The 72,089-nt window shown below is 40.2% G+C and overlaps 4 protein-coding genes across 4 annotated transcripts; 3 read left to right on the forward strand and 1 right to left on the reverse strand.

Moving 5' to 3' along the window:
* The first annotated feature begins 614 nt into the window (after positions 1 to 614).
* Positions 615 to 5,375, forward strand: LOC110911690 (dynamin-related protein 1C). Its single transcript, XM_022156320.2, has 10 exons — positions 615 to 932; positions 1,017 to 1,080; positions 1,895 to 1,999; positions 2,521 to 2,622; positions 2,920 to 2,970; positions 3,077 to 3,138; positions 3,273 to 3,363; positions 4,037 to 4,101; positions 4,828 to 5,022; positions 5,103 to 5,375. The coding sequence occupies exons 1-10, from the start codon at positions 801 to 803 to the stop codon at positions 5,232 to 5,234; spliced, it is 999 nt and encodes a 332-aa protein (XP_022012012.1). The 5' UTR covers positions 615 to 800; the 3' UTR covers positions 5,235 to 5,375.
* A 13,100-nt stretch (positions 5,376 to 18,475) lies between these two features.
* Positions 18,476 to 27,281, forward strand: LOC110911691 (dynamin-related protein 1C-like). Its single transcript, XM_022156321.2, has 16 exons — positions 18,476 to 18,798; positions 18,883 to 18,946; positions 19,850 to 19,954; positions 20,477 to 20,578; positions 21,215 to 21,265; positions 21,372 to 21,433; positions 21,563 to 21,653; positions 22,327 to 22,391; positions 23,371 to 23,565; positions 23,646 to 23,765; positions 24,664 to 24,734; positions 24,821 to 25,046; positions 25,419 to 25,469; positions 25,564 to 25,891; positions 26,768 to 26,907; positions 27,002 to 27,281. The coding sequence occupies exons 1-16, from the start codon at positions 18,667 to 18,669 to the stop codon at positions 27,125 to 27,127; spliced, it is 1,929 nt and encodes a 642-aa protein (XP_022012013.1). The 5' UTR covers positions 18,476 to 18,666; the 3' UTR covers positions 27,128 to 27,281.
* Positions 27,251 to 30,424, reverse strand: LOC110911692 (adagio protein 3). The gene is made up of 2 exons (XM_022156322.2): positions 30,081 to 30,424; positions 27,251 to 28,974 (listed from the first exon to the last, which is right to left on the reverse strand). Exons 1-2 carry the CDS (start codon positions 30,341 to 30,343, stop codon positions 27,390 to 27,392), a joined length of 1,848 nt encoding a protein of 615 aa, XP_022012014.1. The 5' UTR covers positions 30,344 to 30,424; the 3' UTR covers positions 27,251 to 27,389.
* Positions 30,425 to 35,385: 4,961 nt separating this feature from the next.
* Positions 35,386 to 36,881, forward strand: LOC110913747. Its single transcript, XM_022158569.1, has 2 exons — positions 35,386 to 35,482; positions 36,211 to 36,881. The coding sequence occupies exons 1-2, from the start codon at positions 35,386 to 35,388 to the stop codon at positions 36,879 to 36,881; spliced, it is 768 nt and encodes a 255-aa protein (XP_022014261.1).
* Positions 36,882 to 72,089: the final 35,208 nt, after the last annotated feature.

The following is a 72,089-nucleotide window of genomic DNA, read 5'->3' on the forward strand; positions in this document are numbered from 1 at the left end:
CTATTGGAGTTAGTTTATGAGGCCATCTTTGAAGGGTCATCTACGTGCATCCATGATGTACGACAATGCATTGTTTTACTTGGTTTTTTTTCTGGATTTTTCTTATTTTTTCCGTTAATTTATCATCAAGAAGCCACACAATTTCACAAAGAAAGCTATTAAGTATCAATCACTTGAAATTGCATTTAAAGAAGTCAAACATGAGGATATAGACGCTTTTCAAATATGTATAAATGATGACACATATGATGTACAAGCCATCGAAACCGGGATTTTTTCCCCAAGGTTAATACTAATCTAGTTTGTCACAAGGGGGTGAAATAAGACTTAAGGACCATTAGGTCCTGGGTTTGATTATCACAAAGGGGGGTTTTCTCAAATTTATTGTGCTTCCTTCTAAATTGGTGTATAAGCATTATTGCCTAGTGGAGATAGATATGATCGGGTGGTTTCGTTGATAGCCCGATGATACTCCAATAGTTTCGCGTATAGAGCGGTCGATGATAACCGAAGAGAATATATGCAAAATTATTATACTAAAACTTCAAAATTTAAAAAACTTCAACGACGTTGCATCACACGTTAAAACGTCGGCACTGATAGAGACGTGCTCACTAGATCTAACTTTATAACAAACACCTTCATCTCTCTCAACCGTTTTTTCATTCAAATCTGCATCTGGCATCTGATTCCAAACCCTAAATCCCCAAATCACACCTTCATCTACTCAAATCTCCTTCAAATTCAACCTACATTTTCCTCACCGATCATCAATCTCTCACCGGAGATTCAAATCTACAATGGCGACAATGGAGAGCTTGATCGGGCTCGTGAACCGGATACAGATGGCGTGCACTGTGTTAGGAGATCACGGCGGCGAAGGTATGTCGCTTTGGGAAGCTCTGCCTACTGTCGCCGTTGTTGGTGGTCAGGTGAGGTTACCGTTATTATGCTCGTTTGTTAGGTTTTCGTTTTGTTGACCTAACAGTGATGATTTTCTGGTGAATTGGATCTAGAGCTCCGGGAAATCGTCTGTATTGGAGAGCGTTGTCGGTAGAGATTTCCTGCCCCGTGGATCTGGTATGTTTGGTGATTATGTGTGTTGATTTTTGATGTTTTTGTTAGATTTGATGTAGGAGTGTGTTTATGAACATGTATGATGGTTCTGTATACAGATTTTTAGTGCAGTTATTGGATTTGATGTAGGAGTGCGTTTATAAACATGTATGATGATTTCTATGTACAGATTTGCAGTGCACTTATTGGATTTTATGTATGCGTTTGTAAACATATATCATATATGATGATTCTATGTACCAATTCTTAGTGCACTTATTAGTTTTGATGTAGGAATGCCTTTATAAACATATATGATGGTTCTATATACAGATTTTTAGTGGACTTATTGGATTTCGTGTAGGAGTGCATTTATAAGCATATAAGATGATTAGAAATACAGATTGTTAGTGCACTTATTGGATTTCATGTAGGAGTGTAATCGTGTATTTATAAACATATATGTGATTCTATATACTGATTTCTAGTGCACTTATTGGATTTCATATTGGAGTGCGTTTATAAACACATACTATGACTTTAAATACATATTTTAGTGGACTTATTGGTTTTGATGTAGGAGTGCGTTTATAACATGTATGATGATTCTATATACAGGTTTTTAGTGGACTATTAAATTTGATGTAGGAGTGTATATAAAGGTTTTTAGTGGACTATTAAATTTGACGTAGGAGTGTGGTTATAAACATGTATGATGATTCTGTATACAGATTTTAGTGCACTTATTGGATTTCATGTAGGAGTGCGTTTATAAATACATGTATGATGTTTTTAACTTCATTTATTCTTATTTTGTGGATATTTTGTTGAATGTAAGGTATTGTTACAAGGAGGCCATTGGTATTGCAGCTGCATAAGATAGAGAGGGGGACTGAGTATGCAGAATTTCTTCATGCTCCAAGGAAGAAGTTCACTGATTTTGGTATGGTAATTAGAAATACTTGATTTTAACTTTTTGCCAAGTTTCTTTGGTGTTAGGTACTAGTGTCATTAACTGATTATTGATAGATTATTGTTGGTTCACATAGCATGAACAATTGTATAATATAACAATCATCTTGTAATAGCAATACTATTAGAACGGAAATACACAGAAAAGATAAAGAGTGAGGGTCCAGCAATTTGAACACAAAACCCAGAAACGTCAGTGAGAATTAAAGATATCACTGATACTGTTCGATTGTCTTTATCGTTGGATGAAATGCTAATCTTACGTATTCATTTGCTTGATTTTATCATAATTTAGGTGAAAGAAGAGCGCCTAAAGATGTAACATCTGTCTAAATAGTTATTACAATGAAATATCATGTTTCTCCATGATAATAGTTCTACTACATATCATCATGTAAATGCTTTGCTCCAATATGCGTGTCACCTTGAATAAATATATCAGTTCATAATTTCATATGTCAGATCACTAATTATTTGTTTCTCCTAGCGCAGCTGCCGTGCGTAAGGAGATTGAAGATGAAACCGAGCGTGTTACTGGGAGGTCAAAAGCCATCTCTAACCGTCCAATTCACCTTAGCATTTATTCTCCAAATGGTACTATCACTTTCAGTGGTTGTTACTTACTTCACAATCATATATTCATATATACATTCATATAAATTTTCATCAATTTGAATATTATTTATGATAAAGAATAGCAATTGTACACTCAACCTCTTCTTGAACCATAAGTGTTTATTTTTACAGTTTTTGAAGTTTCTTTATGGGTTCACTGCACTTTTTAGTGCAATGTTTGACTTTTGACATGTGTAGTCAGCGACATGTTCACAATCTTGGTGGATGATTTGTTTGGGATATATCAACATTAAGTGCCTTATATTTGTTTTACAGTTGTGAACCTGACTCTCATAGATCTTCCTGGGTTAACAAAAGTTGCTGTAGGTGAGAATTTACTATTATTCAAGTATTAGTTAATTTATCCAGCCTCGTGTGTTATACCATGACAACTTTAACTTATGCAATGTAACGACGCTGTCGGCTTTTGCAGAGGGACAGCCAGAATCAATTGTTGAGGATATTGAAAATATGGTCCGTTCTTACGTCGAGAAGGTAACGGAACTTACGCCAAATGTTATTTTAGCATAATGTGTATGTGTTGTGTGAATATTTGCTTTTAACATAACTGGTATCGTTTCTGACATACAATTAGTTATTCATCTAATAATATAATGTTGTTCCTGTAGCCAAATTGTATTATTTTAGCAATTTCTCCTGCTAATCAAGACATTGCCACGTCCGATGCTATAAAGCTTGCCAGAGAAGTTGATCCTACAGGTATTCTACGGTCGTTAAGTCAGCTTCTTCATGATTCTTAAGTTAATATACTAATTAGGGCTGCAAATGAACCAAATGTTTAGAGAACAGTTCGTGAATCGTTCGGCAGGAAGTTTGTTTGTGTTTGTTCGTTTAATGAATGAATGAACACGAACAAGAAATTGCGTTTGTTTTGTTAATGTTCGATAACGTGTTCATTTATGTTCGATATTTCATTTTTGTTTTTAACTTTTTATATTTTATTTAAATACTTCAAATTCCGATAAATAAAATATTAAATAAGTATTAGTGTATTATATATTCTGTTCATGAATGCTTATTTGTGTTAATGAACATTAGTTTGTGTTCGTTACCTAGAATTAACAAGCGAACATCAACACGTTCATTTCCTTAACGAACGAACACGAACATAAAATCTCGTTCGGTAAGTGTTCATGAATAGTCCGTGAACACATGTATTTTTTTAACAAACGAACACGTTCATGTTCGTTCGGTTTGTAGCCCTAATACTAATTGTAAACTAGATTGGAATTATCTGAATGGTTACGATGGAGGCAGAACCCTCAAAATATACAAGATACGAAACCTAGAAAAGCCCATCCCATAGACTGTGTACAACTAAACCCTAATAATAATATCTGTAACTAACGCTAAATTATACATTATTTTGTAGGTGAACGAACGTTTGGAGTGGTAACTAAACTCGATCTCATGGATAAAGGAACCAACTGTCTGGATGTATGGGTTTTATATTCTCATGAGTTTTCTAGACATATTTTTTCGCTTTGATACAATGCATATTTGGTTGCTTATAGGGGTGCAAACGAGCTGAGCCCGAGCTTGGCTCGGCTTGGCTCAGCTTGGCTCGTTTATTATCTATTACTCTATTAGTTAATATATTTAGTAAAAATAATATAAATAATAGACTCATTTAGGCTCACGAACTCGATAAATGAAGCTTGTGCTCGGGCTCGTTTACTAAATAAGCTTATTTTTAGGTTTGGGCTCAGCTCGTAAACAAGTTCAAATAAACTCGGCTCGGCTCAGCTCGTTTACTAAACAATTTTAAATAAGGGATTGTAAATGTTAGTTATTAAATATTAATAAAACTAATATTACACCAAGGTTTGACGAGCCTGACGAAAGCTTATTTTTAGGTTTGGGCTCAGCTCGTAAACAAGTTCAAATAAACTCGGCTCGGCTCAGCTCGTTTACTAAACAATTTTAAATAAGGGGTTGTAAATGTTATTAAATATTAATAAAACTAATATTACACCAAGGTTTGACGAGCCTGACGAGCTTCACTTGTCAGGCTCGAGCTCGGGCTTGATAAGGCTAGGCTCGTTTCGAGCTTTTTTCTCGAGCGGCTCGGCTCGTTTGCACCCCTGGTTGCTTATTTGCTAGAATTATTAGGTAACCGTTTAAAGATTAAAACATTCCCACAATATAATATTATAATGACAGGTTCTTGAGGGAAGATCCTACAGGCTTCAACATCCATGGGTCGGAATAGTGAATCGTTCACAAGCAGATATTAACAAGAATGTTGATATGATGGCTGCTCGAAGAAAGGAGCAAGAATATTTTGAAAGTAGCCCTGATTATGGGCATCTGGCACCTAAAATGGGTTCAGTATATCTTGCAAAGCTTTTATCCCGGGTACTTGTTTAGTTGATTACAGTTTTCTTCATCATATGGTTTGCTAAGTTTCTGATTTCTTTCTTGTTTCTCCTCATCAGCATTTAGAGAGTGTTATCAGACAGAAGATTCCAAGCATAGTTGCATTGATTAATAAGAATATTGATGACATTAATGCTGAGCTGGACCGCATTGGTAGGCCAATTGGAACAGATGGAGGGGTAAATGATTAATGAAAACCATTTAAGTTAAAGGGTTAATATCATAAAAAACCAATATGCTTTCTTATTTTTCACGGAAAAGTCTCTCAACCTTGTTTTTATATATTAAAGTCCCTCGACTTATAAAAATACACGAAAAAGCCATTAAACCAATTTTTGTATATTAAAGTCCTTAAACTTGTCTAAAATGCATGTACTTTTGAAGTTTTAAAAATTATGACTGGTCAACTCTTAAATTAATCAAAATAAAATGGTATAGGGGTAAGGTTTGGCTACAAAGTCCAAAACTCCTAAAAAGTGTTAAGAGGTCTGTATAGGCATTGTGTTTTAAATTTTAGGCATTATGTTATAGATTCTTTTGGCATTGTATTACATAGAAAAACACAAAACATAACAATTAAAACACCATAAAATGTATTCTTGGCATTGTGTTTTAATTTTCATGCCTAGAATACATTTCATTGTGTTTTAAATTGCTACGTTTTGTGTTTTTCTATGTAATACCATGCCAAAAGAATCGAAAACACCAACCTAAAATTTAAAACACATTGTCTATATAGACTTCTTACACTTTTTAGGAGTTTTGGCAGCACAACACTTTTGAGTCAAGAATCATCATCATCTGGAACAATAAATGATCAGGGTTATGATTATTATATTGACATATCCACTGGGATTATCTCTGATCAATACTCTCCAAACTTTGCTCTTATAGCAAATGGTGATGGTCAAAGTCTTGATAACCTGTCTTTTGTTCTTGATGATCTACGACACATTGATCCCATTTACTTAGAGGAAATGGACATCTTGCATCAATTGGCTCTACTCAGTGATAAAAAAAAAACAATTTCTACAAAAGAGCTGGTAGGAAGTATCCATGGTTACATGGTAGGTCAAGGGTAGGGTTGGATAAATCTAAGATAAAATGTTATAAGTGTAATAGATTGAGTCATTTTGCTAGGGAGTGTAGAAGTCAGATAAGTAATTCTGAACCTATGATAACCTATCCAAAACAAAGACCTCAATCTAGCAATCAACAACACTTTTACCAAAACTCCCAAAATACCCTTGGACCTAATGTTCAAAACACTGCACATCTTGCACAATCTTTGAACCATGTCCATGTGCAATATGTTCAAGCCACTATTCCTCAAGTCCAATATGTTCAAGTACCAGTTTCACAAGTTCAAGGACCTCCAGCCCCTGCACCTGCAGAGGCCAAACAACAAAGTTTCTTCACACAAGGATTTGTTGATTGGAGTAGTTTGCCCGAGGATCTTTCATATGAAAATTTTGCTCTCATGGCATAATCAGTTGATGTACCTGTGAATTTCTGTTTTATGGCACTTGAATCTATTGCAAAAAAAAAGTTGAATACAAAGAAGAAATGACTGATACCAAAGATCTTATTGATGATGTTGACAAGGCAATCATGCTATACAAACATTTGCTTGTGAAAAGGTTGATGAAGAGGGTGTGACAAACAATGATCCTTGGAATTCCACTGAATGTGATAGTGATTGTGCATTAATGGTTGCCACTAAAGGAGCTTCTACATGCCTTAATAGCCTATGGTATATAGGTGGTGGAGGCCCCATGAACATGACAGAATGTAAACCCTACTCTCAAACTTCTTTGCTCATGGAGGAGATTATATATCTTTTGGAAACGACTCAAAAGGTAAAGTGTTGGGTTCGGGAACTGTCCAAGCTGGTATGCTAAAATTTGAAAATGTCAATTTTATTGATAGCTTAAAATTCATTTTGCTTAGTGTTTCACAAATGAGTGACAAAGGGTAGGCTCATTTTTCACTAAGAAAACTAGTAAAATTGTTAGACCAGAAGTAGTGATAAAGATTGACAAAATTATAGCTGACATCACTGCACAACTTGTTGCTCACAGAAGTGGCAATGTTTATGTAGTGGAAATGTTAAAAGATAATTTTGTGCCAAATGTCTGCTTGTTTTCTGTTGCATCAACAAAAGAAATAGAATTGTGGCGTAGGAGGTTGGGAAATGTTAATTTACAAACTATTAACACTCTTTCAAGACAAAATCTTGTTAGAGGTCTACCAACCAAAGTGTTCAAATGTGATGAACATTGTATTTCCTGTTTAAAAGGAAAACAACACAAAGTGTCACACAAATCAATTGATGAGTCCAAAACAACCCAATGTTTACAAATGCTACATATGGATCTGTTTGGCCCTGTAAAAATCATGAGCTTAAGGAAAACGAGATATTGTCTTGTTATAGTTGATGATTTTTCTAGATTTACATGGACTTATTTTTACACTCTAAAGATAAGACTGCAGGTATCTTAAAGAACTTTGTCACAAAAGTTGAAAAACAATATGCTCTTCCAGTAAAAATCTTTAGAAGTGATAATGAACATAATTTAGAAATCGGGAGTTATATGAGTTATGTGTGTCAAAAGGAATTGTGAGACAAATCAGTGTTCTAAGAACACCTGAACAATATGGGGTGGCAGAAAGGAAAATAGAACCTTAATTGAAGCTGCCAGAACTATGCTTGCAAATTCTGGTCTTCCATTGTCCTTTTGGGCAGAAGCCATTAACACTGCATGTTATGTTTAAAACAAAGTTTTGATTAACCGTAGACATCAAAAGACTAACTATGAAATTCTGTTTAATGTCAAACCAGTTATCTCATTTTTCAAAGTCTTTGGCTACCCATGCTTCATTCTAAATCTCAAAGATTCAGGTTCAGAATTTGCAGCCAAAGTAGATTGCGGTGTTACTTCTTGGGATACTTTTCTACAGTCAAGGCCTATAAAGTGTTTAACATAAGGACCATGAGTATAGAAGAGACTATGAATCTAAAGTTCAATGAACTTTCTTCATTGAAAATCCATGCAAACCCTGCAGAACTGTTTGATCTTTATAGGTTTGACTTTGAAGATGTTACCACTAATTTGGTTGATACAGGTGTACCAAAAGATGTTCAACAAGATTACAAATTTGATATTATGATTCCCTCTCAATGTAAAATCTTTTATACACCACAAAGTTCATCTTCTCAAAGCACCTATCAAACAACTACAACAACTGTTGACCAAAGTCAACACCAAACCATAGATCAAACAAGTGGTCAAACCACTGATCCCATTTATGCCCCACACCTCAAAATTCCATAATTCCATACACCGGAAACTATTCGTTTATCAGATTTCATCCACCAGATCAAGTCACTGGAAACATCAATGATGGTGTGCTCACAAGAAATCAACCTCTAATATCTGCCTCTTTAACCTCAAAATTCCATAATTCCATACACCGGAAACTATTCGTTTATCAGATTTCATCCACCAGATCAAGTCACTGGAAACATCAATGATGGTGTGCTCACAAGAAATCAAACCTCTAATATCTGCCTCTTTGTTGGTTTTCTGTCATTAACCCAACATGTCAAGTACCAAGAAGCTTTGAGAGACAACAGTTGGGTAGAAGCCATGCAAGAAGAACTCATTTAGTTTAAAAGACAACAAGTGTGGGAACTTGTTCCATTGCCTAATGACACATGTCCAATTGGCACAAAATGGGTCTTCAAGAACAAAACTCATGAAAAGGGTATAATTGTTAAAAACAAAGCCAAGCTTTTGGTTCAAGGATACAGACAGGAAGAAGACATTGACAATGATGAAACTTTTGCTCTTGTAACAAGGTTAGAAGCCATTAAACTCTTCTTGGCCTTTGTTGTTAACCATAACATCAAGGTGTATGAGATGCATATAAAGTGTGCCTTTCTTTATGGAAAAATCTGTGAAGAGGTCTATATGTGTCAACCACCAGGATTTGAGGAAACATTCCATCCTGAACATGTCTACAAACTAAACAAAGCTCTGTATGGACTGAAACAAGCACAAAGAGCCTGGTATGATACTCTATCCACTTTCCCTTTATCTAATGACTTCAAAAGTGGTAGAATTGATAAAACCCTGTTTATATAAAATGGAAAGGGAAGGATCTGCTGATAGTTCATATCTATGTGGATGATATCATCTTTGGATCCACATGTGACAAAATGTGTGATGATTTTAGAAAATAAATGACAACTCAATTTGAAATGAGTGCCATGGGTGAGCTGCAATGTTTTCTTGGTTTACAAGTAAAACAACTTGAAAATGGAACTTTTATTCATCAAAACAAATATATTAAAATACATTTGAAGAAATTTGATATGAATGAATGTAAACCATGCAACACTCCCATGTGTATAAACAAACCTTTTATTTCTTGTGAAAAAGATGATTTAGTAGACCAGACACTTTACAGGTGCATGATTGAATCCTTGATGTACTTACCTGCATCAAGACCTGATATTATGTTTGCTACTTATGTATATACTAGATACTAAGCATCACCTAAAAAGTCTCATTTATTAGCTGTGAAAGGGATTTTTAGATACCTTAAAGGTGCAACCACACTTGGTATCCTGTACCCTACCAATGGAAACATTGAGTTTTCAGGTTACTCAGATGGTGATTTTGCCAGTTGCCACACCACAAGAAAGTTCACATCAGGAGGGTGCCAATTCCCTGGAAATGCATTGGTATCTTGGCAAAGCAAAAAGCAAACAACAGTTTTAAGCTCTACAGCAGAGGCAGAGTATATTGCTGGTGCAAGCTGCACAACCCAACTTTTGTAGCTTCAAAGCTAATTACCTGGTTTTGGTATGACTGCTTTAAAGACACCGTTGTCACTGGACAATCAAGGATCCTAAAATATCATCAAGAATCCTACATCACATTAAAAAAAGCATATTGAGATCTGTCATCACTTTGTAAGAGATGGTTACGAAAAATGTTTGATTTCCATCCACCATGTTCCATTTAAAGACCAACTAGCAGATGTCTTTACAAAACCTTTAGATACATCTACTTCTGAAAGCTTGATCTCTAGAATAGGAATGTTAGACATGGACTAAAAGTGAAATTTTAGTCCTTCATACTAAAACATTAACATGTTGTATAGAAAATATCAAAATTTTGCATAAACTCATTAAAATGTTGTTATGAAAATCACTAAAAAATTCTATTCAAAGAAGCAAAACCAGTGTTTTTATGGTTCTAAATCTGTTTGACCAAAGTCTACCATATTGCACAAGTAACATCTGTTTCTTTATCATTTGATTCATTCATATGTTGACTAGCCAATAGATATTTCATCCACTGCTTTCCATTTAAAACCACTGTTTACATCAAACAATGGTTTCTATCCCTAAAATAGAGGTTTACTAAGTGGGACGGACTTTGGCAAACTGATCTTTTCACTACATTTAACCTAAATGACGAGTCACATATGAAATCTTTCTCCAAAAACGACCTTCACATTGAATTCATATAAAGTATGATACACAAATTGTGGGGGCCACAATTTTCAGACCAAACTTCCCACCAGCAATGAAAGTTTTCTTCCATACCTTGTTAGTATGTCTTTCAGCAAAAACCAGTTATGTCAATAAAATTCCCTTGAAAACTCAGTACTTGGGATATGCTATTTTAACAAATTCAAATTACAAGCTATCCCAGACTTTGTTCATGGATTTGGTAGGAAATGTGAAAGCCATAAAAAAGGTTCTGCCAAAGCCTTTCTCATGTATCCAAGGCTTCTAAGCTTTTATCTAATATTTTGAACAGGGTAAAGCCCTTCAAATGAAAAGTCTTTCAAATGACACCTTCACTCGCATGATGACCACTAAACGTCTAGAAAATGTTGGGGGTTGAGGAAGGAAATATTTTAGAAAATGCGGCAACATCTATTATCGAGCCCACTGCTCTTAATGGCCATAGTGTCCAACCTAACATTGTGGAACCCACATTAGAAATCTCCATGGAGACCATTCCCATTCTAAAAGCCAAACGCACCAAAAGGGTCTCCCTGGAAGATGAGATACCAGAGAGACCTGTTGTAACATAATGCCACTTATAACATCTGTTGATACTCCCTCTCAACATATGAAGATATCTCAACCCATCCAAACTCCTCACTTCTCCTCGCAAAAGGAGAATGTTGTAAGCACAGGGGAACTAAACACTGAGTTCTATGATTCACTCGAACATTTATACTCAAGTCCTTTTCCCGGGGCTGATTCTCTTTCATCTCCACCACCCATAATATTCCCATCTATTAAACCATTGCTTGATGCAATTAATGCCTCTGACTTGAACAGACCTAGTTCCTCTCAATCATTTATCACTGAGAGTATGCACCAACAAGTGGCTAGATCAAGTCCAGAGATCATTGCCAACCCACAAGCATAGGAAGGTACACCTCTTCAGTCACAAGTGTCTCTTTCAAGTTTTTTCAAGTGAAGCAGCCACTAACTGTAGGGACAACAGTCTTACAGCTGAATAGTGGTTACATCTTTAAGACTTCCTTGAAGGCAACAACTGTCGAGTCTACAATATTACACTTATTAACAGTTGGAAGTCCTTAGAACCAAGACCAAGGGACATCTGGTCTAAAACCAGATACAATCACCTCTGGTGGGAATTCAGATTATCCTATTATATAGGTGATAGATTAAGATATCAAGAATTGATGGAGAGGGTTACCAAGATGGAATCTTCCATTAATGAAGTAAAGGAGATGTTGAAAATCATGGTGCAAAACTCTAAACCTTAACCAACCACTGCAGATCTTGTCAAAGACTTATGGCCATTTGGTTCAATCAATCCTTAGTTTTCAAAAACAATTTGCAGACGCCACCCACGACATACACATGGAACTTATCAGAAATATGGTTGAAGCTAGGTACAAAGATACTCAACCTGAGATAAAGGCCATCAAAGATCATCTTCTCTAGACTACAGGCTCTACTCCTAACCCCAAGTATCCTGATGATTCCAAAAAGGGGGAGAATGAAGAGGGAATGAAAAAACTACCTCCTCAAGTTAAGAGAGCTCAAAAGAAGCCTAAGTTATCTACAAACAAAAAGGCAAAGGAGAATGCTTTATAAAAAGAGAAAAGAAAAGATACAAGAAAAGCCAAAAATGCCATAGTGGTACAAGAAATAGTTGAAAAACAGAAAATTCAAAAAAAAAAAAGGTTCTTCAATAGAAGCTGCTAGAAAACAACCTGCAAGGCAAGTTAATATCACTTCTCAAAAACTTAAAATTCAAGACTTGGAGACGCTTATTAAAAGGTTCCTGTGGGGTGGCTCGGGTTAAAATAAGAAGATGCATTGGGTAGCTTGGGATCGGGTGTTTATTCCAAAAAAGGACGGGGGCTTGGGCTGATCAAATTGAAGAACATCAACATAGCCCTCCTCTCCAAATAGGGATGGAGATACAAGCCTGAGAAAAATCAGTTGTGGAAGAAAGTGGTAGAGGCGATACACAAAAACATGAATAACTGAGACTTTCTCCCGATAAAAAAAGCCAAAGTGGAGTGTGGAATAACATTGTGAAATATTTTTCCAGAACGATAATTTTTGATACCCTGTTGCGTAACTTTTTTAAAAGTGTGGTCGGTAATGATAGTAACATTTCGTTTTGGTTGGACCATTGGCTTTTTAATGAACCCTTAAAAGATATTTACCCTAATATTTTCAATCTCGAGTCTAACAAAAAGTGTAGTGTTGACAACAGGTTAAGTAACAATGGAGATGGATCTATCAGGATAGACAGATTGGAGCTGGAGGTCGGACCTGGAAGTTTTCTAGAGATATCAGAATTAAATTGGCTTATGAGAGACTTGGGGGTGCCACTTTGGAAGATATGGAAGACAAGTGGATATGGATTGGAGTGGGTTCAGAAGAGTTTTCGATTGGAGCTATGAGAAGAGCCTTAAATAAAGGAGTCGACCATAGCGGAAATTATGTGATGAAGTGGTGCAAATGGGTTTTGACGAAATGCAACGTTTTCGCATAGAGAGCTGAAAATGGGGAAAATTTCTACAGGATCGAAGCTTAGAGACATAAATATCGAGATCGAAGATGCTTCATGTCCTCTGTGCGGTTCGAGCGAAGAAACGGGCAATCACCTATTCACATATTGCTTGGTGGCGAGTAGGGTTTGGTTGTACACTGCGGCAAGGTGTAGAGTTGCTCCATTTATTGTCTACACGTTTAGAGAGATAGATTTTGGAGCTTCATAACCATGTGGGATTGAAGGGTGTGGCTAAAGAGATTTTCTACAGGATTATTATTATCGGGTGTTGGAGTATTTGGCGAACTAGGAATGGTGTTAAATTCTCCAACATACAATTTCGAGTGGAAGATGTCATTAGTGAAATCAAGTCGATTGGATATCTTTGGATTCGTAGTAGACTGAAACCAAGGACTATGTCTTCGACCGAGTGCCGAGTGGTGTAACTTTGTAATTATGTAATTTGTTCTCATGTGGCCGCCCCGTTTTGGGGTTTGGTGGTTTCTAATGAAGTTTACTTAAAAAAAAATTGTACCTCAATCCACTCCTTAGACTTGCCAAGCCACTATTGCCATTACTCATCAAACCATTGCTCTTCAATCCATCGCCCAAACTATCCAAACATCTGTTGGCATTGACAAAATGCAAATCCCATCTCATAAAAGACTCCAATTGGTTATCTAAAACGAAATCCACCAATCCACACTCCATATCCTCCATCAAAAGCACCTACACCTTATACCAGGGGGAAAAGACAAAAGTTTATCATCCAAGATGATGATGAAGAAACTCCAGCCACACCACTCAAAACCACAAAACAAATCACCACCACCATATCATCAATTCCACCAACCACAAAACAACTCACCATCGCCACTTCAATATCAAACCCAACTTCCTTATCAACATATATCCCATCAACTACCACTACCCTTATCACCACTGCACATCCTTTAGAACTGTCATATGTATCCTCAAAAATACACTCCTTCTAGTTTTCAGACGATTCAAATCAGCTCACCTTTCCATCTTTTCAAAACTTTCCAAAGCCTACAAATGTAAAAGAATATATGGATTTAAAGATAAAACAGGCTGAAAGGATAGCTACAGAGAGACAAACCTGTCTTTGAAAATGTTAAAAAAAACTTTTTGGCCCTGGATAAAGAAAATGTGCCATACCCCACTATAATATAAACTCATCAATCACATATATAAAAGGTAAAAACCCATAATATAACTATAATTGTTATAAAATACCCATAAGTCAACTCGTCTGTTGCGATGGGACCGTTAAACCGAACAAAATAGACGTACAAACATCGAACCACGCACACGCATTGCGATGTGTAGACTTGCCAAATTCAGACTGAAACATAAAAAAATATAGTAAAAAATAACTATATTGAAATGCTAACAAAATCACGTAAGAAAGGAAATATAAAAAAAAAATTAAAAAGTTAAGGACTTATTCGTCTATGCTAAGATGACTAGTACATTATCACGCATAATTACAATTTAAACGAAACTTATATTAAAACGTAAATAAAATAGAACCAACGCATTGTGATCCGTCATTTTTATGCCCTAGTTCCTCTTTATTGCCATTTCTATGCTTTGATTCCTTTTAAATGTTAGTAAACCGTGATTTAATCAAATATAAAAGTAAAATTACTTAGAATATTTTATCTAAAAAATAAATAAGTTATAAAAGTTAATTAAGATAAAATCAAATAAGTTATAAGAAAATTATTACCTTGGTGGTCTTCAAATGACCAAATGGATGTATGTAACCATGTATATAACAATTTTTTTAAATAAAAACGGCTCGTAGTGGTATTGTTCCCTATTAAAAATGTTTACAAAATGAAAATATTTTGCCACATTGTAGCATCGAGTCATAGACCTCTTGTATACATGACCAACGCTCTCCCACTGAGCTATAAGTCCAGATGTTTGTGATTTCAATGTAATAAATATTAATAATCTTCAAACAAATAAACTATAATTGAAATTTTTTTAAAAAATTTACGGGCCCCTTTAGGTTTTTGGTTCTAAGCCGACACCCATCCGACCCATGCTCAAGGTCAGACCTGCAGAGAGAAGTAAAGGAAAGTATAACAGAGATGCACAATAGATCTTTTTTGAAGAATTCAAGAAAGTAAATGCTGTTGAAGACCATGTTAAATATGTTTGCAACAAACTCTTTCATGCTTCAATACACATATCCTTATCTTAAAAGAGCTCTTAGAAGATTACTTGAATCATATTATGAAGAACAAACCATACAAATCAACTAGAGCTCAATTCTTAGGGTGGACAACTGTAGCCTTAGTAGATAAATATTTAAAGATTGAAAAGTTTCTCCTTGACCCTCTGCAAAAACCTACACCTTCAAATTAGAAGGCAGAAAAAAAAGCCAAATGACAAAAAGCCATGCAGTTAAAAAGAATAATGAAAGAGGAAATGGTTGAAGACCAAAGCCCTGTTGAAGAACAACGCACTGATGAGAAGAACTAAACACATGTTTTATGCCTAAACAAATGTTTAGTATTAACAAACAGAGGTTTCCAAAACAGATGATACCAATACAAGTTATCAGGGAGATGTCAGCCCTGATAACTAACAAATGTTTGTACTTCCTATAATTAGATCTCACATGTTAGAGATCTATTTATCACTATCACACAAAACATTCCTTTTGTACGAACAAAATGCAGTAACCAAGCTGAGAGGAAGTGATAGTTGTACTTGTATATGTAATCTTTTTATTATAATTGAAAACAACATGACAATTTTCCAAGTTTGTGTTTGTATTTAATTCCGCCGCATTCATTTTATTTCCATTTATAATTCATATAATTCACCAACACTACACTGTTCCATAGAAAAGCACATACAAACTTAAACATGGACATTTTGAATCAACAAGCTTTGATCATGGACATTTTGTTAGCAGGTATTTACATCAAACAAATTGAGTTTAGTTAAATGGACACTAAAATAATGTTTTATAAGTATCGTTACTTTCCATTTATACATCTTTTACTATTTAAAAGGAGTAGGTTATTTTTGTTAATATAGATTCTTGTAATTTTGTATCCATATATTAAAATGTGTGTACTTATATATTATTTAGAATCAAATTTTTCTCTATTTGTGTGAAAAGTGATAAATGGATAACTTTCATGATTATCTTTTAATTATAAAATTAGAGTTTCTTTAATTAAAACGAATGTATGACATTAAAGGTTTAATTATCAGGATTCAGGTCTTTATCGCTGGAAATTGATTAACGGACAAACAAATTTACGTGAATGAATTTACATAAAACTGATTTGGAATATAACTTGATTTTTAGGTTTCTTATTTTGGGGACGACTTGACTTTGTTTGCTTTGATAAACATAAGGTACGAATTCGTGATTCTTTACATCGTACTATAACTTTATTTTTTTCGTTTTGTTCATGATTAATATATTATGTTAGTAAATAATAATTTATGACATGGTTAATTTACAAAAGTATGTAAATGAAAAATCATAAACTATGTTCTATGAGGGTAATGTATATGTGGTACGTTAAAGTCCATAGTTAAAGACACCAATAATTACTGTCGCACCACCATTCATCGCCTCCGGATGTTTCAACCACAACCTACTCCATTGATTTGCCACACACATTTTGCCGCCACCTTGGTTAGAATCATATGTTTTATAACTAACTTGATTTTCGTTATGGTTATGGTTCAAAATTGAACCGAAGTGAACCCGTGCAACCCCTAAAATCAGTTATCTAAATGTTGTGCTCCTACCGTATCGCGCAGGCATCCCACTAGTCTAAGAATATATTTGATTTGAATTTGGTGGCCCGTGATCTTAAAAATTAGCAACCCAATTGTAATTAATTCTTCAATCCGTGTTTTCTCTCTCTAAAACCAAAACCCAAGTAGAAGATCTAAACTTTCTCTCTTTAAGTATATAAAATAAAACATAAACCAAAACAACTTTAAGTTTTGAAAACTCTATCCACCATCTCTAGTGTAATAACTGGGTTCTTGTACATAACCTGTACACACTCGAACTGTATAGCATGACCCACGGTCTCTAAACATTCACAAGTCCAAAACTCAAGTTAAGAAATATTAATATTCATGAAAAATATTCACGGCTTAAGAACTTGAAAGTATAAACACACCGTACTACCTAGAAAATCAAATATCATAAACTAATATTAAGATTCATCAACACCAAAATGATACAAAAAGACTAGTCATAACTCATAAGTAGTTATAAACACAAAATAACTAACACTTGGTCGTATAATCATGGTGTGGTCACAATTGATCAACCGCAGCTAAATGAAGTTTTACAAATGTTTCTTGATTTAAGCAAACATTGTTTTACTCTTGAAGGGTGATAACAAGGAGTAAAACCAGGGCTAGAACCGTCAAGGTTCGTCTCCTAGAGTGTTAAAAGTGGTATGTGGGTGAAGTGGTGGGTAGAAGTGGATGCTTAAAGTTGGTGGGAAGCCTTCATTTTATAGGATCATTCTGTCCACGTACGACCATGCATAGAGGATGCACGGTCGTGTCAATATCTTGTCGCACACAGGATGCACGGTCGTGACAATATCTTGTCGCACACACTTGTATACTTCTTTAGAATTGGCTGGCACGATTGTGCATGTGTGTAGGCACGAGTGTGCGTCATGATTGGCACGTCTGTCCGTGCACTTTATCGGCACGGTCATGCTTCTATTGGAGTTAGTTTATGAGGCCATCTTTGAAGGGTCATCTACGTGCATCCATGATGTACGACAATGCTTTGTTTTACTTGGTGTTTTTTCTGGATTTTTCTTATCTTTTCCGTTAATTTATCATCAAGAAGCCACACAATTTCACAAAGAAAGCTATTAAGTATCAATCACTTGAAATTGCATTTAAAGAAGTCAAACATGAGGATATAGACGCTTTTCAAATATGTACAAATGATGACACATATGATGTACAAGCCATCGAAACCGAGAGTTTTTCCCCAAGGTTAATACTAATCTGGTTTCCCACAAGGGGGTGAGATAAGACTTAGGGACCATTAGGTCCTGCGTTCGATTCTCACAAGGGGGTTTTCCCAAATTTATTGTGTTTCCTTCTAAATTGGTGTATAAACATTATTGCCTAGTAGAGATAGATCTGATCGGGTGGATTCGTTGGTAGCACGATGATACTCCAATGATACGCGGATAAAGTGGTCGATGATAACCGAAGAGAATATATGCAAAATTATTATACTAAAACTTCAAAATTTAAAAAACTTCAACGACGTTGCATCACACGTTAAAACGTCGGCACTGATAGAGACGTGCTCACTAGATCTAACTTTATAACAAACACCTTCATCCCTCTCAACCGTTTTGTTTTTTCATTCAAATCTGCATCTGGCATCTGATTCCAAACCCTAAATCCCCAAATCACACCTTCATCTACTCAAATATCCTTCAAATTCAACCTACATTTTCCTCACCGATCATCAATCTCTCACCGGAGATTCAAATCTACAATGGCGACAATGGAGAGCTTGATCGGGCTCGTGAACCGGATACAGATGGCTTGCACTGTGTTAGGAGATCACGGCGGCGAAGGTATGTCGCTTTGGGAAGCTCTGCCTACTGTCGCCGTTGTTGGTGGCCAGGTGAGATTATTGTTATTATGCTCGTTTGTTAGGTTTTCGTTTTGTTGACCTAATAGTGATGATTTTCTGGTGAATTGGATCTAGAGCTCCGGGAAATCGTCTGTATTGGAGAGCGTTGTCGGTAGAGATTTCCTGCCCCGTGGATCTGGTATGTTTGGTGATTATGTGTGTTGATTTTTGATGTTTTTGTTAGATTTGATGTAGGAGTGTGTTTATGAACATGTATGATGGTTCTGTATACAGATTTTTAGTGCAGTTATTGGATTTGATGTAGGAGTGCGTTTATAAACATGTATGATGATTTCTATGTACAGATTTGCAGTGCACTTATTGGATTTTATGTATGCGTTTGTAAACATATATCATATATGATGATTCTATGTACCAATTCTTAGTGCACTTATTAGTTTTGATGTAGGAATGCCTTTATAAACATATATGATGGTTCTATATACAGATTTTTAGTGGACTTATTGGATTTCGTGTAGGAGTGCGTTTATAAGCATATAAGATGATTAGAAATAAAGATTGTTAGTGCACTTATTGGATTTCATGTAGGAGTGTAATCGTGTATTTATAAACATATATGTGATTCTATATACTGATTTCTAGTGCACTTATTGGATTTCATATTGGAGTGCGTTTATAAACACATACTATGACTTTAAATACATATTTTAGTGGACTTATTGGTTTTGATGTAGGAGTGCGTTTATAACATGTATGATGATTCTATATACAGGTTTTTAGTGGACTTATTGGTTTTGATGTAGGAGTGCATTTATAACATGCATGATGATTCGATATACAGAGTTTTAGTGCATTGGAGTGCCTTTATAAACATGTATATGTATGTATGATGATTTTATATAAAGGTTTTTAGCGGACTATTAAATTTGATGTAGGAGTGTGTTTATAAACATGTATGATGATTCTGTATACAGATTTTAGTGCACTTATTGGATTTCATGTAGGAGTGCGTTTATAAATACATGTATGATGTTTTTAACTTCATTTATTCTTATTTTGTGGATATTTTGTTGAATGTAAGGTATTGTTACAAGGAGGCCATTGGTATTGCAGCTGCATAAGATAGAGAGGGGGACTGAGTATGCAGAATTTCTTCATGCTCCAAGGAAGAAGTTCACTGATTTTGGTATGGTAATTAGAAATGCTTGATTTTAACTTTTTGCCAAGTTTCTTTGGTGTTAGGTACTAGTGTCATTAACTGATTATTGATAGTTTATTGCTGGTTCACATAGCATGAGCAATTGTATAATATAACAATCATCTTGTAATAGAATACTATTAGAACGGAAATACACAGAAAAGATAAAGAGTGAGGGTCCAGCAATTTGAACACAAAACCCAGAAACGTCAGTGAGAATTAAAGATATCACTGATACTGTTCGATTGTCTTTATCGTTGGATGAAATGCTAATCTTACATATTCATTTGCTTGATTTTATCATAGTTTAGGTGAAAGAAGAGCGCCTAACGATGTAACATCTGTCTAAATAGTTATTACAATGAAATATCATATGTTTCTCCATGATAATAATTCTACTACATATCATCATGTAAATGCTTTGCTCCAATATGCGTGTCACCTTGAATAAATATATCAATTCATAATTTCATATGTCAGATCACTAATTATTTGTTTCTCCTAGCGCAGCTGCCGTGCGTAAGGAGATTGAAGATGAAACCGAGCGTGTTACTGGGAGGTCAAAAGCCATCTCTAACCGTCCAATTCACCTTAGCATTTATTCTCCAAATGGTACTATCACTTTCAGTGGTTGTTACTTACTTCACAATCATATATACATTCATACAAGTCTAAATTACTTTTTGAGTCCTTGTATTTTAGTGGTTTTAACCATTTGAGTCCAAAATCAAAATGTTTAACTCCCTGGGTCCCTAGACGTTTTTTTATAACCATTTGAGTCCTTTTGAGTCCAAATTTTAACCTTTTGAGTCCAATTTTTTTAACAAAATTAGACTCAGACCGTTATAAAATGAACAAAATTGGATTCAAATATAAATGGCTAGGGACTCATGGCGTTGAACTTTTTGATTTTGGACTCAAATGGTTAAAACCACTAAAACACAGGGACTCAAAAATTAATTTACTCTTCATATAAATTTTCATCAATTTGAATATTATTTATGATAAAGAATAGCAACTGTACACTCAACCTCTTCTTGAACCATAAGTTTTTATTTTTACGGTTTTTGAAGTTTCTTTATGGGTTCACTGCACTTTTTACTGCAATGTTTGACTTTTGACATGTGTAGCCAGATTCCATTGTATCTTTTTTCTTATGTTTCCATTTGGCATACGACATGTTCACAATCTTGGTGGATTATTTGTTTGGGATATATCAACATTAAGTGCCTTATATTTGTTTTACAGTTGTGAACCTGACTCTCATAGATCTTCCTGGGTTAACAAAAGTTGCTGTAGGTGAGAATTTACTATTATTCAAGCATTAGTTAATTTGTCCAGCCTCGTGTGTTATACCATGACAACTTTAACTTATGCAATGTAACGACGCTGTCGGCTTTTGCAGAGGGACAGCCAGAATCAATTGTTGAGGATATTGAAAATATGGTCCGTTCTTACGTCGAGAAGGTAACAGAACTTATGCCAAATGTTATTTTAGCATAATGTGTATGTGTTGTGAATATTTGCTTTTAACATAACTGGTATGGTTTCTGACATACAATTAGTTATTCATCTAATAATATAATGTTCGTGTAGCCAAATTGTATTATTTTAGCAATTTCTCCTGCTAATCAAGACATTGCCACGTCCGATGCTATAAAGATTGCTAGAGAAGTTGATCCTACAGGTATTCTACGGTCGTTAAGTCAGCTTCTTCATGATTCTTAAGTTAAGATACTAATTAGGGCTGCAAATGAACCAAATGTTTAGAGAACAGTTCGTGAATCGTTCGGCAGGAGGTTTGTTTGTGTTTGTTCGTTTAATGAATGAACGAACATGAACAAGAAATTGCGTTTGTTTTGTTAATGTTCGGTAACGTGTTCGTTTATGTTCGATATTTCATTTTTGTTTTTAATTTTTTATATTTTATTTAAATACTTCAAATTCCGATAAATAAAATATTAAATAAGTGTTAGTGTATTATATATTATGTTCATGAATGCTTATTTGTGTTAATGAACATTAGTTTGTGTTCGTTACCTAGAATTAACAAATGAACATGAACACGTTCATTTCCTTAACGAACGAACACGAACATAAAATCTCGTTCGGTAAGTGTTCATGAATAGTTCGTGAACACATGTATTTTCTTAACAAACGAACACGTTCATGTTCGTTCGGTTTGTAGCCCTAATACTAATTGTAAACTAGATTGGAATTATCTGAATGGTTACGATGGAGGCAGAACCCTCAAAATATACAAGATACGAAACCTAGAAAAGCCCATCCCATAGGCTGTGTACAACTAAACCTTAATAATAGTATCTATAACTAACGCTAAATTATACATTATTTTGTAGGTGAACGAACGTTTGGAGTGGTAACTAAACTCGATCTCATGGATAAAGGAACCAACTGTCTGGATGTATGGGTTTTATATTCTCATGAGTTTTCTAGACGTATTTTTCGCTTTGATACTATGCATATTTGGTTGCTTATAGGGGTGCAAACGAGCCGAGCCCGAGCTTGGCTCGGCTTGGCTCGTTTATTATCTATTAGTTAATATATTTAATAAAAATAATATAAATAATATACTCATTTAGGCTCACGAACTCGATAAGTGAAGCTTGTGCTCGGGCTCGTTTACTAAATAAGCTTATTTTTAGGTTTGGGCTCAGCTTGTAAACAAGTTCAAATAAACACTCCACTCGGCTCGGCTCGTTTACTAATTAATTTTAAATAAGGGGTTGTAAATGTTATTAAATATTAATAAAACTAATATTACACCAAGGCTTGGTTTTAAAATGCGCGCATAATGCGCGCATAATGCGTGATGCGCCCGTGCGGTGATATTGCGACAATTGCGCGTAATGCGCCCTTCGCAAAATGCGCCATGATGCACGCATCATTGTTTGTTACGTTTTTTTTCCCAGATTTTATGAAACGGGTTGGGTTTTTTCAATAATTAATATTTTAGCATGCTTAATTTGAACCATTATGGTTCCTAAACACTTTTTATGGTTCTAGAAACATTTTAGGAAGCTTGATTTGAACCAAAAAGCACAATTCTTATCTTATTATGTCGATTGTTTTAGTATAAATATTTTTTTAGTATATTTTTATAAAGAGCGCATCGCATACGTGATGCGTTCGCATCACGCATCAGATTTTTGGACCAAACGCATCGGAGCGCATCACGCAATTTAAAACCAAGCACCAAGGTTTGACGAGCCTGACGAGCTTCACTTGTCAGGCTCGAGCTCGGGCTTGATAAGGCTCGGCTCGTTTCGAGCTTTTTCTCGAGCGGCTCGGCTTGTTTGCACCCTTGGTTGCTTATTAGCTAGAATTATTAGGTAACCGTTTAAAGATTAAAACATTCCCGCAATATAATATTATAATGACAGGTTCTTGAGGGAAGATCCTACAGGCTTCAACATCCATGGGTCGGAATAGTGAATCGTTCACAAGCAGATATTAACAAGAATGTTGATATGATGGCTGCTCGAAGAAAGGAGCAAGAATATTTTGAAAGTAGCCCTGATTATGGGCATCTGGCACCTAAAATGGGTTCAGTATATCTTGCAAAGCTTTTATCCCGGGTACTTGTTTAGTTGATTACAGTTTTCTTCATCATATGGTTTGCTAAGTTTCTGATTTCTTTCTTGTTTCTCCTCATCAGCATTTAGAGAGTGTTATCAGACAGAAGATTCCAAGCATAGTTGCATTGATTAATAAGAATATTGATGACATTAATGCTGAGCTGGACCGCATTGGTAGGCCAATTGGAACAGATGGAGGGGTAAATGATTAATGAAAAATTGAAAACCATTTAAGTTAAAGGGTTAATATCATAAAAAACCAATATGCTTTCTTATTTTTCACGGAAAAGTCTCTCAACCTTGTTTTTATATATTAAAGTCCCTCGACTTATAAAAATACACGAAAAAGCCATTGAACCAATTTTTGTATATTTAAGTCCTTAAACTTGTCTAAAACGCACGTACTTTTGAAGTTTTAAAAATTATGACTGGTCAACTCTTAAATTAATCAGAATAAAATGGTATAGGGGTAAGGTTCGGCTACAAAGTCCAAAACTCCTAAAAAGTGTTACTGTATAGGCATTGTGTTTTAAATTTTAGGCATTATGTTATAGATTCTTTTGGCATTGTATTACATAGAAAAACACAAAACATAACAATTAAAACACCATAAAATGTATTCTTGGCATTGTGTTTTAATTTTCATGCCTAGAATACATTTCATTGTGTTTTAAATTGCTACGTTTTGTGTTTTTCTATGTAATACCATGCCAAAAGAATCGAAAACACCAACCTAAAATTTAAAACACATTGTCTATATAGACTTCTTACACTTTTTAGGAGTTTTGGACTTTGTAGCCAACTCCTAGCCAGATGGTATAATTTTTTTTTTTTTTTACAAAAATGTTGAATGTCGCTCTATCAAGTTTTGACCAATTTAAGAGTTAACAAGTAAATATTTAAAAATAGAAAACATAAGCACATGCATTTTAGACGAGATTTTAGAGACTTTATTATTATACTTGATGGGCTTTTTCATGAAAAAATAAGAAAGTATATTGGTTTTTGTATGACATTAACCTCAAGTAAACTAGTTCTTACGAACTAGAATAATTATTGTTGAACTTATTTCTAGTTTTCGCGTATGCTTATCAACAGGCACAACTTTATACAATATTGGAAATGTGTCGTGCATTTGATCGTGTGTTCAAAGAGCACCTTGATGGAGGGTAATTGATGATTTTTACTTAACCTGCTGATCATCTTCTATAGGTCTAAACATGAAACTAGCGCTAAAAAGCGATTTCTTTGTCAGGCGACCTGGTGGAGATAGGATATATGGAGTGTTTGATCATCAGCTACCAGCGGCGTTGAAAAAGCTTCCACTAGACCGCCATCTGTCAGCCAGTAACGTCAGAAAAGTTGTTTCAGAGGCTGACGGTTATCAGCCTCACTTGGTTGCTCCTGAGCAAGGATATAGAAGACTTATCGATGGATCTCTTGGTTATTTCAAGGGCCCTGCTGAAGCTTCTGTTGATGCAGTAAGTAAATATAATAAATAAGCTGTTCTTTTGAGTAAAATGCCATTTTCGTTCCAGAGGTTTGGCTAGTTTTACGACTTTCGTTCAAAGGTTTGTTTTTCACATCTGGATCCAAAAGGTTTGAAATCTTGCCATTTTCATACCCCTGACTTAACGGAAAAAAATGGATGGAGTTAACGAGCCAGATGAAAATGGCAAGATTTCAAACCTTTTGGATACAGATGCGAAAAACAAGCCTTTGGACGAAAGTCGCAAAACTGGCCAAACCTCAGGGACGAAAATGGCGTTTTACTCTGTTCTTTTTTACTAAACAAGTAAAAAGCTCACACATCTATTTTACTTAACTCATTAACTGTGTTCTTCTCTCCTAAGGTACACTTCATTTTAAAAGAACTTGTGAGGAAATCCATTGCAGAGACAGTGGTAAGTAAACCATTTTGATTCTTGATGACATGTGGTTATTCTTTTGCATTTTGGGGATGTTTTGTTTGCAACAAAAATTAATCACTCTTTGCAGGAGTTGAAGCGTTTCCCATCACTCCAAGCTGACATAGCAAATGCTTCAAATGAATCACTGGAAAAGTTTCGCGATGAAAGCCGGAAGACGGTTAGCCGACTGGTCGAAATGGAATCAACTTATCTAACAGTCGATTTTTTCCGTAAAATTCATGAGTCTGATCTGAATCCCAGAAACATGTCTGATAAGAATTCCAGAGATGATAAGCATTCTAGAGACGATAAGCATTCTAGAGATGATAAGCATTCTAGAGATGACAAGTATTCAAACAGATCAGGCCCAAATGCAGCACCAGATCGCTATGATGATTATCACTTTAGGAAGATCGGTAAACACATTGCCTATTGTGTCTTTTTCTTATGTTGTTAATGCTAGATGTGGGAAGATGGGTGGGCTGGGTAACAGTTCAAAGAGGGTTCGTGTCAAAAAAGGCCGGGCCGGCTTGTTTTGAGTGTTGACCCGCAAATGGGCCGGGTTGTCATATTCATACATTTTAAGTGCCATATTTAGTGAGTGCTCCACAAAGTTGGAAGGTACATCTTATTAAATAACTTGTTTTTTTAACTGCCACGCGTTGCGGTGGCGCCGTACGCAAAATGATAACGTACAAACTGCAATCGACCAGACTCGTTTCCGAACTAAATTTACGTCAAAGCGTATGATAACTCAAATTTATACTGTCGAATCAAAACATATACATTTGATCCGATTTGTCTTCAAACAAAATTTACGTCAGAACGTGGTCCAACTCAAAATGTACATAAAATATCAATATATAATTGACCCGACTCGTTTTCAAACAAAAAATACGTTAAAGGGTAGACGGACTCGAATTTATACCAACATGTCCGTAAAAATAAAAACCTAAAAAAATAGTTTTAGGGTAAGCTCGAAACTTTAGAAACTTGAGAGGGTTAAAGTGACATTACAAAGTTAGGGGTTACCTTTGACAAGATAGCAAAGTTTGGGGTTAGAATGAGTTACATGTCAAAAGTTTGAGGGTTAAAGAGAAGTTAGAAAGTATGGGGGTCTTTTTTGTCAAGTTAGAAAGCAGTTTTTTGTCAAACGGGGCGAATTTTGTCATTTAGAAAAGTTGGAATGATTTTTGTCAAATCAAAAAGGTGGTCGGCACCGACCTTTCAATTTAAGTTATATATAATATATTGTAATACGCTTTCTGAATGTATTATGTGATTGTGATCAGGGTCGAACGTCTCTGCTTACATTGGTATGGTTTCTGATACTCTGAGGAACACGATACCAAAGGCTGTCGTTTATTGTCAAGTCCGAGAAGCAAGGAGATCATTACTGAATCTCTTCTATGCGCAAATTGGTAGAAAAGAGGTATGCTCTTTAATCTAATAATAATTTCATGATTACAAGTTACTAAGAACCTATTACTATAATAACCTTTTGTTATGCTGTTATTTTGATGCAGAAAGAACAGCTTGGTAAAATGTTGGATGAAGATCCGTCGCTCATGGAAAAGAGAGAGATGTTAGCCAAGAGACTTCAGCTGTACAAGACTTCCAGAGACGAGATCGATTCAGTTGCGTGGAAGTGAGTTATGAAATCGGGTATGTTTGGATTTCAGCAAGTTTAAGGGTCTTGTTATGTTGTACTCTAATTCATATTCATATTCATATTCATATTCATTACTTGTAGAGTGTGTGATTTACGAAAAATGTGATCAAAGATACTGTTTTGTTTCTGTGTTACTGCCCCTGCTTGGATAAGCATTATACAAGCCGCGAAAAAAATATACAAACACTCTGTAATTATACATATAACTCACTAAGTGATAAAAACAAAAGCAGCATGGTAGATCATGGTCTGCTCGCCAAGCATAACTCATGCAACTCGTTAAGAATCCACTCTTCGCCGGTGTGACCACCTAACACAAGAACCCGTGTACCCCCGACTACGCAAGTACTATGACCCCAAGCATACTTTGGAGCTTCACCAGGCACGTTTAGAATCCTCCAAGACGGTTTCTCCTCTGACGGGTCCAACAAGAAAACTTGTGAAGGAGAGTGTAGGCCTGCAATCGAACCACCGAATATTATAACTCGCCCGCATGGCATGCTCATGGCTACATGGTCAAGCCTAGGTGGTGGAACCACTGCACCTTGGGTCCCTACCCCTGTAAATGCATTGCATTCTAAAACCCTCCATTGAGGCTTCTCGTCCAGTAGATCTATCGTGTACGTCTCGCTCGATCTTAACCTTAAATGACCGCTGTTTGCAAGGCCACCAAACATAAGAATCTTGGTTCTTCCGTAAACCGAGAGTGAATGTCCCAATCGAGAAGGTGGGATTCGTGAAGTCGGAAGCTCTCTCCACATTGGTTTTTCCATTGTGAGATCAAGCAAAAACGTGTCGTTGAGAAGAACCCCTGCATCGGTGCACCCACCCGAGACCACTAGCTTTGACCCTTCGACAGTGCATGAGCTGTGCCACGATCTGGGTGGCGGTGGACCGCCACCAAACACTTCTATCCATGTTGGTTGTTTGGCGTCTAGGTCAAGAACAAACACATCATTCAACAATCCTTGTTTCCCACATCCACCAAACACCACTAACCAAGATCCGTTTAGGCACGAGAGTGTGTGGCCCCACCGACCCGGTGGAGCCGATTTCACAGTCACCTGCCGCCATTGTGGATTCACAGCATCCAGATTGAGGACAAATGTATCATCCATCGGCTGCATGTTAACTCCTTCCCCACCAAATAAAACCAATCGGTTCCCAGCAGCACACGCGCTGAAATTGCAACGTGACGGCTCTACCGCACCACCGACTCTAAGCTTTTTCCAACAAACGGCTTCAAGCGTGGTGAGTTCGCGAGCAAGCCGACCCCACCCCAACTTCTTCGTTATGTGTTCCAACGCACCTGTCACTTCTCTCCCCCAAGCATTTTGACACACCATTTTCCTAACATGCTCGTTTTTAGTAAGCTGGCGAATTCTTCTACAAACCGATCCAATCGAAGCAACATCTCTAAGCGACAACCGAGACAAAATGTTCTGAGCCATCACTTCATCAGAAAGTTGAAGAATCCCACATACCTCCCGACACTCCGTACACTTCACCATCCCACTTTTCGGCGCCACTTGATCCCCTTCATTCTTACAAGTTTCTTTAAAAACAGGATACGATACGCTGTTTAGATCAATTTTGGTTTCTGTAAACACTTGGATGCCGATTATGTGTGTGACTACACCGTCATCATCGTGTATGGGAGCGAGCTTCAGGCGGTTGACTAGTGGCGTACCATCTTTTCTGAAGTTGAGAAGCTCTCCCTGGAAATCTATGCCTTCATCAAGGCATCTTCTGATCTCTGAAACACAAACAGGATCCACCAACGGGTGCCGCCTTTGGGTTCTCGAGTCTCTGTACTGCAAGAAACGACTGAGAACAAACATTTCCAAATCAAGAACATGATCTACATTTGTTTTCTTATTTACTTACGATGACAATTTATATAAATAATAAAGATATTAATTATGATAAGTTAACAAGATAGAAGAATAAATTTCATCTAAATGTGCGTAAATATAAATTAGCATACGAGTATAAACTGTTTAGTTTATTATTCATTTTATCAATATTTATGCCAAAGTTAGGGGTACAACTTTAAGAAAAAATAAAAAGTAAAACCGCTAACTACAGTTTTAGAAAACAACAAACCAAATTGATCAAGTTGTAAGTCGACCACAGGCTAGTTTTAGCGGTTTAGGTTTTTGAACCGATTTTTTTAGTTCTATTTTTAAAATGTTTCTCGATTTTAAAATAATAAAACATGGTTTATAAATAAATCAGTGGCGGATCTAGAAAATAATTACAGGGGCAACGTTTCAAAAAAAAAAAATCTATAGGGGTAGCAAAATCAGAAAAAAATAGAAAAAACGTCAAATTTTAATCTTTCTTACACTACCGCCGGAGAGTTAAGGGATAGTGGGGGCTACCCCTTGATACAAGGTAGCTCCCCCCCTGAAATAAATATAATATGCACATAATCACTTATTTCAAAAATAAATGAAAAAAGCTAAATGGTACATCTTTTTACGCGCTGGTTCCAAGTTTCAAACGAGACACCTAAGCAAAAATAAATGAAAAAAAGCTAAATGGTACATCTTTTTACGCGCTGGTTCCAAGTTTCAAACTAGACACCTAAGCAGTAAAAACCTAACCATAAACCAAACCACGTAAATCTCTAACCAACCCGACTCAGTTTAATCTAATCCGAACCATTCGATATGTTTCACCTTTCTATACCCTAAACCATGATTAAAATCATAAAAAAAAACACCACAAACTTTTTATAAACAAAGCTTTAAAAACCTTTTGTCAACAAAAACAAACTAATATGAAAACCAAATGAACTATTATTCCAGAAATTATACACATCAATTTTACGAGATCCAGAAATAATATACAATTAAACACTAATTCCATCACAAAACATAACCCAATCAAATCATTAATTAAATTATCTTAAAAAGAAAAAAGCATACCAGTTCCGACCAAGAACTTCATCAGCACGATAACCGGTAACAGATTCAAAGACTTTATTAACATAAATAACCGGACAATCCGGTTCCAAAGCATCCGAAACAACAATTGAAGTGGGCAACATCGGATTAATAAAGTCACCTAAAGTCAACGCAAATCCAGTGCAAGTGTCGTCTTCTTCATAATCGTAGTGATTGTATTTGAGCTTCTTCTTTGTGGTGGTGAGATCGGGTGAATGGTGGTGGTGGTTTCTGGTGATCCCCATGGGATGGGTGTGAAAGATACAGGGTGTAGAGTAGAGAAGAGGAGATATAATAGAGATATAGAGATATTTATTATGAGACTTTATAAAATATCTTGGTGAAATATCCGCCGGAAGATCAAATAAATAAATACAACGTCATTTATATTGTTTTTTCATGCCTCACAAAATATCTTGGTGAAATATCCGCCGGAAGACCAAATAAATAAATACAACGTCAATTATATTTTGTTTTTCATGCCTTCTTAATCACTCAAATTAGCGGCTGACACGTCAATATCATTGTGTTTGGCGAATGATTATTAGACGATGTGGAGGACTCGAATAATGCCTCGTGTTTTTTTATTATGAGGCAGTGCGGTCAGTAATATAGGGTATTATTGATCATTATATTAAAAGGTGTATAGTAGGATAATGTCACATAATTTTTTTTTTGAATGGCCGACAGAAAAATTTTATTAATTCAACTAGCAAGATGTTAGACACCAAATATACAATATCAAAATACACTAATTAGGCCTAAGCCAAGCCAAAATAACCTACTCAAACACCGAAAAACGACTTCATTCTTCCCATAAAAGATTCGATTCCTTTGACCTATTTTTAACCCAGAGATAGCCAAGTGACTTAACTTCTTCCAATACCTTGATCACGTTTGGTTGAACATTATTAAAAATTACCTCATTACGTGTCTTCCAAATGCACCAAATCACTATATGGATGATTGCTTGCAGCGATTTTTTTCTTTTCTGCGAACCCGGACTGTAACCATGAAGATCCAGCAAATCTTTGAACTCGAAAGCAACAATGGGTGGAATTTTGCACCAGGAGGCAACATTCTACCACACTAATTGAGCGAAATGGCATGCGACGAATAAATATTCGCTCGATTCCACATAATCTCCACACAACACACAAGCCGCATCGGTAATACCAATTTGTCTTCTAAGCAAACGTGTCTCTAGTTGGAAGCCTATCCTTCTCCGCTCTCCATGCCACCATATCCACCTTTTTCGGCGTCCAGTTATTCCATGAGAAAACCCGGCTTGGCTGTACTCTGTCAACCGAGCTTAGAAATTTTTTGATCCCACATAATGCCCAAAAGAAATCATTACCCAATTATTTTTTTAAAAATTAAAACTAATAATATTTTATTAATTAAATAAAAATTACATAAGTAATAAAACACAAACACATAATACTACTCGTCTTAATTTTTGTCTTCGCTTTCGGCTTCTCGTCATCTTCGTCTTCCTCGTCATCCGATTTTTCCTCACCCTTGAGTCACCCTCATCCGCTAAAAACTCTTTGTAATAAAAATTTACAATGGACGGCGAGGAGTTGGGGGAATCCATTTTTTATATAAAGTGAGGTGTAAAAGGTTTGTTGTTTGATGTTGTAAGTGAAGGTTTTTGGTTTTGGTTTGTATAAAATGGGTGTAAAAGGTTGGTATATATATAAAGTTAAATAAATAAATAAATAAAAATAAATAGCCGTTACCTTTTTGACTGCTCCAAACGGACATTGGCCCAATTGAAACGGACATTGGTTTTTAATTCTTTCGATCACAGTGATACACACTTTGCTCTTTTATTATTTTTGTTCAAAGCGAAACTTAGACCTTTATTTTTAGGTTGGCTCATCAGAAAGAAAAAAATTAAAAAAAAAAAGAGTCAAACATGAAAATAACCGGCATGGTGACGATTGTAGAACCTTCATTCGTATGTGCTTTCCAATTTACAACACACTTTTTGTTGTTATATCTTGCTTCAAAATCTACATGTCGATGCAACATCAAAGTCTAATCAAATGACATATAATTTTGCATTTAAATACATGCTAACACATTAATTTATTAAATTTAAACCTAATTCAAAATCTCCAATTTCAATGTCTTCTTAAGAAATCTAACACAATTGGTGATGAAACAAACAAATACTGGTTAGAATTCTGATGCGTATTCAGTTTATGCCTAAAATTCGTCAAACAACATATCGATGACAAAATTATAATAAACCGATTTTTTAAATAATATATTTGGTAGAGATGTGTTGTGATTCAAGAAGGAGAAAACGCAAACATGGAAAGGCATATGTGAATCCATTGACAAAGTTTAAAAACTATTTGTCTCAAAGTGTTATCCCAATATCACTCTGTATATCCACAAAATTGCTGTTTCTGCAAATTGAAATTTTAAAAGTACCTCATGATAGAATTATATAAACATAGAATCACCGAATCTGTACCCACGTATAACCATGAATCTATTTCATATGCATATATCAACAATCAAAAACATTATAACAAACAAATGATTTGATAATGTATAAACAATCAAAATGAAAATTCAATACGAACGAATCAACCGAATTCAAAACAAAATGTTATAAAAAACATAAATTGAATTACAATCCTGAAGATGACTTACACATGCAAATAACAATCACGCAAATAACAAATTATTCAATGGTTTAATAAAATAATATGATAAAATTATGGGTTAATTAATGGGCATGGAGGATGGAAGAATCGTGTGACTACCTGTGAAACGATTTGAATTTTGTGATTTAGAATCATTTCAATTATTATATAAGACGCGTTAGTGAAAAGGTGGCACCAACGTGTGAGGAGAAACGTCGATTAATTGAGTTTGAGTGGTGATCGTTGTTGCTTTTTGTAATATTATATAATAAGCAACAAAAAGATCATAGTTTTAAGCACTCGTTGATTGAAAAAGATCGTAGTTTTAAACACAAATATTCTCGTTAATTGAATAAGTTGACAAAGAGAAAAGAATAAAGAAATTAAAAATTGACATTTTGGGTGATGGGGCGGTGCAACTGGCACTTGCAACTCAGCAAGATATTTTAAGATATTTTCCCACGTCATCATACTACTCCAAGATATTTTCTGATCTAACGGTTTAGATTTTGTCTGATTATCTTGTTGAATGTCTCTTTTAAATTATAATATTTTTTGTATTGACATGGACTAACTACATATTCGAACAAATGATAACAATTGTTTAGTGAAAGAAATATACGGTATGTTTTATATGGAGCTTTAGCTTCTAGGTTTAAGTTAAAAAAAAAAACTCATATTTAATAAAAGTTTTTGTTTATTTGAAGAAGCTTGAAACTTTTAGGTTAGGAGTTTGGAGCTTTTGGTTGAACGTTCCTACTAGGGGTATGTTTGGCAAAAATAGTTGGTGGCTGGTGGCTGAAAGCTGATAGCTGGTGGCTGGAAGCTGGTAGCTGTAGCTGTAAATTTTTAGATATATTTGATGTTTGACAAAGTAGCTGAATCTTTTAATAAAATGTATAAAAAATGACCAAAATGGACATAACTTAAAATTTAAAAAACTTGTGCATTAAAAAGTTCATTGTCTTTATAGGTTAAAATACTCATTTTTTCCCTAAAAGCTTGTAGCTACTTCTAAACGCTACTAGTATGAGCGTTCAACCAAAAGCTTCAAGCTTCTAACTTAAAAACTTCAAGCTCCTTCTATCAAACAAGACTTTTTATTGAGTATAAGCTTTTTCTTAAAAGGTTAAAATTAGAAGCTCCTAAAAGCTGCTAAAAGCTCCATGCCAAACACACCCTATTAGCGTTTAGAAGGAGCTACAAACTTTTAGAGAAAAAATGACTATTTTAACCTCTAAAGATAATGAACTTTTTAATGCACAAACCTTTTAAATTTTTAGTTATGTCCATTTTGGTCATTTTATATATTTTTTTAAAAGCGGCCTTCTCCGAAAGCCAAAAAAATTTTTTTGGCCCTGTTCGAGATAAAAAAATTTGGGGCCTATTCGCAAATCTTCATATAATCAAACTCATCAATCATTCAATCAAATATATAAATACAACGATAATTGTTATGAAATTGATAAAACAAATTAACAAAAATAGTGTAGCAAAAATGATCAAAGTATCGAACCTACTTACTAAACGAACAATGTGGTTCTCTTAGCGTTTTTGAAGCAAAGCTCTCGATCAACTCCTTGTAATCCATAGTATCTAATATTTCACTTTCAATAGATAAGTCAGATGTTTGTATTAAAAAAATTTCGGGCCCTATATTGATTCGGGCCCTGATCGTAGGCCCACCCTGCACCTCCTTTTAGCCAGCATTGATTAAAAGCTCCAGCTACTCTACCAAACACCAAATATATCTAAAAAGTTACAGCTAGTAGCTACCAGCTACAACTACCAGCTTCCGGCCAACAGCCACCAACTACTTTTGCCAAACATACCCCTAGACCTTAGTTACATTGTGATCCTTAAATCATCTATTTAGGTTAAGGGACCGTTTATGAGTAAGTGTTGAACTAGTAATATGTCCCTTAAGAAGCTCACATATTAATGAGCATTGAAGTATCTTTGTTGTTGAGCAACAAATATAAACATTGATATTTCGTCTCCTATGTAGATGACCAGTTATCTTTGCTGGTGGTCCACAATATCTGAGGCACAAACAACTCCTTTTTGGCTTATTAAACATTTAAAATAAATAAAAAAACTAATAAAATAACATTTCATTAATAAAAAAGCAAACCAAAAAATTAGACAATAATCAACAATAAAAAACTGGTTGTCGAGAGAAATTAATAGGAAATAGTTTACAAAGTTGTATGAAAAAAAAAACAAATTTATATAGTTTTATTAATATAACAGTAACATGAAATAGTTTATAAAGTTTTTTGAAAGAAAAATTAGTAGGCAATAGTTTATAAGACTGTATGTAATGGGGCGCGAGGAGATGGCATAGCGCCGAGACGGCGCCCACAACACCGCCCCCCGGGGCGCTATGAGAAAAAAAAAAGAATGGGCGTGTTGTTTTTCGCGGCGCGAGGAGATGATATTTTATGATTTTGACCGTTTGATAACGGTCATATATTTAAAAAAAAAAAAAAATTCAATTTTTTTTATTTTTCACACTATAAAACCTCATATTCTTCCACTTTTTTTACAACTCAAACCTCATACTCATTCTCCATACTCATTCTCCATATATTTTTAAAAAAGCTAGTCTCACTTTATAAAAAATGGGTTCCCCGTCGGAAGAGTCTTTCACCGAAATTTACCGAAGATATTTTTCGCCCGACGAAGACGCGGCCGAGGAAGAAGCGGTTACGAGTGCATGTACTTTTGTGCTACAAACATTTGGGAACATTCGGCCACCACCCCCTCCACGACCCATCTTGCGACGCACCTATATCTTGCGAGATCGTGAAGCCGCGAACGAGCGTTTGATGAAAGACTATTTTGACGCGGCACCGGTTCACGGACCGAATGTTTTTAGACGACGTTTTCGGATGAGCCAAAGGTTATTTTTGCGCATTAACAATGACTTGGAAAATACGTACGATTTCTTTAAGCAAAGAATGGACGCACGAGGATATCTAGGCTTCACCTCAATTCAAAAGGTCACATCCGCATTACGCGTATTAGCATACGGAAACACGTACGACATCAACGACGAGTATTTGAAGATGGCGGAGAAAACAACCCGAGATACCTTGGAACATTTTTGCTATGGTAATTTTTTAATTGTCTTTTATTTATTTACTTTTATACATTTATTTTTTCGTAACTTTTAAATTATATTTTAGGAATATGCCAGTTATATGGAAAACGTTATTTGAGAAACCCCACTTGGAACGACCTTCAAAAAATATATGAGGTGCATCTAGAAAAGCATGGAATACCCGGCATGATTGGTAGCTTGGATTGTCGTCAATGGCGTTGGTATAATTGTCCAACCGCATGGCGAGGTCAACATACGCGGGGTGATCAAAAAGGGCCAACTTTGGTATTACAAGGTGTTGCGTCATACGACCTTTGGGTTTGGTCGGCCTTCTTTGGTGTAGCCGGGTGTTTTAACGATATTAATACGTTAGAGGCTTCACCATTAATCGAGGGCTACATTTCTGGAACTATACCAAAGGCCGGTTTCCATGCAAACGGGAACGATTACGAGCATGGCTACTACTTGGGCGATGGTATCTACCCCGAGTATTCGATTATTGTTAAAACGTTTTCTGAAACTTTCGATGAAAAAAGAAAGTATTTTAAAAAATTACAAGAGTCTTCGAGAAAGGACATCGAGAGGTGTTTTGGGGTTATACAGCAACGATGGCATTTTATCAGGAATCCTTGTCGCATGTGGCATAAGGATAAAATACGAATGGCCATGTATGCTTGCATCATTTTGCATAATATGATCATTGAGGATGATGGAAAAGCGATATGCCAAAACTATATTCCCGAAGATTTGGTCGAACTACCCCAAGCGACAACGGAAGAGAGACTCGCAAATGCTCAACTACTCCGATCTAGAGAAATACATAACACGTTGAAGGCGGATTTGGTTGAGCATGCTTGGGCGATTCGCCCAATTCGATCAAACAATGATGACGACGAAGATTCCGAGGAAGAAGTGGGGGAGGAATTCGAAGACGGGAACTTTGAAGACGTAGGTTTAGATGCTGGAGAAAACGAAGAGGAAGAAGGAGAGAACGAAGATGACACCGAAGAATAAATTTATTTTTTAGGTGTAATTTTTTTTTAGGTGTAATTTTTTTTTTAGTGTAACTTTTTTTTTTATTTTTAATGTAGTGTTTTTTATTTAATGAAATGTTTTTTATTTTATAAAACTTAAAAATTATTTAAAAAATAGAAAATTAAATTAATTGAGTAATGATTACACAGGGGCTTTATGACTACGGCCCCAAATTGCATAAAGCCCCATAAAGCCCCTTTGCTGACGTGGCATGCCACATGGCGCATAACGCCCCTTTGAGGGCTTTATGACTACACATGCCCTAAAGTGTTTTGAAAGAAAATGACATTTATAAATAACGTTTTATGAAAGAAGATATTAAGGGTGTAAGGGGCACTCCCCTAAGAGGGGAGTCCCCTCTCTTACTCACCACCAATCAGCTAGTGTCACGTCAACTCCCTTCTTAAACTCCTCTAACACCCCATTTTGATGGCGGCACTCCCCTCTTAGGGGACTTGGGTTTTTTTTTTTATTTGTTGTAAAATTATGCATGTTTATAAATTAAAAAAATATAAATAAAAATAAAATAAAAGACATTTCATTAAATTGAAAAAAACAACCTAGAAAAATAAAAATTACATTCAAACTAGAAAAATAAAAATTACATTCAAACTAGAAAAATATAAAAACAAACTACTCGTCGTCGGAACTCACTTCAAGGTGAGGTAGATCTAAACTTCCGAGATGCTCAACGAGATCGAGTTTTAGTCTCCAATGCGTGTCTTCGTCAATGAGCTCGCTATAAGCTGTATCATCGAAGACGTGTTCGACTGGAGGATCTTGAATATGTACCGGTGCTATCGCCCTTCCGTCGTCTTTTATAATCATGTTATGTAAAATAAGGCACGTATACACGATGGACCTTATCTTTTTCACCGTTTTCGAACGCATTGGACGATTTAGTATTCCCCACTTCGCCTTTAACACACCAAACGCCCGTTCCACATCTTTTCTTGCGGCCTCGTGTTGCCTCTTGAACTTTTTTTCATTCGGGATGTGAGGATATGGAAAAGACTTCACAAACACGGACGAGGTAGGGTAGATCCCATCAGTAAGATAATACCCGCGTTTGTATAAGTGGTTGTTCACCTGAAATGGACAATTTGGCGCCGTTCCGTTTCGTTGAGCAAGAAATAATGGAGATTGTTGCAGCACGTTGATGTCGTTTTGTGAACCCGCCGGGCCACAAAAGCATGCCAAATCCACAAATCTTGAGACGCCACCGCTTCTAACATAACCGTCGGGCATTGATGATCGCCTCTCATGTATTGTCCACGCAATTCTGTAGGGCACATTCTCCAGACGAAGTGTGTACAATCCAGACTACCCAACATACCAGGTAGGTGATGCCTCTCCTCATGAGCCTGATACAATAGCGCAACGTCGTGGCTCGTTGGTCTACGTAAGAATTCACTGGCATACATTTTACAGACCGTCTCGTAGAAATATTCAAGGCACTCACGAGAGGTCCTTTCAGACATATTTAAATACTCGTCGTTTTCGTCTGGTGGGTTACCGGTTGCAAGTTGTTTAATCGCCGAAGTAACCTTTTGCAACGGCGTGAAACTTTTCTTCATTCTCCCGTCTAAGCCCTCTTGGAACCACTCATCATACGCTTCCACGTCACTAACAATTTTTAGGAACAAAGACTTGGACATATGAAATCTCTGACGAAAAGTATTAGCATTAAATTTTGGATTTTCAACAAAATAATCGGCCATGAGTGTCTCATGGCCTCCCTCACGATCTCGACGGACTATTTTTTTTTACTAGACGATGCCGTGTCTAGTAGCTCCGCTTGTTGGATGAGATTTTGGAAGAAAATTAAGCTACTATCGCTTGACGATGCGTCTTCATCGTCGGGAAAGTCGGGTAGGGGAGAAAAAAACGGAAACTTGGAATCCATTTTGTGTTGTATTTGATAGATTTGTGAGTTTGAGAGTGGTGGGTGTGGTAAAAAATTTGATTAAGTTGGTTATATTTATATTGTTAAAAAATTGAATTTTTTTTTTTAAAATTTGACCGTTGCCCAACGGTCCACTCTTGATTCTCGTGCCTTCAACGCGGTGACTCCACACCGATTACCCTTGCCGATTCGGGTCCCCGCATGGATGGCGGCGGTGTTCCCGATCGGTGGATGTGGTCACCGAACCACTCCCCGCTTTACGCCCCGTTCACCCTAATAACCAGTTGAATTTAATATCGAACTAATTATTAATTTTTTATATAAATTTAAGCTTCACCAAGTTTAATTATTTTGGTTAAAATATTAAAAAAAAAACAAAGAATAAGAATGACAACTAGTATTAAGCACCCCCGCATTGCGGCGTGAGGCGAACACTAATGCCACACTATTGCCAGCTATCACCAACACTATGGTTGCGGCGTGTTAATGCGAAAAATTAAGCCGAAACGTAAAACATATAAAAAATAACTAAGTCGATATAGGACCAAATCATTCTATAAACCTTGTTAGAAAGAGGGGATAGATGTGGCACTTTCGACTCACTTTCTTTCGAGTGGTTTGATTCAGGTTATTATATGTATAACTTGTAAAACAGGTAAAATAAAAAAAAAATCAACAAATAAGTATATTATTAATTCATAAAACTTTTACCATAAATTCTTACAACCCATACTATAAAAAGACATCAGGTTCATAAAATGCATTTGTGTCATATGACTAACCAAAAGCTATCCGGGTCATGCGCCATGTGTATTAACAGATTTGGCACATATCTGGTCAAGAACACAAATAAATAAATTCAAATTAATTAGAACAACACTGTCATTGTAATAAAATAGTTTCTGTATCACATTTTTGGTAACCAACACACCAAATGTTTATCAGTTAGCCCACTTAACCCCTCCATTTGAACCCAAACTAAAAAAGTACATGTTTGACCTGTTTGCCACTTAAGGGCACACCTGCAATAGGGTAATTGGTAATTGACTCGTTTCCATTATAGTATGTAACTATATTCTGCAGCTATTCAATAAGTGACTTAACTGTTGAGAGAATTGAACTTACATCTAACTCGGAAGCCTTTTCTTTAAGTAATTCCGTGAATCCCACTTACATCTCCAGCTGAACGCTTTTCCCAAACTCCTACAAGATGCTCAGGTGTAACTGCAAGTAACAAAAAATATATATAAATATTCCTTTGAGAATACCTAGAAAAGCAAAACGTATATATACATATATACAAAGGGTATATCTTTGGATGCGATGTGTAAGGATCATGTTCTTTCTCTTCGTATGAGTGATTTTGAAAACCGGATCTAGTATCTCTCGGGTACCCCATATGATGAAACAATGGTTAACCGGGCAGGGTTAACACACTGGTCTCGTCAAGAAGGGTTAATCCCTTCCTCTCGAGGATCGCTGGCTGGATCACTGGGGTCGATCTCCTGCACAAGGAAACAAGCCGTGACTCGTAACAATGAGGATGGGGTGGGGGGTGCTCCTTGTTACCACTCTCCGGCGTGAGAATCAGTAGTTTGCTTGAGAAGCAAAGTAAGATAGTAGTAGTGGGAGAGTTGTCAAGAGATACCTCAAACCTGGTTTGGGGTTGGTATTTATAGCCGAGGAGTGAAGGAGGAGGATGATGGATGGACTGACGACGTGCTGCACCTTTGCAGGTGTGTCAGGCTTGTCGGTTGTGGAGGTTACGCCACGTCAGTCCATTGCTTACGTAGCTCTGACAGGTAACTGCCATTGGTGCCACTTGCACTGTGGTGTCAGTCCCACTTGTTGAGTGCATAGGATGCGGTGCAAGCCGCATCGCTGCATGCGGTAACGTCTGAGGTTACCGCGTCTCCTACTTGTGATCAAGAAATACGCGAGATGCGGTGCTGGCCGCATCGTCGTCCGCGGAGACTATTTGCCTGCATCCCTTGTCGTGACGAACATGCCCATATGGTGCGGTGCCAGCCGCACCGTTATGTTCATCTTCTTCTATGCCTAAGGTAAGGCTTTCTTGTATTGATAGAAGTGTTCACTGGACGCGGTGCGAGGCCGCATCGCTGTGAATACTTCTGTTTTCATACACCAGATGTGATGCTATGTCGCATCACTCTACCGTTCTTATGTTCCATGTAAGTCCTCCTTCGTTACTAGATAGATTGGATTCAACCCTTGTGCCGACGCGTTCTCGCATGGGCACAAGTAGGTTGTTAGCTGGTGGGGGTTTTGATAAGGGTAATGGTCACTCGCGGTCGATGCTGACGCGAGATCTGGGACCATACCCCTTCAAGTCCCCCCAGTCTAGTGTTGCTGCCACATACAAGTTGTTTGTGGGAGGAGTACTGGACTATGGTGTTTGGAAGGTAGTTTGGAGTCTGGAGAAGATCCTAGACCATGTGGATGGTCTTTTCTGTATGTAAATCAAGCTGGAGGTCTGGAAGGGTCATCTGACGCCTCTTTCGTATCGGTGAAGGAATTTCGTCTGGTGCGAAATTCTCAGCCGTTTTATGTTACCAGGTGGGTTGCCACCTGTTGTTGTGCCGAAGGTCTCTTGGAGACTTTGTTAGTAATGCTGCACAAACTTCGAACCAACCTCTGAGATGGTGGTTTGAAGGTATGCACAGGCTTTCAACCTCTGAGAGGTGGTCTTGTCTTCACACCAATTGTTGAAGTGGTGCATGAAGAAGAAAAGAAACTTTGGATCAATCTCTGAGATCGGGATCAAAAGTAGTTGATGCTTGTAAGTGCTTTGCTCAAGCTCTATGTTCAGCATCTAGTCATGAGATGACGATCCCTTTTTTGTTGGGTTTTCGTGTTCGTCGTCATAGCTCTCTAGTAACCGCACGTCCTTTGCGGTTACCTCGTTGCGTCATTGTTGGCCATGTTTGGTCGAACAATGTAGATTTGTACTATGGGTAAATAAACATGGTCATAGGCAAGGGTATGCCCACCATTGTTTATTCTATGCGGCCCATAGGCGGGGCAAACAAAGTCATCAGCAGACTTGTTACCGCTGTTCGGACGCTTGCTGTTCGACAAGGGCTTGTTTAGAGTGCTTATCTGCGTTCTTTCTGGAGCCACTTACCTTCACGCTCCAATACCGAGTTTGCCTTGAAGTAGCTTCGCTCGGTGATGTGGAGTTAGCTTGGCTCTTCCGTAGCAACCAGTCTGCGGAAGCTATGGTTATGTCCGTAGCTACTCGTGAGTGTCTGCGGTTTTGCATTCCCATATTCGCTCGAAGCGGGTGTGTTGCTCGGATGTAGCTCTTGAAGGTTCAGGAGACAGGGTTGCTGATGTGCGCGCGCGTACATTCTCTTCCTTCTTTATGTTAAAGAAGGTGTTCATGTACCCTCTGCGGTTGTGAACCGGACAGGAGGGATTTGAAGCTTGAAGAGAATGAAGGCGATGCGGTTTACCTGTGTCTGAGATGCGGTTCAGTCCAAAGAACAATGCTGGTTCTGAGCATCTGACACACCTGAACGGGCTCGTGTGTGTCATGTCCGCATATTCCACGTGTGCTCGTGGGTAGTGCGGATAGGTATTATACCCCCTTATAGTGTAGAGATATATATTTTTACCTATTTTTAGGGGTATGTTAAAAAACGACATGCGGTATGGGTTATGGTGCGGTATACCAGAGAAACCGCATGCCGCTTATAATTGGATAATGTAGTCGCTTTTTGTTCCATACGTGGCTGATCTCACGTGTGAGTTGGTGGAAGTTGGTGAGATCTTCCTGGCATGTGCTGAAATGAAAGGACGTTTGCACTGCCCGAGGCATTAAATGCACTGTAGCAAAGAGTGTAAACGTCTCTTATGTCAGGCGCGTGGGCGGCCACGCGCGCGTGATAACCGTCAGCGAAAACGGCGCTTGACACGTGGTGTCGCGCAATTCGTTCTTTTTGAACGTGATGATTCGTTTTCTCCCTCTGCATTAATTGCGATGGGTATATAAGGGGAAACCGTTCGTGGTTTCCCCTCACTTGTTCGAAATTTCAAAAATTTGCCGGTGAGAGGAAAGAAGTTACTTGTCTTCTCCGATCATTTGTTTGAAGTTTCCGGTGAGGTTTTTAGTGTTTCTACTCACGTTCTTTCATTTCTTCGACATTTTCTGATGGCTGAACCATCAAATCCACACAATGTGGAGGGTGAAAACCCAGAGCCTTCCTCGCCGGTGGCGGCAGAGGAGGAAGAGGGAGGAAACGCCAGTGGTGGTTGCCCGGTGTTCAAGTGGACCAAGAAGAGCTTTGATCGCCTGCTTCTTGATGTCCAAATGCCCCCTGAATATGGGGCCTGTTACCCATCGGAGGGTGACATTGGTGCCGATGCTCCGGCCGGTTACGTGACCATGTGGGCAGACTTTTTTGGTGATTGTAATCTCCGGTTACCTTTGACTGTTTTTGTTGTCGAGGTTTTGGAGTGGTACAAGGTCCACATTTCTCAACTGAGTCCGTTTGGTATGATCCGGATTCGAAATTTTGAATTCACCTTTCGTGCTCTTGGCATAGAGCCTACCGTTGGAGATTTCCGACGGTTTTATCGAATGACGGTGTCCTTGGGGTTCTTTTCTTTCCGTCAGCGAGAGGGTAGTCCCAAGCTGATGACTCCTCCCAAGGGGATGACGATGTGGAAAAAAGAAGTTCTTTTACATCAAGGCTGCTGCCATTGTTGCAAAGATGACGTTTCGGAATGTGACCGAGACGATCATAGCAGAGACCATTGCGGTCCCAAGTTTGAAAACGGTGGAGTGGTTTCCGCAGTTGCAGACCATTGAGTCTGTGAAGTTGACCAACACACAGTTGTGGGTGTTGCGCATGATGTTGACACGGAGGAACAAGAAGTCGAAGCCCGTGGTGCGGGAGAAAAGTGGTGGTACGTACTTTTCATTTGTTTAACTTTCTTATCCTTGTATGCGTTACTGACTTGTGCGTTTGTTGTCAGAGGACGCTCCCGTATGGAGGATGTTTGCCCCGGATTTCCAGGGTCAGGTGGAAATAGTTGTGTGTGCGGATGGCGGGGAGGAGTTTATTGTTATCATTCGAGATAACTTCCGGGTGCCTACTGAGGCCGCATTAGCAGTTGAGTTGCCGCGGGGCAAAGGTATGTTTAGGAATTCTTTATTCTTGTGATAACAATAATAGTTGCACTGGCTCACCTCTTGGATGGTTTTCATGCAGGTGATCTTGGGGCCTTAGGGGACCCTGATGCGAAGGGTGTGCCTAAGAGGCAGACGGTGAAAGGCGTGCGCTTTCGCCAAAAGAAAATATCGGAGGTCACTGTTGTGCCTCATTTGGTACCGCAGGCGGCAGGTATCTCTCACTCTTCTTTCCGTAGATACTTGGATTATGTGATAGTATCTGATACCCTTGAGGGTTTGGGTACAGCTGCGGGCTCGCAGTCTGGTGCTGGGAAGAGGCAAGTAGAAGAGACGGCTGCTGGTGCCGGTGGACCGAAACGTCGGAGGTTGCAGTCTAAGAGGACTGGTCCGACATCGAAGAAACCTGCGGTTACTGTTGTTTAGCTTGTCTAAGTGTTATGTACAACCTGTGTTTTGATAGCTATTTGACTTTGTTTTGCAGAGCTTCAAGATAAAGATTTCTCCATCTTTGATGCTCCGGAGTCCCCCCCGCATGATGCGGGTGCGGGTGTGACTGAGGAACCGTCGACACCTCCTGTCAAGGTGGTGCCTGAGTCACCAGTGCGGAAGGAGGGTACCGCAGAGAAGGTTGCGACCCAGATATTTGATACCGTTGACTCGTCCAACAATCTGATCTCTCCCAATGAGGGAGATAATTTGAGTGTGCGGTTTTCTGATTCTGGGAAACAACAGTCTGATGCAGAACCGCGGAAAACTGATGCTGAAGTGCGGCAGCATGATGTTGAGCCGCAGAAGTCTCCTGCTGGTGAGAAGGGTACCGGTTCGTCTGCCGGTGGTGCGGGTTATGATGGGTCTCCAATTCAGCCTGGGGAGTCTGAATTGGAGTATTACTACCGCACTTATACCCAGGGTCGAAGTACTGTGTATCACCGACCCCCCTGGACTGTTATGCAGGGGGATGATATTTCTAACGACCCCTCTGCGTGCAAAGAAATTCTGGGTGGTTTGGGCACCCCCTTTGAAGTAGAACGTGCCCGTGCCGCCCCCCGTGAGTTGCGCATCAATCAACTCTCCACCTTGCTAGTGGGAAGTTACATAGTGGCTAACGCCATTTTGGAAGACTACAAGGTGTTGGGCCGCAGAGAGGATGAAGCTGCTCGTATGCGGGCCGAAGCGGAAGAGTTGATCAAGGCTGCTCGTGCGGGTGCGGAGCAGCTTGAGAAGGATAGAGCTGCGTTTGAGAAGCGGAAGCAGACCTCGGAGTGGGCTGCCACTGCTCAGCTGAAACAGGTTCGTACTCTTGCTAAACTCCTTTCTGATGAACGCAAGAGTTGGAACGAAAAGTTGTCCAACGAGCGCAAGAAGTGGAATGAATCTTGGGCTAAGCAGAATGACAATTTGTTCCGTGCTCGGCAGGAGTTGACGAACGCCAAGGCAGCGAATGTTGCCTTGGGCAAAGAGAAAGCTGCAGCTAAGGCAATTGCGGTTAAGGCGCAGCAGGCAGAGGCCCTGGCTATTAAGGCGCTGGAAGAGGCCAAGGAAACGGGGGCCCGTACTGCGAAGGCCCTTGATGAGGCCAAAGAGAGGGAAAACCACACTTCGAAGGCTCTGGAAGAGGCGAACGCGGAGCGTACCCGCTTGGGTAGGGTTGTTGCCAGCCTTCAGGTATGTTTCGTTACCTCTGTTGTATGTTTCCTTCATGTTTTGAAAATGTTTATCGAGTAACCTGTTTTCTGTTTTTTGACAGGCTGAGGTTCAGGCCCGGGAGGTCGCGGTTAAAGACCTTACTGCCCGCGTGTCGGTTGCGGAAGAGCGGGCTGATGCCACTGTTGAGGCCAAGGATGCCTTGGCGTCTTCTATGGACCAGCTGAAGGCTGACCGTGAGTGGTTGCGGACTCACGGTATCGCGCGTGTAAGTATCCGTTGCCTTTATATTTGCTTGGATTGGCATCCGAGACTTATGATCCTTTTATTGCAGATTGTTGAGGCTATCATGGATGCCCCTGAGACCGCAGCTGGCTTGGACTTGGTCAAGCAGCGTGCTCGTGACGCTGGTTTTAAAGCTGGTTATAACCGCTATATTTCCCATATGAACGTCATGTCTATAGGCGGTGTTATCGAAGAGCGATCCAGTTTTCGGGACGTGGATACCGAAGCTCACCTGAACGCGGCCGTAGCCTCCTTTTATGATACGTCCCTCTCTTGTGTAGAGGAACTGGACAATTGTTTAGAGGCTGCGGACTATGTTGATCGCCTGCGGATGCTTTATCCTGATGCGGAAGAGGAAGATCCCGCTGGTGGTGCCGAAGGAGGTGCGGGAACCAGCGGTACAAACTAGGGTTTAGGTTGGCTAGTGTGCCTCCTTTTTGTTTCCCTCTTGTATAGAATAGAAACTTTATGTAAATCCATTAAGCATCACGTGGGTGCTTGAATTTTTTGAATATAAAGTTTTTTGTTCAATTTGTACAAGTGTTTTTACTTCTTGCATGTTTGAACGTATGTATGCGGAACTTTACCCATTTGTGAATGGGGTCAAGTATACTCCATACTTTTGTCGTATGAGTACGCGTCAATTCTGTTATTTACCCCATTAGGGTTTTAGAATTGTGTAAGCTTTGTAAAAGCTTATATATCCGGAACTCTACCCATTTGTGAATGGGGTCAAGTGTACTCCATACCTTTGTCGTATGAGTACGCGTCAATTCCATTGTTTGCCTTTTTGGGCTCAGGAATTGTGTTAAGTGTTAACAAAAAACTTGTTTATCCAGCCGGATAAATATGCAAGTCTTTTTGCCTTCTGCTGGCCTATTACAATATTTGTGTGTGGTTACCACTTTGTATGGGTATCGCGAATGAAGATTTTGCCAATCTGTTTTTGGGATACCGCAAAGTGGAACACGCATTTGTAATAGTAGTAACAAACAATAATGTATAAAATTGCTTATTTATTTATTTGCCAATGGCCTGCGGCCCGATAGGTTACATAGAGAAATGTAAGAACATGGCTTACATATGACAGCGTCGAAGCTGTTGTGCATTCCATGTTCGTGCGATAGGTTCGCTTTCTAGCGTTTGTAATTTGTACGCGCCCTTCCCTAAGACCTCTTTGATGAGGTAGGGTCCTTCCCACTTGGGGGCAAGTTTGTCTGGGCGCTCGGCATTAGATGCCTCATTGTCACGTAGGACGTAGTCTCCTGGGTTGAAAGTACAAACGCGGACGCGCGTGTTGTAGTACTTTTCAAGTTTGGATTTATATTTGGCCTCGTTGATGGCAGCGTTTTCGCGCCTTTCTTCCAAGAGGTCCAAATCGATCCTGCGTTCCGTGTTGTTGTCTATTTTTTCAATAGCCAACATTCTAGGAGATGGGAGAACTACTTCCGCGGGGATCACCGCTTCTGAACCGTAGACTAGGCTGAAAGGTGTCTCCCCGTTGCTTGTTTTTGGGCTTGTACGGTGAGCCCATAAGATACTTGGGAGTTCATCGACCCAGCCACGCCTGGCCGTTCCCAACCGTGCCTTGATCCCTTCGACTAGGCTTTTATTGATACTCTCAACTTGGCCGTTCCCTTGCGGGTGTGCGACTGATGAGAATATGTGCTCAATATGTAGTTCTTCTAGCCATTTTTGAAATTCGTCGGCAGCGAAGTTTGTGCCGTTATCGGTGACAATGCACATTGGTAAACCGAAACGGCAGATGATGTGTTCCCAAATGAACTTTCTTGTTATCATAGCAGTGGTTGAGGCGAGCAGTTTTGCTTCTACCCATTTTGTGAAGTAATCGACCGCTACTATGATAAATTTAACCGCACCCGGAGCGTCAGGGAAAGTTCTCACAACGTCAATTGCCCATTTCTGAAAGGGCCATGCGGTTGTGACGGGGACTAAGTTGTTCTTTGGCCGCAAGGTTTTCGGAGCATGACGTTGACAGTCAATGCATTTGCGCAACTCTTTGACGGCGTCCAGGTGCATGTCGGGCCAGTAATACCAGGCATTCATGATTTTGGCCACTACCATGCGCGGTCCAGCATGTATGCCACATATGCCCTCGTGTATCTCTCGGATGAGGTATGTGGCATCCTGTGGGTTGACGCATCGCAGGAGTGGCCCGAGGTATGACTTTCGGTATAAGATACCGTCTCCCATTTGATAGTGGCACGCTTTGTGTTGCAACTTGCGTGCCTCTGACTTGCTTTCGGGAGTCACACCTGATTGTAGATATGCGATAATAGGTGTCATCCATGATGTTGTACCGTATTGAATGACATTGACTTGGCGTAGGGGTACCGAGGGATTTTGCAGAATTTCGATGCGTATCTCCTTTGCCAAGTGTTGGAAGCTGGTAGATGCAAGTTTTGATAGTGCATCTGCGGACTTGTTTTCGCTTCGATTAATATGGCGAATATTGAACGAAGCGAATTTGGATATTAGTTGCAGGGCTTGCTCGAGGTAGAGGATCATGATATCCCCTTTTGCGGCATAGTCGCCGCGTATTTGGCCTGCAACTAACAAAGAGTCGACGTGTGCTTCCAGATGTTGCACGCCGATTTTGACTGCTAAACGTAGCCCCGCTAACAGGGCCTCATATTCTGCCTCGTTGTTTGTGCTTTTGAAATCGAGGCGGATTGCATATGTAAGCTCTTGGCCGTCAGGGCTGACGAGTCGCAGACCTGCACCCGCACCTTCCTCGTTGGAGGCACCATCGGTGAATAGTGCCCATGTTTCTGAGGAGGATGGCGTTGGTGCAGGAGTTTGTGCTTCTTCGCATTCTTGGATGCGATTCACCGGTACTTCGGCGGCGAAATCAGCTAAGATCTGGCCTTTAATCGCGGGGCGCGGTTTATAGTGTATCGTGTGCGCGCCCAGCTCGATTGCCCATTTTGCTAATCTCCCAGAGATGTCAGGTTTGGATAGGATCGGGCCGATCCTGTAATTGGTTAGCACTGTGATGACGTGGTTTACGAAGTAGCGTCGCAACCGTCTTGAAGCGTGCACTAATGCTAGCACCAACTTCTCCATTATTGAGTATCTCGTCTCTGGGTCGTTGAGCATCTTGCTGATGTAATAGATGGGTGTTTGAACCCCCTCTCGCTCCACTATCAATACCGCACCCACCGCGTTGTCCGCGGCGGATAGGTATAATATGAGTGGCTCATCCTTGCGTGGTGCGGTTAGAGTTGGGAGTTGTATCAAACACTCCTTCATTTCCCGGAAGGCCTTTTCAGCCTCTGCGGTCCACTGGAATTGTTCTTTCTTTGAACAGCTCCGTAGGGTCTTGATGAAAGGATAAGACTTAGCTGCATGGTTGGCTAAGAATCTGTTGAGTGCCGCTAGTCTGCCGGCTAGCCGTTGCATATCTTTCATCGATGAAGGCGATGGCATGCGCTCGATCGCCTGGACTTTCTCCGGTTTTACCTTGAATCCATCTTTAGTCACGATGAACCCAAAGAATTTGCCTTCTTCCATCCCAAACGAGCATTTCCCTGGATTGAGCTTTATGTTAACGCTTCGCAGAGTCTGGAATGTTCTTTCAATGTCTGTGAGCATGGTATCTTCCTCCATGCTCATGACGACTAGGTCGTCCATGTAGATTTCGACACTTTTGCTTATTTGGCCGCGGAAAGTGTCGTTCATCAGCTTTTGATATGTTGAGCCCGCGTTGCGCAACCCAAACGGCATCTTTGTATAACAGTAATTTCCGGTGGGAGTCCGGAATGCCGTTTTGTCTTCATCCTCGATTGCCATTTGTACTTGATGGTACCCTTTGTAGCAATCGAGGAAACACTTCCACCTGAATGGTGCGAGATTATCGACTTTTTCGTCGATTTCTGGAAGCGCGTAACAATCCTTGGGGCAGGCTTTGTTAAGGTCTTTGTAATCGACGCACATGCGCCAGCCCCCGGAAGGTTTCTCTACCATGACTGGGTTGGATAACCAAGTCTGGTATTTGACTTCCCGCAGGATGCCTGCGGAGAGCAGTTCTTCGATCTGCTCTTGCATCGCCTGATTTTTAGCTGACCCAAGGTGGCGTTGGCCTTGGATCACTGGCTTAATACCTGGCAAGGTATTCAAGTGATGTTGCGCAATATCACGTGGAACCCCGGTCATGTCTGCGGGTGTCCACGCGAAGATGTCTTGGTTCCTGAAGAGAAGTTGCTTCAGGTGCGCTTTGGTGGCTGGGGACAAGGCGTGACCCAATGTGACCTTTTGTTCTGGGTATCTCGCGTTGAGAACCCATTTTTCTGGTTGGTCGTTGGGAGTGGGCCTTGCGACCTTAGTCGGACGTATTTCGTCCGACATCATGACGTCCCTGCGGGCATAGATTATCGCGACCCCCGATTCGGTTGGAAAACCGACCGCAGAGTGGGGGACGGATGTAATCATATTGAAATCTCCTTGGGATTCTCTCCCGAGGAGTACGTCATATCTGGAGGTGTGAGGTAAAACCATGAAGTTTACCTCTTCTGTCCTTGTGTGTCTTCCGTTGGAAAGACGCACAGGAAAAGTAATCTGGCCCAGGGGAAAGACAGTTTCCCCTGCGAACCCGGCCAACGGGTAATCTACCGCTTGCAACCGATCTTTGTCCTCCTGGTCGAACTGGTTGAAGCATTGTTCGTAGATTATATCAGATGTACTGCCCGGGTCGATGAATAGACGCTCGGTGCAGTAGTGTGCCAGTTGGCCTGAAATAACGACGGCGCGCCTATCGCGCGGTCCGCCTCGGACTTTTGGAAAGACAACTTGCTCGTCTTTCCAGTCATTGTCTGGCCTTCTCGCCGCTTTGCGTGGCCTACCTTTCCCTCCGTGGATCATGTGGGTGGAAGCCACGTACATGGTTTTCTTCCCGGAGGAGGTACCTTCGCCATGAGGGGTGATGCGCTTGGTGGGTTTTTGCCCACCTGGCAAAAGGTGTTGCAGCTTCCCCTCCTTTAAGGCCCGCTCAATCTCCAGCCGGAGACTGATGCAGTTGTTGGTGGTGTGGCCCGAGTCCTTGTGGTACTCACAGTGGAGTGTGAGGTCCTGATTTTTCTTGGACTTCATTGGTTGGGCCGGTCGCAAGAACTGTGGGTCCGCAAGGAGGACCTCACTTGGCGACATGGTGATCTCGGTCCAGTTGCGGTCCCGAGAATCTTTTTTTGACGCCCGACTGTCTCGGGCGGGGTTGTAGTTCCTTGGGTCGAACGGGTTGGTTCGCGGGAAATACGGTTTGGAAATATCACGATTTCCAACATCCCGGTTGCGTTTATTGTTACGCTTGGACCCTTGGTGGGATGTTTCGGCTTGGGGCTTTGCCTTTGCCACGTGCGGTTCGAGTGACCGTTGTGTCTGGGCGTATGTCTTGACCGCGGTCATGACATCCTCCCATTTTTTGGGCAAGCCCTCCTTGCCAGAGATAGTCATGATCATCTCTCTGTCTTTGACGGCTCGGATGAAGTGGTTTCGTGCCATCTGGTCTGCCACGTCACCTATCTCCAGGCACTCTTTATTGTAACAGACGACGAATGCCTCGAGGGATTCGTCGTCCCTTCGCCAGATGTTAATGACGTCCAACGAATCACGTTCATGGCGTCGCTGCTGGCTAAAATGGGCGAGGAACTTGGTACGCAAGTCCTCGAATGAATCCAGTGATCCCACTGGCAAAGAATCGAACCATGCCCTGGCCAGGCCCGTAAGGGTCTGGGGGAAAAAATTACACCAAGTGGGTTCATCCCACTGGCCGTTGATGCCCGCGCCCATGAAGATGTTCATGTGGTCGTCCGGGTCGGTCGAACCACTGTATTTCCCAACGTTGAATGGGAACTTTGTCGTGGTGACCTGGGCGTTGGCGATCCGCGGGCCGAACTTGGAATTTTCGGCCGCTGCCTTTGGCCTGTATGGTTCATTCGCAGGGCGCTTAGCCGCCCTGAGGTATGTGTTGCGGGGGTGACTGGGAGGAACATAGTTGCGTCCTCCCGGTCTGCTGCTGGTGTCATGTGAATCCCCGCGGTAGGTATGGTCGTCAGGGTCGGTATGACCATACCCTTCGGTGTATGGTAGTGGGCCCAATCGGCTCTGAATGCCTGGGCCGCGTCGGGAGGTTGATCGCGTCCTGTCCTCGCCATGGCGGCCAAGGCGGGTATGCACTGGTCCTCTGGTGTGGGACCCGTACGAGGAATCGTCCTCGTTGAGGGTGCGGACCGAACAGTAAGACGATCCGCGGTCTTCACGTCGGCTTCTTGAAGCCGGACGTGAATGTACCCTGCCGTCGTATTGTAAAATACGGTCAGCAGGGGTGTGCGGTGCTGGGGTAGGCCCAACTTGTATATGCGCTTCCGCACAAGCGCGGTTGTATGTTGCTGTCAGCAGGGCTGCCTGCTGCTCGTACCAGGTATGAACGTCCATGCCTGGTGGGATCACAGATGCGAACTGTGATAAGTCATGTCCAAACGTAAAGGAGGGACCCCTTTGTGTGGACGTGCCGATGTGTCCGGGTTGGGAGGTCGAGGCATTGACCCCTACCGGAGGTGGGATTGGGGGATTTGGGTTATCCGCAGTGTTGTTTTGGTGATCAGTCATGATCTTGAGAGAGGGAAAAGGATAGATGAGAAAATGCTAAGAGTAGCGGTGGGCGCCAATGATGAAACAATGGTTAACCGGGCAGGGTTAACACACTGGTCTCGTCAAGAAGGGTTAATCCCTTCCTCTCGAGGATCGCTGGCTGGATCACCGGTGGTCGATCTCCTGCACAAGGAAACAAGCCGTGACTCGTAACAAGGAGGATGGGGTGGGGGGTGCTCCTTGTTACCACTCTCCGGCGTGAGAATCAGTAGTTTGCTTGAGAAGCAAAGTAAGATAGTAGTAGTGAGAGAGTTGTCAAGAGATACCTCAAACCTGGTTTGGGGTTGGTATTTATAGCCGAGGAGTGAAGGAGGAGGATGATGGATGGACTGACGACGTGCTGCACCTTTGCAGGTGTGTCAGGCTTGTCGGTTGTGGAGGTTACGCCACGTCAGTCCATTGCTTACGTAGCTCTGACAGGTAACTTGTCACACCCCCAAAATCCCACCTGCGGAGTACTACCGCTTGGAGGCGTGACTGACCAGGATCCAGCCACCAATCATACTGAACAAGCGTATAAGTAATTATAAAAGTTTAACCAATACGATTGGTGTTCCAAAACAAATAAGTTTAAGTTGCAAGCGGAAGCATAAGTTTAAAGTTATAACGTAAGTTCAAAAGTTTCAAGTTTAACATAACGCGTAGCAATCCGTGTCCCACAACGATCCTCCTCCATGCAAGCTCCAGCTCAAAACCTATGGTCCTGCAAAGCATGTAGTAACGAGTCAACAACTAGTTGAGTGAGTTCACGGGTGGGCGTTTGTTTTAGTTATTCCGAAAACAGTTTCCTTTAACTGGCATCCTGCCGTGGGGGTTACCCCATAGTTTAAAAACGTGACATGTTCGTTCCCAGTTACTCCGGCATTCCAGCCGTGGGGGCTACCCCATGTTAGTTATCAGGCATTTCGGCCGTGGGGGCTACCCCATGCGTACACTAGACTCGTTACCATATCGACTGCTGACTGAAGTCATGTTTATGTGCCCTGAAAACATCAATGTCTATCATCATTGACGTGCCCCAGATCCATTAGTTCACGCCCGTCCTCTGCGGCACGGTGTGAGGCTTGTCAGACCTAAATAGCGCTATCTAACTAATGACCCGCTCGCCATTGGCCCGGCGATTAGTCGATACAAAAAAAAGGAGGGACTTCGTGATAGAGTTTTAGTCTAGTACGTTTATCCGTCCATCCAGACGAGGAATCACATTCCTGAACCACAGACGTCCTTCCCAAGGAGGACGAGGAATCCACGTTCCTTAACCCCGTTCCCAACCCAGGGAATCCCATGCTTTGTAGAGGGTGTGAACTCACCTTGGTTTGCTCGGCAGTTAATCACAGAAAGTCAATCAAGTCGCAAGTAGTCAATAACGTCCTAACACGGATATCACGTATAATCAGATTCGAACCAAGTAGTGCACAAATGTGCAACACGTATGGCAAACACGGGTAATAATCATGGCAACACGTTTAACATACACAGTTCACAGTTATCATTCAAACACAGCCCAAAGTCTAAGTGTAAGGCCCAAACAGTTGGGCTCGTGATAACAGACCCAAATAACCTATCAACAGTAGCACAGAAGTCCATAAATTCGGCCCACTAACTTAGGCCCAAAGTGTGGTCTCGAGTCGCAACCGGACTCGCAAGCATGGTCTCGAGTCATGCTGTGTGTTGATCTCAGGTGGTTGCGAGTCGCAACCGGTGTCGCAACCGTGGTTTCGGCTTGTCATGCTGAGGTCTCGAGTCGCAACGGGACTCGTAACCTGTGGTCTCGGCTTGTCCTGGTATGGTTGCGAGTCGCAACCGCGTGGTCTCGAGTCATCATGCTGTGGTTGCGAGTCGCAACCGGGTGATTGCGAGTCGGTAGCAGTCGTTTTCATGTTCACGTGTTGATGCAGATATGGTCAGCCAAATTGTACAATATAATCAGGCCCAAATCAGGAAATAACCAATAGCATTCCACTAACAGTTTTCCTAATCAGGCTTTTGGTCAAAGTGGATCAAAATCACAAGGGTTTTCAATCTTTAACTATCATTCAAAGTGTTCTTCAAATATTCAAACACATGTTCAAGTTCTTCATAACATAAACAACACTTATTCAACCAAAACTATGAACAACTATCAAGATACGATTTACTAGCATGCATCCTATATGACAAACATGTTCATTAGCCGATTTGTTTAGTTTAAACACCCACTTTTCGGATCCAAACCCAAGTGTAACCAATATCATTATTCACCTTTTTTTTTAACATACAATGAACCCATTTTTAACATCAAGCATTTATGCAAATTTCAACACATAACAAGAACATTCATGAACCGATTTCTTTTCAAACATCATGCATAACTAAGTTAACTACCATATTATCACATAATCTCATCATACAAACATAACATGAACATATTAACACTAAGCATTTAACAATAATCATTAAGGACACTAACCGGTTGGTGAGGTGTGTGTGTGTGCCGATCCAAAGTCCAAATCCGAGAGTTTCTTGTGCCAACCGATTGGATCCGAGAGTCTTGGAGGTGTGTTTGTGTTCTAGAGTTTTTAGTGAGAGAGAATAGGAGTGTGTGTGTGTTCTAATGTTCAACAAATGACAAAAATGGCTAAGGGTGGTATATATATATAGTCAAGTTCCAAGTGTTGCACCCTTAATGGGTTTCGGGTGGGGTTTACGGCCCAAAGGCCCAACCGGCCAAAGGTTCTCGGCCCAAAGGCCCATTCGGTCATTATTCACTCGAGACCTCATGGTCTCGAGTCGGGTTCTTTGTTCTCGGGTTGGGTTCTCGGTTCACATAAAACACGTACACATATATATATATCTACAAATGCATACATACCAAGCACATAAAAGTTCACGTTTATCATTAAGTTTAGTCAGTCAACTAGTCACATAATGTACAAGCAAGTTACAACGAAAGGTTCTAAATTTCGAGTTGTCACATCATCCCCAAGTTGAAAGAAATTTCGTCCCGAAATTTGATGGCACTCACTGAGGAAGCTAGTTAGGTTGCAAGGTTTTCCCGGTTATCCTGGGGTGTCACATCCACCCCCCGTTGATCTGGAATTTCGTCCCGAAATTCCGTAGCTTCAGCCTCAGTAGCGTTTGTACCGTTCTCAAACAGTTGGGGATACTTTTGTTTCATCCGATCTTCGCGCTCCCAGGTAAACTCTGGGCCGCGACGTGAGTTCCAACGAACTCGAACAAGAGGTATTCTAGTGCTCTTGAGGACCTTAACATCCCGGTCCGTGATCTCGACAGGTTCTTCGACGAATTTCAACTGTTCGTCGATCGTGAGTTCCTTCAGAGGAACTACGTGCGTCTCATCTGACAGACACTTCTTCAGATTTGACACATGGAAAACGTTGTGAACTGCACCGAGTTCTGCTGGTAATTTCAGTCTGTAGGCCACCTTGCCTATTTTCTCAAGAATTTCGAAAGGTCCAACGTATCGTGGGTTGAGTTTGCCGCGTTTACCAAAACGAACCACGCCCTTCCAGGGTGAAACTTTGAGTAATACTCGCTCCCCAACCTGGAGCTCAAGTGGTTTCCTGCCCTTATCGGCGTAAGCCTTCTGACGGTCACGAGCCGCCGCCATGCGTTGTCGTATTTGAGCAATCCGCTCAGTAGTGTCTACCACATGTTCTGGACCAGTGATCTGACTATCCCCCACCTCTGCCCAACAGAGGGGTGACCGGCATTTACGTCCGTACAATGCCTCAAACGGAGCAGCTTTAATGCTGGTGTGGTAGCTGTTATTATACGAGAATTCCACGAGTGGCAGATGCCTTTCCCAGCTGTTGCCAAAGTCGATTACACAAGCGCGAAGCATGTCTTCTAGGGTCTGAATAGTACGCTCGGACTGCCCGTCCGTCTGTGGGTGATACGCTGTGCTCATATCAAGACGTGAGCCAAAAGACTTGTGCATTGCCTGCCACAGTTCCGAAGTAAAACGTGCATCTCGATCAGAGATGATAGAAGTGGGTACCCCGTGCCTCGAAACAACTTCCTTGAGGTATATCTCCGCCAGAGTGGAGAATTTATCTGTTTCTTTGATTGCCAAGAAGTGTGCGGATTTCGTGAGTCGGTCCACGATCACCCAGATAGTATCGTTTCCGCGCTGTGATCTAGGTAGGCCAGTAACAAAATCCATGGAAATCTGCTCCCATTTCCATTGTGGTATCTCTGGTTGTTGGAGTAGGCCTGAGGGTTTCTGATATTCCGTCTTGACTCGCGCACAAGTCAAACACTTGCTGACGTAAGTTGCTATGTGGGCCTTCATGCTAGGCCACCAATACGTAGTCTTAATATCGTGGTACATCTTGTCCGAAGGGTGTACCGAGTAGCGAGATTTGTGCGCTTCATCCATCACGAGTTCCCGTAAATCGCCATAGAGTGGGACCCAAATGCGTCCTGTCATATAATAAGCACCGTCTTCCTTCTGTTCTAAGCGTTGCCTTGACCCGCGTAGGGCTTCAGCTCTAACGTTCTCCGGTTTCAGTGCTTCTATCTGTGTAGCTCGTATTTGCGAAGGTAGACTAGAATGGATCGTGAGTTGTAGAGCTCTTACGCGCTTAGGCGTAGTGTCCTTTCGACTGAGGGCGTCTGCCACAACATTGGCCTTGCCCGGGTGATACCTGATAGAGCACTCGTAGTCATTCAGCAGCTCGACCCATCGTCGCTGTCGCATATTCAGTTCCTTTTGCTTGAATATGTGTTCTAAACTTCTGTGGTCGGTGTAGATGGCGCACTTGGTTCCGTATAGGTAATGCCGCCATAGTTTAAGTGCGAAAACAACAGCTCCCAGCTCTAAATCATGTGTCGTGTAGTTCTTCTCGTGAACTTTGAGTTGTCGTGAGGCGTAGGCTATGACTTTATCTCGTTGCATCAATACACAACCAAGACCCTGAATTGATGCATCACAGTAAACCACAAAATCATCTGTGCCCTCTGGCAGTGAAAGGATAGGTGCACTACAAAGTCTATCCTTTAGATGCTGAAAAGCTAACTCTTGTGCATTTCCCCAATGATAAACAACGCCTTTCTGTGTTAACAAGGTCAGAGGCTGCGCAATCTTAGAAAAATCCTTAATGAATCTCCTGTAGTAACCTGCCAATCCCAAAAATTGGCGAATTTCCTTTGGTGTGCGGGGCGCAGGCCAGTTCTTAATAGATTCCACTTTGGATGGATCAACGTGAATCCCATCCTTGTTCACCACATGCCCTAGGAAATGGACTTCACGAAGCCAGAAGTCGCATTTCGAGAATTTCGCGTAAAGTTGTTCCTTCCGAAGGAGTTCCAGGATAAGTCGTAGATGTTGTTCGTGTTCCTCTTTACTCTTAGAATAAATCAGGATGTCGTCGATGAAGACTATAACAAACTTGTCCAGGTACGGCTTGCACACTCGATTCATCAGATCCATAAAAACTGCCGGTGCGTTCGTCAGCCCAAACGGCATGACCAGAAACTCATAGTGTCCATAACGAGTTCTAAAGGCTGTCTTAGAGACATCCTCTTCTCGGACTCTCAACTGGTGATATCCCGATCTTAGATCAATCTTTGAATAGTAGCTCGACCCCTGCAACTGGTCGAACAAGTCGTCAATACGCGGTAGAGGATAACGATTCTTTACAGTCACCTTGTTGAGTTCGCGATAGTCGATACACATTCTGAAGGTACCATCCTTCTTCTTCACAAAAAGTACTGGAGCTCCCCAAGGCGATGAGCTAGGACGAATAAAACCCTTATCCAAGAGTTCTTGTAGTTGCGTGGAGAGTTCTTCCAACTCTGATGGTGCTAAACGATAAGGTGCACGGGCTACAGGCGCAGCTCCAGGAGCTAGATCAATCTGAAACTCGACTTGGCGATGGGGCGGAAGACCAGGTAATTCCTCAGGGAATACCTCAGGATAGTCGCGTACAACGGGAAAATCTTCTAGCTTCTTCTCCTTTTCTGTGGTATCAGTAACTAGAGCCAAAATCGCAGTGTGACCCTTTCGTAAGCATTTCTGGGCCTTAAGAAGAGAGATGATGTTCTCAACAGCACTTCTCTTATCGCCACGAATCATGAGAGGTTCACTACCTAATCCAGGAATACGAACGATCTTCTCGTTGCAAAGAATCTCTGCTCGGTGTCGGGATAACCAATCCATCCCAATGACAACGTCGAAACTACCCAAGACAATAGGAATAAGATCAATAGAGAAGGTCTGGTTAGCGAGAATAAGCTGGCAACCCTTGACTACGTGTGAGGCTTCCAAACTCTTACCATTAGCTAGCTCTACGGTGTGCTTGTCGCTCAGGGGTGTAGGTATACGCTTAAGCATCTTACTAACTTCTAGTGACACATAGCTAGTATCGGCACCCGAATCAAATAAGACTGTAACATAAAAGTCGTCGAGAAGGAACTTACCCGTCACCACGTTGGGATCATTCCTTGCTTCACCTTGACCAATCACGAACACTCGTCCTCTAGCGCCATTGTTATTGTTTCCATTGTTACCATTCCCCTGATTGTTGTTGTTGTTGTTGTTCAGTTGGGGACAATCTTTCTTGAAATGACCTTCAGCTCCACACTGAAAGCACCCTTTGTTGTTACCCTGCTGCTGTCGCTGGTTCTGCTGAGGTTGCTGATGATTCTGATTGGCGGGGTATGCGCTCCTGCAATCCTTTGCAACATGACCAGGCTTGTTGCACCGATGACAGTTGCCCCTGGTGCATGGCCCACTGTGATGTAGGTTGCAACGATTGCACTTGGGGTGATTTCCTTTGTACCCACCATGACTTTGACCACCAGACGACTGCTGACTGGGGCTCTTGTGATCGTCCGTCTTTCTCTGCTGAGACTGAGATTGCACAGAAGTTGAACCCCTGCTTGAAGTTCCATCCCATTTCCGTTTATCCCCACTAGAAGTACCAGAAGTAGTTGCAGCACCTATTCGCTTCGGTAACTTGTTCTGCTCCACCGCCTGATCAGTGAGACGGTGAGCCAACTGTACGACCTGTTGGATAGTAGTCAAGTTCGCTGAAGTCACATGACTTTGGATCTCTGGCACCAAGCCCTTGAGATAGAGTTCAATTCGCTTATATGGAGGGTCCACCATAGTAGGACACAACAAGGCAAGCTCATGCGATCTCTTAGTGTATGCTTCAATCTCTGACCCCGACATCTTAAGATTGTAGAACTCATCTTCCAGTTTGTGAATGTCGTCACGACTGCAGTATTCCTCCCTGATCATTTCCTTGAAAGTTTCCCATGGGGTGGCGTTGGCAGCAACCAACCCTAACATCTGCACTTGAGCATTCCACCACGTGAGAGCCAAACCCTCGAGAGTACCAGTAGCATACTTCACCCTGCGCGCTTCAGGGCATTCACACATTTCGAACACAGACTCCAGTTTCTCAAACCAGTGTAGGAGACCTACTGCTCCTTCAGTTCCGCTAAAAGTAGTGGGTCGACAGTCCATAAAGGTCTTAAAAGTGCACACCGGTGCCTGAGCATACTGACCTCCCGCGTGTGCAGCTGCAAGCGCTGCGGCAACTCGCTCGTTGATCAAAGCCGTCAACTGGGCTTGTGTCATGTTAACGCGTCCAGACATGGTTCTTCATAATAAGAGTAATACGTGTGAGAGAGGTTCGCGAAAGCACGATAGTAGGACAGAGTGAGCACGCACATGTTCAAACAACAGTAGTTATACTAATCAAGCATACCATGAGCAATGTACTATGTAACTAACAAGTAGGCAATATACACATATCATATTACCTAGAACGTCGAGCCTTGCATGAGGAGCGAAGTGTCGTTGTGGTCCGTTGAGCACTAAACCGGTTATAGTCTGGTTTTAACAAAAACGTTTCTCCTTTATTAAAACCAAGTTCACTATAACCAATGGCTCTGATACCAATCTGTCACACCCCCAAAATCCCACCTGCGGAGTACTACCGCTTGGAGGCGTGACTGACCAGGATCCAGCCACCAATCATACTGAACAAGCGTATAAGTAATTATAAAAGTTTAACCAATACGATTGGTGTTCCAAAACAAATAAGTTTAAGTTGCAAGCGGAAGCATAAGTTTAAAGTTATAACGTAAGTTCAAAAGTTTCAAGTTTAACATAACGCGTAGCAATCCGTGTCCCACAACGATCCTCCTCCATGCAAGCTCCAGCTCAAAACCTATGGTCCTGCAAAGCATGTAGTAACGAGTCAACAACTAGTTGAGTGAGTTCACGGGTGGGCGTTTGTTTTAGTTATTCCGAAAACAGTTTCCTTTAACTGGCATCCTGCCGTGGGGGTTACCCCATAGTTTAAAAACGTGACATGTTCGTTCCCAGTTACTCCGGCATTCCAGCCGTGGGGGCTACCCCATGTTAGTTATCAGGCATTTCGGCCGTGGGGGCTACCCCATGCGTACACTAGACTCGTTACCATATCGACTGCTGACTGAAGTCATGTTTATGTGCCCTGAAAACATCAATGTCTATCATCATTGACGTGCCCCAGATCCATTAGTTCACGCCCGTCCTCTGCGGCACGGTGTGAGGCTTGTCAGACCTAAATAGCGCTATCTAACTAATGACCCGCTCGCCATTGGCCCGGCGATTAGTCGATACAAAAAAAAGGAGGGACTTCGTGATAGAGTTTTAGTCTAGTACGTTTATCCGTCCATCCAGACGAGGAATCACATTCCTGAACCACAGACGTCCTTCCCAAGGAGGACGAGGAATCCACGTTCCTTAACCCCGTTCCCAACCCAGGGAATCCCATGCTTTGTAGAGGGTGTGAACTCACCTTGGTTTGCTCGGCAGTTAATCACAGAAAGTCAATCAAGTCGCAAGTAGTCAATAACGTCCTAACACGGATATCACGTATAATCAGATTCGAACCAAGTAGTGCACAAATGTGCAACACGTATGGCAAACACGGGTAATAATCATGGCAACACGTTTAACATACACAGTTCACAGTTATCATTCAAACACAGCCCAAAGTCTAAGTGTAAGGCCCAAACAGTTGGGCTCGTGATAACAGACCCAAATAACCTATCAACAGTAGCACAGAAGTCCATAAATTCGGCCCACTAACTTAGGCCCAAAGTGTGGTCTCGAGTCGCAACCGGACTCGCAAGCATGGTCTCGAGTCATGCTGTGTGTTGATCTCAGGTGGTTGCGAGTCGCAACCGGTGTCGCAACCGTGGTTTCGGCTTGTCATGCTGAGGTCTCGAGTCGCAACGGGACTCGTAACCTGTGGTCTCGGCTTGTCCTGGTATGGTTGCGAGTCGCAACCGCGTGGTCTCGAGTCATCATGCTGTGGTTGCGAGTCGCAACCGGGTGATTGCGAGTCGGTAGCAGTCGTTTTCATGTTCACGTGTTGATGCAGATATGGTCAGCCAAATTGTACAATATAATCAGGCCCAAATCAGGAAATAACCAATAGCATTCCACTAACAGTTTTCCTAATCAGGCTTTTGGTCAAAGTGGATCAAAATCACAAGGGTTTTCAATCTTTAACTATCATTCAAAGTGTTCTTCAAATATTCAAACACATGTTCAAGTTCTTCATAACATAAACAACACTTATTCAACCAAAACTATGAACAACTATCAAGATACGATTTACTAGCATGCATCCTATATGACAAACATGTTCATTAGCCGATTTGTTTAGTTTAAACACCCACTTTTCGGATCCAAACCCAAGTGTAACCAATATCATTATTCACCTTTTTTTTTAACATACAATGAACCCATTTTTAACATCAAGCATTTATGCAAATTTCAACACATAACAAGAACATTCATGAACCGATTTCTTTTCAAACATCATGCATAACTAAGTTAACTACCATATTATCACATAATCTCATCATACAAACATAACATGAACATATTAACACTAAGCATTTAACAATAATCATTAAGGACACTAACCGGTTGGTGAGGTGTGTGTGTGTGCCAATCCAAAGTCCAAATCCGAGAGTTTCTTGTGCCAACCGATTGGATCCGAGAGTCTTGGAGGTGTGTTTGTGTTCTAGAGTTTTTAGTGAGAGAGAATAGGAGAGTGTGTGTGTTCTAATGTTCAACAAATGACAAAAATGGCTAAGGGTGGTATATATATATAGTCAAGTTCCAAGTGTTGCACCCTTAATGGGTTTCGGGTGGGGTTTACGGCCCAAAGGCCCAACCGGCCAAAGGTTCTCGGCCCAAAGGCCCATTCGGTCATTATTCACTCGAGACCTCATGGTCTCGAGTCGGGTTCTTTGTTCTCGGGTTGGGTTCTCGGTTCACATAAAACACGTACACATATATATATATCTACAAATGCATACATACCAAGCACATAAAAGTTCACGTTTATCATTAAGTTTAGTCAGTCAACTAGTCACATAATGTACAAGCAAGTTACAACGAAAGGTTCTAAATTTCGAGTTGTCACATAACTGCCATTGGTGCCACTTGCACTGTGGTGTCAGTCCCACTTGTTGAGTGCATAGGATGCGGTGCAAGCCGCATCGCTGCATGCGGTAACGTCTGAGGTTACCGCGTCTCCTACTTGTGATCAAGAAATACGCGAGATGCGGTGCTGGCCGCATCGTCGTCCGCGGAGACTATTTGCCTGCATCCCTTGTCGTGACGAAAATGCCTATATGGTGCGGTGCCAGCCGCACCGTTATGTTCATCTTCTTCTATGCCTAAGGTAAGGCTTTCTTGTATTGATAGAAGTGTTCACTGGACGCGGTGCGAGGCCGCATCGCTGTGAATACTTCCGTTTTCATACACCAGATGTGATGCTATGTCGCATCACTCTACCGTTCTCATGTTCCATGTAAGTCCTCCTTCTTTACTAGATAGATTGGATTCAACCCTTGTGCCGACGCGTTCTCGCATGGGCACAAGTAGGTTGTTAGCTGGTGGGGGTTTTGATAAGGGTAATGGTCACTCGCGGTCGATGCTGACGCGAGATCTGGGACCATACCCCTTCACCATAGATATGAAGAGTGGCCCTCTATGACTTCTGTAACATCAAATTTCAGCCACGACACAGAATATTGGTTTATACATCAAACGAAATCTATTCTTTGTTCGTACGCAACATATTCTAGGGACCCACTAATACCCTTCTAACTAATGGGATTTGTAAGAATCTAAATTCGAACATGAGGTCTGCTAGAGGAACTCGGGTTGTCAGGATTTAACCACTATGCCACCCCGTTGAAGGTTGATCAGACCAAACCTTATACATGAAAATGGGCAATAAAGAGATACAGAACTCACATTCTCGACTCAGGACCATCCACGAGTTCAATTCCAGTTAATCCTTGTCTAAGGAGACCATGGTTGACTGTAAAAACCATCTAGCAAAATATAACATACCATTAATAAAATATGATGTGTACGGTGTACCTGGCTCGAAAGGCCACTCCAACCGTTCAATCGGTTATGGAGTAAGCATTTATCAATCTTCCAGAAACAACCTATCATGCCTACTATAACTGATTTGTAATGAAGAGATTAAAATTACAGAACGTGCTCCATAGCTTCCTAAGAGCTTCCCTTTTTTCGTCTTCTATAGCAACCGGTGCTCCAAGAAGAACAAATCTTTCCACAATTCCAACTGTAAATTGAAAGAAAAGATGCAGATTAGTATCTCTAAATACACTAAAAGTCCAGTACCCTCTAAACGACACCGAGGTTTTTGAATGGGTGCCAATTAGCATGACTAAATTCGGCCAAATTCTCAAGATCTACAGACCGTTTGTCTGAATGGGTATATTTTTGGTTGTCTCCATGTTAGTAAACTGTTTGACTCTTATAAGCTCAGGTAAAAGTTGGTATTGAATCAATTTATGAGTCCATAATTTTAATGAATCGATACTCTCCTTGAATTTGGTGGAGACCATGGTAAGTAATTAACTTTAGGCAATTATAAATAAGAAATCATACATGTATTCTTCAAAGTCTGCATGTATGGATCAGTTGCTAGTGGCTGGAACAATTTGTACCGACACAGAACCTCTACCGGACAAAAAGTGTGCTTTTGCGCCCTTTTGACCTTCTCGCCTTGGTGCACTTCCCACTTTCTAAACTCAAAATCAATCTGTCTAACAGCTGAGCAACAGTCACATAGTAACAATGGTGATAATTTGTTAAGGTAAAATCATCTATTCCGCAACGAATTGATACAACTTAGGTTGAAATGGACTCTACAAATGAGACCCATAAATAAAAATGCAAAATTTCTTTCCACAAAGACATCAAAAGCACAAACCCAATTCTATAAACCATCGAGCAAAACCCCAACAAAAATTAATCTTATATAACCTTATCAACATTCCAGATATCATTAAAATGCACGAAAACAGCAAATTCTCAAGTAACATTCAAATTTCAAGCAGAATATGCTGAATGAAATCAAATCGTTCAAATGTAAATTGGGGAAAATGTGAGGATCATTAGCTAGCTGTGAAATTGCAAGACTTTTGTCACAGCCCCCGATCCCTATTTCCCGGGAACGGGCGGCCGTGAACCAGTTTCGGTGGTATCACATTTATTTATTCAATTTGGCAGCGGAAATTTTCATCAGGATCGTAGTTAGGAAATATTTTAATCAGAGTAAACCACCATGTTTATAACATTAAACATATGGGTAAAAACCCAAGTTTTCAATACACACGTTTCATAGGAATACATCCTATTTATAAAAACATCCATTTCATTCTTAGGTAACTTTATTGCCACTTTTCCAAGCCTTCAGTGCTGTCCAGCTGGCTTCTATTTGGCTTTCACATTTTGTTACCTGAAACGTGTTTTAAAAATATTTTGTCAGTGGAAAATACTGGTGAGTGAATCCCAGTTTAATCAGGTTTAAATAAAAATTCACAGTGAACAGTATTGAGGGCGCATCCGCAATTACATTTGTTTCCAAGTTATATCAATTACCACCACACGGTACTGTCGTTCCGACTTATGGTCATGTTACTCCTTTACCAGGTGGTAACAAATTTTGTATACAAAACCCCAAATTTACCGACTGTAATTGTATTCTTACAAATACTCAATAACTGTTATTCGCATGGAAATTTAAGGTTTTGTAAAAACAGTTTTCAAAAAGAAGATTACTCACATTGCTGTTTTAGGTTTTTCGTAAGGGTTTCCTGGAGATAATCTATAAATTACACAAGTGCACGTGTGTTAGTATAATAACCCATTTTAACATTAGTAATACTCTCCCCGAGACGGCATTCCAACGACTACGTCGGGCAGAACCACGACAGCCGTTACGGAACCCTAGATCAATCGGGCAGCGTATCTAATACGTCTCCAGGGGTTATAATACTTACATCGTAGCAGAACCTCGCTATTTTAGGGGGTATTGGACTCGGGTATAATGCCCACTAACTAAAATTGAGAGAGAAAGAACGAAAATTGAACGATCAGACTGAAGGCCCGATGCCTCCTCTTTATAGTGCTGAAATTGGACTTTCACGCGGCCCGCGTGAAGTTTGGCCTGGGTCTACGCGGCCCGCCTGGCCTAGGGCCTAGGCTTTAGCTGATCCGGGTCATCCTATAGGTTCGACACGACTTGGACACGTGGCCGCTCCGGGTCACGCCACAAATCCGGACACTCGCGGCCCGCATTGACTTAACCCATCATGTACGCGGCCCGCTTGGGCTTAAGGTTTTGGTGAATTCTGGTTACTACTCGCGCGGCCCGCGTTAAGTTTGAGGTGAGGCCCATGCGGCCCGCCTCAACTTAACTATTATTGTTTTTATTTATTTTATATAATATAATCTAGTTCAAGGGCTTGGTTTTCACATAAGGGTACATATAAAAACACATAGATATATTTAGAGATATATTAGGGTATCAGAATTATTATGAGGACGTCGGTTTTACCGAGGGTTGTTATATCCTCCCCACCTTGTTTTAGAGCTCGTCCTCGAGATCTACTGGAACAAGTGTGGATATTTCTTTTTCATTTCGGATTCAAGCTCCCACGTGTACTCGGGTCCTCTTTTGGAGTCCCACTTTACTTTGACCAGAACCAATCTCTTATGCTTGAGATTTTTAACTTTCCTATCTTCAATTTGTAGAGGCTTCTCCACAAACTTGAGTTGCTCATTAACCTCTATATCCTTAAGAGGTACTACGAGTGATTCATCAGCTAGACATTTTTTAAGATTGGATACATGAAACACATCATGTATTCCTGCCATTTCCTCTGGCAGTCGTAGCTGATAGGCTACAGGTCCTATTCTTCTGATGATTTCAAAAGGTCCAATATACCTGGGACTTAGCTTTCCTCTTTTGATAAATCTTACCACTCCTTTCCAGGGAGAGACTTTCAATAATATTCTGTCTCCTACTTGAAATTCTAAGGGTTTACGCCTGTTGTCAGCGTAGCTCTTCTGGCGATCACGTGCAGTTTTCAGTCGTTCCTTGACTTGAATAATTTTGTCGGTTGTTTCTTGTACTATCTCGGGTCCAGATAGTTGTTTTTCTCCAATTTCCGTCCAACAGACTGGGGTTCTGCACTTTCTTCCATAAAGTGCTTCGAATGGTGCAGCATTGATACTTGTGTGATAACTGTTATTATAAGAAAATTCTATCAAAGGTAAGTGTTCGTCCCAATTACCTCCAAAATCAATTACACAAGCTCTAAGCATGTCTTCCATTGTCTGAATTGTCCTTTCGCTTTGTCCGTCTGTTTGAGGATGATACGCGGTGCTTAGATTTAGCCTGGTTCCCATTGCTCTTTGGAAACTTGACCAAAAATGAGAAGTAAAACGGCTATCTCTATCGGAAACAATTGATAAAGGAATGCCATGTAATGAAACGATTTCATTTACATATAATTTGGCTAATTGTTCCATACTAAAAGTTTCTTTCATTGGTAAGAAATGAGCTGATTTGGTCAACCTATCTACAATCACCCAGATTGTATCGTTACCTTTTCTTGTTTTGGGTAATTTAGTAACAAAATCCATTGTTATCAATTCCCATTTCCAAACTGGTATTTCTAATTGCTGTAACAAACCTGAGGGTTTCTGATGTTCAGCTTTAACTTGTGAGCAAGTTAAACATTTAGAAACATAAGCTGCTACATCCTTTTTCATTCCTATCCACCAGAAATTTTTCCTTAAATCCTGGTACATTTTATCACTTCCTGGGTGCATCGTATATTTAGACTTATGGGCTTCTTCTAATATACGGTGACGTAAATTTCCTAATTTAGGTATCCACATTCTCTTTTTATGGAATCTCCAAATTCCATCTGTTCCTTTTTCTAATTCCTTAATCATTCCTTTTAATTTTTCAGTATCCTCCTTGATTACTGTTTCTTGTGCTTTTCTAATTTGATTGTTTAAATCTACTTGTAGATTTAATTTAAGAGAATGTACCCTTTTTGGCTTTTCGTGATATTTTCGACTTAAAGCATCAGCCACCACATTTGCTTTTCCTGCATGATACTGGATATCACAATCATAATCACTAAGCAATTCCATCCAGCGTCTTTGTCTCATATTCAATTCTTTTTGCCCGAAGACATATCTTAAACTCTTATGATCTGTGAATATGGTAAACTTACTACCATAAAGATAATGTCTCCAAATCTTAAGGGCAAAAATTATAGCTCCTAATTCCAAATCATGGGTTGAATAATTTCCTTCATGACTCTTAAGCTGTCTAGATGCATAAGCTATAACCTTTTGACGTTGCATCAATACGCATCCATAACCTAATTTAGAAGCGTCACAAAAGACTACAAAGTCTTCAGTTCCTTCTGGTAATGCTAGTATGGGTGCATGGGTTAATCTTTGCTTAAGGATTCTAAAGGCTTCTTCTTGTTTTGGTCCCCATTCAAACTTAACAGATTTACAGGTTAACTTAGTCAAAGGAATGGCTATTCTAGAAAAATCTCGAATAAATCTTCTATAATAACCGGCCAATCCTAAGAAACTTCTAACTTCAGTTGGTGATTCTGGGGTTTTCCATTTGGTAATTGCCTCGATTTTCGTTGGATCTACATGAATTCCTTCATGATTCACTAAATGTCCGAGAAATTGTACCTGTTCTAACCAAAATTCACACTTTGAAAACTTAGCATAAAGCTTCTCTTTTCTCAATAAACTTAAAAGTAAATGCAAGTGCTTAGCATGCTCTTCTTTACTTTTAGAATAAATGAGAATATCATCTATAAAGACAATTATGAATTTATCCAAATATGGCTTACATATTCGGTTCATCATGTCCATAAATGCGGCTGGGGCATTGGTTAAACCAAATGGCATGACAGTAAATTCATAATGACCGTACCTTGTTCTGAATGCGGTTTTAGGAATATCCTCTTCCTGTACCTTTAATTGATGATATCCTGATCTTAAATCGATTTTAGAGAAAAATCGAGCTCCTTGAAGTTGATCAAACAAATCATCGATCCTTGGTAATGGGTACCGATTCTTAATCGTGACTTTGTTCAATTCGCGGTAGTCAATGCACATACGCATTGATCCGTCCTTCTTTTTAACAAACAAAATCGGCGCTCCCCATGGCGATGAGCTTGGCTGTATGAATCCCTTTTCCAACAATTCGTCTAATTGTTTCTTCAGTTCTTGCATTTCTGCGGGTGCCAAACGGTAAGGTGCTTTGGCAATCGGTGCTGTTCCGGGTAACAGATGAATTCTGAATTCCACTTCCCTGTCTGGCGGTAGTCCTGGCAATTCTTCTGGAAAGACATCTGAAAATTGGGATACCACTGGGATATCTTTTGATTCTTTTCCTTTAGTGTTAGTGATTATTGAAATCAAACACACTATAGATCCTTTTCTTATACAACTTGCAGTTTTCATCACAGAGATGAATTTAGTGGATCTAAAAGGTTTATCTCCTTTAATTGAGATCTTTTCACCTCTTGGTGATTTTAATTGAATTGTCTTTTGATCACATAAAATACTGGCTTTATTGGCTATTAACCAATCCATTCCTAACACTACATCAAATCCTACCAGATTCATTGGGTAAAGATTTGCCCTAAATTGTTGATTAAAAATTTCTATTCTTGCTCCCTGCAAGATTTCAGAAATTTTAACAGTTTCTCCATTTGCGGTTTCCACTAGACATTCTTGTGGTAGTTTAGTTAATGATTGATTTAGGAGTTTGCAAAATGAAGTATTAATAAAACTTTGGTTGGCACCAGAGTCAAATAATACTTTAGCAAAAATATCATTAACTAAAAACGTACCAGCAATGACGTCTGGGATCATCTTGGCTTCGTCTGCAGTCAAAACAAATGCTCTAGCATTTCTAGGGTTCTTGTTATTTGCAGCTGGGGTCACTTTTGGGCAGTTTGGCTTGATATGACCTTTTTCTCCACAATTGAAGCACATCCCATTAGTTGGTTTTCTTCTGCATGTCTCCTCTTTATGTCCTGGTGCTTTGCAGAAATTACAGTAAGTAGAGCATCTTCCAGAATGCTTCTTTTTGCAGGCTTTACAGTATGGTGCAGAGGTAGAACCTACATTCCTACGATTGGAATTCCCAGAACGGAATTCTTGAGTAAGCCTTTGGGTTAGGTTTCTCCTCTGGTCTTCTTCTCTAGTACGGATTAACTCATCTGTCAAGGTATTAGCTAGTTCTACAGCTTCCTCTATAGTTTGGGGTCTAGCTGCCTTGACTACATGTCTAATTTCTCCAATTAATCCCCAGATGTAACGGGAGATTAACACTGGTTCAGGTGATGCAAGGGTAGGTACTATCCTAGCATATTCAAAGAATGTGGTAGTGTAACCCTTACTGTCTACCCCGGTCATTCTTAGATTCAGAAACTTATTTGCTATCTGTTCTTTTTCATTGGGAGGGCAGAATTTCCTTTCTACCATGTTCTTGAATTCTTCCCATTCCATATTATAAATCCTATCACTTCCTCTGGATTGGAGGATAGTGTTCCACCATTCTAAGGCTGCATTTTTAAACAGATTTGAAGCAAACAGTACTTTATCTTCTTCAGCACACTTGCTTATTTTCAGAACTGCCTCAGTTTTCTCTATCCAGCGTAAAGCTGCAATGGGTCCTTCATTGCCCGAGAATTCTATTGGTTTGCAGGACCAGAATTCCTTGTAAGAACAACCATGTGGCATGGTTCTTCTTCTTTTGGGAATGGGCGCTTGAAGTATGGGTCCATTGTTTACGCTGTTTTCTGGTTCAGTTGGTCGCTTACTGCTATGCTTACTTTTATTATTCGCTTCCTGGACTGTTTGAATAATAAATGGCATTGCATCTATAATTCCCTGTGCCACAATATGCTGAACGGCACTATTATCCATTTGGTTTCCGTTATTATTATTGTCCGAATTCTCATTAACCACGTTAATGTTACTTTGGTTATCGTTGTTCAGATTTTCTTGATTTCCCGCGTCGGCCATCTGAATTTTAGACATTTACCAAATATTAATATCACAATTAATATTTGAATATATCCAATCACATAACACGCACGTTTACCCAAAAACGTCGAGCATTGCGACTTTTACTCTATTTATATAGTATGCATCAATACACACCAACACATAAATAAAAATTACAGTACCGACTGAAATGTAAAGCTACAATACTAATAGTATGCATCCGTAGTTTTTTTTTTTTTTTTTTTTTTCTAACACATACACACATATATTATTTTATTATTATTATTATTACTAGTTCTACCATCACTTTCACTGATATGGATTCATCCAAAAATCCATATTACGCTCATCGTATTTCCATACGAGGCGTTCTCCCACCTGTCGCATACGATCACTGCTTTCTAAAATTTCCTCCCCAAAAGTCCTAAGTTCCTGGACATTTTCTGCACTCATTGGGGGTGCAGGTTCTAGGACTGGGTTTGGAATTTGTGGTGCGGGTGCTTGATACGGGAACTGGTAAGGGTATGGATTTTCTAGGATTTCCCTAACATAAGCATCAGTAATATTATAGGGATCCTGTGGATCTAACCCTGGGTAAGCTCCTAAATTGGGCACTGGCACATTTTCCTGTATTGGGTTTTGTTGCACATAGTCCCTAACATCGTCCCACCAGGGGTCGTAGTTGTTTGGGTCTAGAGGATCAGGTGCAGGTACCCTAGGTATTTCCTCCGGGTTGAAATCAGGCATTTCTATCTGGTTTTCTATTTCCATGGGTTGATCAGGATTTTGTGGTTGTGGTGCTAGCATTTGTTCCAGGTTTGGGTCAGCAGCAGTGGTTGCTAAAATATGGATATTAGCGATACCCCTATTGAGCATATCCTGATTATAAGCATCAGTTTCTCTTTTTGCTGCGGCTAACACTCGCTGTTCCTGCAACTTTTTCATTCTTTTTCTACGTTCATGCGCTCCCCTACTGAACCATCCCCTCTTTTTCTGAGGAAATGGCTCTTCAGACTGAGCCTTAAACACAAAGATTCCTTCTTCTGTGTCAGCAGAATACCCTGAGAGGGCAGGCTGAGAAGAGGAGGTGCCTTCGCTCCTAGGCGAACCAGA

Source organism: Helianthus annuus, chromosome 15 (genome assembly GCF_002127325.2).
Source record: "Helianthus annuus cultivar XRQ/B chromosome 15, HanXRQr2.0-SUNRISE, whole genome shotgun sequence".
Classification (NCBI taxonomy): domain Eukaryota; kingdom Viridiplantae; phylum Streptophyta; class Magnoliopsida; order Asterales; family Asteraceae; genus Helianthus; species Helianthus annuus.

Bases quoted from the DNA above. Each gene is read 5' to 3' on its own strand.
- LOC110911692 (XM_022156322.2), bottom strand. From the start codon at position 30,343: ATGGGGATCACCAGAAACCACCACCACCATTCACCCGATCTCACCACC. The intron at 28,975-30,080 runs GTATGCTTTTTT...GTTTGTTCTCAG, and splicing joins GAAGTTCTTGGTCGGAACTG to TCGTTTCTTGCAGTACAGAG.
- LOC110911690 (XM_022156320.2), top strand. From the start codon at position 801: ATGGCGACAATGGAGAGCTTGATCGGGCTCGTGAACCGGATACAGATG. The intron at 2,623-2,919 runs GTACTATCACTT...TTTGTTTTACAG, and splicing joins TAGCATTTATTCTCCAAATG to TTGTGAACCTGACTCTCATA. The intron at 5,023-5,102 runs GTACTTGTTTAG...TCTCCTCATCAG, and splicing joins TTGCAAAGCTTTTATCCCGG to CATTTAGAGAGTGTTATCAG.
- LOC110911691 (XM_022156321.2), top strand. From the start codon at position 18,667: ATGGCGACAATGGAGAGCTTGATCGGGCTCGTGAACCGGATACAGATG. The intron at 18,799-18,882 runs GTGAGATTATTG...AATTGGATCTAG, and splicing joins TCGCCGTTGTTGGTGGCCAG to AGCTCCGGGAAATCGTCTGT. The intron at 24,735-24,820 runs GTAATTGATGAT...TTTCTTTGTCAG, and splicing joins AAAGAGCACCTTGATGGAGG to GCGACCTGGTGGAGATAGGA.
- LOC110913747 (XM_022158569.1), top strand. From the start codon at position 35,386: ATGGGTTCCCCGTCGGAAGAGTCTTTCACCGAAATTTACCGAAGATAT. The intron at 35,483-36,210 runs GTACTTTTGTGC...TCTTTGGTGTAG, and splicing joins AGAAGCGGTTACGAGTGCAT to CCGGGTGTTTTAACGATATT.